Genomic DNA, 72089 nt, shown 5'->3' with positions numbered 1-72089 from the left:
ACGGCTGGTCGTAAGGATCAAATCGAATTGATTTAGACACTAGGATTAACAAAAGAGCACAAAAGAAAGGAAGGACGCGAGCGATAAGTATATTTTTCCCAAGGGCGAGTCATGATTAGCTCGCAAAGTTTAATTTTAATGTGGCCGATTTCCCCTCTTTTGCAATCAGTTTCGTTACAGCACTTGCAGCCCTAGCTAATTGTCCACCCTTTCCAAATGTGATTTGTATGTTATATATGGTCGTGCCTAAGGGCATATCGGTTGAAGTAGATTCTTCTTTTTGAACTTAATTTTCCAAAAGGTAGAAAACTGAAATAATATGCTCATTAGCCTCAAGTATCTGGTTGCATGCGGTTTTTATAGTGCAAAATCTCTCAGTCCATAAGAAAAAAAAACTAGAAGCTAAATACAAATTAATAAATAAAAAAAATGAATAAACTAAAGTCAAATCAAGTACTAGAGAGGAGTTGACTGGTCATGTAACACCCCAACTCAAACTTCCCATTGAATAGCAATATATATATATATATATAACTTTATAAACATAATTTACTACTTAGTTACAATATACATTCATACAATTTAAGTGGCATGACATACTTAATATATATAAAAAATATTTATACAGTAGTTTAATTCACACAAGTTCCCAAAATGCCCCAATGCTTTAAGATAACTCCTCTGGCCCACCTGATAATATTGACTGATGCAAAAAGAGCAATGCACGGTAAGGCTATCTACAAACGCACTAACTTTGAAAAAAAAAATTGCTAAGGAATGAGCTAGCGACTCAATAAGCATTTAATTTACTAAACTATAGTATATTAGGCTAGAATTATCAAATCTTTATCAATACAGAAAATTATATCAACACTTAACTAACAATCACAAAATCAACCATTTCAGTTATTCTCATAAACATATAATTTCATCTCACGTAATGCAAATAATCTCAAACTCAACCAAGTCAAATAATTCAATTCCACATTATTTCTATCAAATTAGGATCAGATGACTCATCCTTACATTTCCTCACATTTTTAAATTTGGTAACCACTTGACAAGACTATCCTTGGCTCGGTCTTGCCATCTCACATACTCGGGTAGCTATCCGCTCGGCTTTCCGATCACACAATATCCATACAAAAGTCATCAATCCTTAATCACAATCATTTCACTTCACAACACATCACAATCAATTCACTTCACAACACATCACAATCAATTCACTTTATAACAAGCCAAAAACATAACTAATATCAACTCAGTCAACCAAGAAATTATCAAGTAATCAAACAGCAGTCCCTACTCAATATACACAAAGTTTAGTCTATTAAATACTTACCAAAAGTTATAGGATAACAAAGTAATCCTATTCTTTTTCTCTTACCACTTCCTTGTCTTTGGATGAACCTATTCACATATTCAATACAAATACAATTCAATCACAAGGCATAAATATATATATATATATATATTTACTATCAATAAAATATCACATTTCAACAAAATAACATATATTCTAGATATTAATATGATGCATGAGATGAATGACAACAAATCAACATATTTGTTGATGAAGGCAGCTTGTAGGTACTGACTTAGAAATTACACCAAAACTTATGTACAATTAATAAAAATCTAATATTTTCCAGAATTACACTTCCATTTTTATAGAAACCATAGCAGAAAGAATCACCTCAAAATCATTGGTATAGAAATAGTTATGGCATTTTCTATACAGCTGCTCAAATTTCCATCTAAACAGAACAGAAAAAAAAGTTTCCTATTAAATGACCAATCAAACGAATGAATTTTCTGATGAAACTCTCCAGATATAAATTTAACATTCTAAAGTTTCTATAGACACTAATTTTACTCAATTTGGACTTTTCTAGCTCAAGTTGTGAAACACACAATTAGCAACAAATTTCTGAATCCTAAGCCCGATTTCTGCTTAAAACAGTTTCGGGCAGGCCATATTAAGTTCAACATATCTCACGTTATACTCAACCAAAAATTATGAAATTTTTCAGACATATACTACATATATAAATGAACAACTTTCATGTTTAACTCTCTGCTTGGTTCAGCCTCTAAATGCCTCAAAATGTCAGCACAAAAACCAGGTCACCTGCTGAACCAAAAACAGAGCAGCAGCAAAATCGAACCTCATAAGTTCCTACTCACTCAACAATCTGCAAAACCATTTTACAGAGATATTCTTGAGACATATACCTACAACTTTTATGTTTAAAAATTTTCGAGATAAAGCCTCTAAGGTCACGAAATCATAAGTGAAAAATCTGCCCAGAAATTTCAGCTTCAAGATCACAAGTAAAAGCATGTTTACTCTTGATTAAACAATTTCAAAACACATAATCATCAACAATTTCATATCATTAACCCTAATTTACAGCAAAATCAAGCAATTAAAATTACTCACCTTTGTTTTCCTTGATTAAGAAAGCCCAAATCTTTCAAGCTTAAAAGAAGAATTTGATTTTCACTTACTAAAAGTTTTGTAGAGTTTGATTTGGAAAATCAAAGTTGAAGAAGGAAAGGAGAAAAATGAGAGAGACAAAGAAGAAAAGGAAATTGGAAAGCATACGTAGATAAGAACAAATGAAAGAGGTGGTATATTGGTGTGGAAATAGGCAAATTACAATTTAATCCTCTTTCTTTCTAACTTTTCAATTTAGTCCAAAATCATTACTTTTCAATTAAATCAATATGTAACTAAATAATTTATTTATCTACCACATAATATAATAAAATAGATCATATATAATCATGATGCAAATGACATGTTTAATGACATGCTAATGAATATTAATTATTAATAAAAAGAAATAAATAAATTTGGTTGTGACAGGTCAACCGTAGTCCTAGAGTCTGTGAGCCAGCTTAACGAAAATAAGGAGAAATTCATGTAGGCCTACCTAATAAAAAAAACACAAGTCAAATATTGTAAATGCTCATCTAAATTTTTGCTATAAACCAAGATATCATCAAAATAGATAACAACAAATTTGCCTATAAATGCTCTTAAAACATGATTCATCAATCTCATGAAAGTGCTTGGTGCATTAGTTAAACCAAAAGGCATTACTAACCACTCATATAAACCATGTTTAGTTTTAAAACCTGTTTTCCATTCATCACCTTCTCTCATTCTAATTTGATGATAACCAGATTTCAAATCAATTTTTGAAAACAAATATGAACCATGCAATTCATCCAACATGTCATCTAGCCTAGGAATGGGATGTCTATACTTCACCGTGATTTTGTTGATGGCACGACAATCAACACACATCCTCCAAGTTCCATCTTTCTTAGGCACTAACAAGACGGGTATGGCACATGGACTCATGCTTTCACGAACATAACCCTTCTCCATAAGCTCACTCACTTACTTTTCGATTTCCTTGGTCTCCTCCGGATTACATCTATATGCTGGTCTATTTGGAATGCTTGCTCCAGGTATGAAATCAATTTGGTGCTCAATGCCTCTTTTAGGTGGCAAGCCATTTGGAATTTCTTCCGAAAATAAATCTTCATAAACCTGCAAAAGATCAACAACAACACTAGGCAAACAATTGGTTATTTTGTTAGAAATATGCAAAATCTCCTTGTACATATACCAGGATGACGCCGAGAGCTGTTCATGCTATAATCCTCATGCTGTAAACTCAAGGAGAATATCCTTACTCAAGGCAAGAGAGTTTCTTTAAGCTAAGACCAAAGAGGCACCTCGCCATGGGGGTCTTCTGCTTTTTGAAACTCGAATAGCCGAAGTTAGTCGAGTTAGCCCTTCCGGATTATAAGAAATGATCGTAGCAACAGCTAATTCATTGCCATAGGATAGAGAAGAAGAATAGAGAGAAATTAGAAAGCCATGAAAGATGAGAGAAAGATAAGTGTTTTTATTCCTTACACAACTTTGTTTTTTGAGACCATCGTAGTTTGAAATCTTTTCGAGTCAAATTTCTTGGTGAAATGATAAATTTTCTTTCTCCAAGCCGAAATTTAGTGAGCATCTGGATTCAACATGGTACAATGAGAACCAGTGTCCAATAGTGCGATGTAGGAGCAGACTGTCATATTTGCCGGGAAGGATGTGAATAGAAACCAGGGGTGTAGGATGAAACTGGTTGTCTTTGTGGTGATTTCGGAGATTCGGAGAAGATGGACTTCCTATGTTTTCCGGAAAACTAGGAATAGATAGTGTTGAGGAAGAAGAGTTGAATTTGTCTTGGTGTAGGTATTATGTAGGGATGTGGTTCATCGGGAATGAAGTAGGCTATATCTGCAAGGGATGGTTTCCCGGTGATGGTAAAGGAGATAACCAGTGAAAATTTTCGGAGTCCGAATCGTGGGTATCTCGGAGGTTCAATTTTGACTTGAAGTGTAGGTCCTATGGTTAAGATTGGAGTTTCTTCATCGGAAGAATTTTCATCATCTTGGAATCGAACAAGGAAAGGCAAAGAGTGTTTGGGAAGAAGCCATTTCTTCTTCTGAAAAAAGTGATTCAAGATCATGGTCCGATAGATCTTCTGGACATGAATCTTTCAATTGATGAAGAAGAGCAACAGTTTGTTTCGGCTTGTTAGGACATTTCTTTGCATAGTGTCCTCTTTGGCCACAGATGTAGCACCGATCCGATTTACGCTTGTTTGTTGACTTCTTTCCGAACCGGTACCTTTCTTCCCTTTTCCGCTTGTGATGAGAGGATTCCTTGGAATAAGAAGAAAAATGTTTTTTCTTTTTTGATCTGCAGTCACAGTGTTTCTCTTTGCATTTGATTTGAAGATAATCCCTGTTGCATAAGTTCTTTAGCAACGCTTCTCCTTTTGCAATTTTTTTGAATAGTTTCTTTGTTCACACATTTTGTCCAGAGAGGCTAGAGTGAATTGCCGGATTTCCCGAGAGAAATATGAGTGATATCTCTGTGAGTCTCTGTCATCATGCGTTGAATTTCAGTCGCATTTCTTGAGGAGAGTCGACAAAAGTATATTTGAGATCATCACTGTTGGACCCGTGAGTTCATAATAGAGTTTGGACATATGAACATAGTGGGTTTCTAGATCTTTTCTCTTCATGGAACAGCATTTCACGATCAAAATATTCTTGTTTCCGTTGTCCGAAGATTAAATTGTAATCACCCAAAAATTGTTGGTGAATATGCGCTGAGCTTGAGCAACAGAACCAAGTTGAACAAATTGTATCCTTTGATACTCGAATAAATAGGAGAACCATTCTCGTAAGGTGCCGATGAAATCTTGATGTGAATTACATTAGGACCGCTTGGAGATTAGGTGAGGATTTATCATCCCGGAGATCAAGCCAAGCATTGAATTCTAAGATTTTATTCCTCCATTGAGATGGTGGCCTTTGTATCTAGAGAAAACCAAGGACCGGAGGCTGGTTTTGGAGGGAGAGAAGTTCTGGAGCGAGGGATTCTCGATCTTCCGTCTCTTCCTGTAAAGTCCGGCTCTTCTGTAAGGTCTGGTTCTTGTTGTGTGTTCATTAACACATGAGAACCTAGTACACCGGGATTCAAATTTGTGGAAACAGAGGATCTAGTTTCTTGGTCGGAAGAATAAGAACTAGATCGTTGAAGTTCGTGACGGATCTGAATCCCGAAACATACGACTCGATGAGATAGGAGTTGTATGTTGTATGGCAAACCGTGGCTTTCGCAGGTCCTTTGTCTTTTGTAGGTTGTGAGAAAGAAGATGAAGTTTTAGAAGATACCCTTTTGCTTTGGCTTGGATGCTCCGGGCACCGAATCGCGTATGGCATATTGTTTGAAGGGTATAACGAAGACATAAAAGGATGGGGTGTAGAAATAGGAAAATTGAGTGGAGAGGAGACAGGGATGTTTGGTAGGATAAAGGTCTCTCTCTATTTCTCCGAGCCGCTCCTTGGCCTTAAGATTTCTCTATCCTTTGCAAGAATAGAGGTGATGTAGGGCCGAGATGCTAGTATCTGTTGCATTTCTTGTTCAAGTTTAGGCGACTGGATGAAAGCTTTGTATGTAGTTGCAAGGCTTCTTATGCGAAAGAAGTAACATGAGCTTCAATAGAACTTGTTTTTCATAGACTTGTGAAAGTCTATTATCAATCTTCTTGAATCGATTCCGAGCAAGCGTTATTGGTTTGCCAATTTAAGACTTCTGCGGTGAGAGAGGAGCTAAAGTACCTGCAGTTGTCTGTATCTTTGCAATAAAAGGACGTGCAGGTATCTTTGATTGCTCATTTTCCTTTCTTTCCAAAGGTGGAAAATCTTTGGAATTCATCATGAAGCAAGGAACCACTGCTACCTCCGGAACTCTAGCTGGTTCAAAGGAGCAAGAACAAACGGTAGTGGAGGAGGACAGTCAAGAGTCCTTCTTCCTTCCAAGATCCTGGAAGCATCTTTGTAAATAGTCATCTTCGATCATGGGTTTGTTCTTTTCCCGGGAGGGAGTCCGATCCAAGGACTAGCTTTCTTGGGTTGAGAAGGAGCATGGAAGGGATCGGTGGTCATCATCCTTATCATCTTGGCGTGGACGATACAAGCATGTTTCCTTCTCCAAGTTTTGTTTCTTTTGGGTCTGGTTTCAAGATCATCAAGATCTTCTTGACAAGCACATCTGGGATCACACTTTGAAGGATCACAATCCTAGATAAAGTGTCCATTGATCTTAGAGACATAGACTTCCCACCCATCTGATCTGAAACTATGAATGGGAATCTTTTTCTCGTAAGTCCTCCTCACTGGTTGGATCATGGAAATAGAATGAGGAGTTGAAGAGGATGTCGCTGTGGAGGACATCGCTCATTTTTGCATAAACACTCATTTTTCTTTCATTTGAACCTTCTTTGTTTTCTCTCACCTTTTTCTTTACTCTCAAAGGTTTCCCTTCCAAAAGAATTTCCCAATGAAGAACCCATTTCTTCATATTATTGCTTGATGCGCATTTGGTCTTCAAAAATCTGTTTTGGAGTTAATGGTCCAAGGTTAAACCTTTTTCCATCCATAGTCAAAGTATACATATTTTTGAATCCATCATGACTGGCCCTTCTATCATATTGCCAAGGTCTCCCCAACAACATATGTCCGGCCAACATTGGCAACACATCACACAACACTTCATCCTTATATCTACCAATTTGAAAAGAAACTAAAACTTGTTTATTTACCTTTACAACTCCACTTTCATTAAGCCATTGCAACTTGTATGGTCTTGGGTGCTTGGTAATAGGCAACTTCAATTTCTCCACTAGCAAAGTGCTTGCTACATTGGTACAACTTCCACTATCCACAATCATGTTGCACAACTTGTTAGAAATCAAACAATGAGTATGAAATAAATTTTCCCTTTGCTCCCTATGGACATCATGTTTATTTTGCAAACTCATTGTTCTTTGAACAACAAGATTATCTCCCTTAGCACATTCAACATCACTACAATCTTCTAAAGAAGGCATATCATCATCACTATCCCCCTCACTCTCCGACTCAATATCACCATTCCTTAGAATCATAGCTTTCTTATTTGGACATTCCCTAGCAATGTGCCCATGACCCAAACACTTAAAACATTTGATTCCCCTAGTTTGGATGGTTGATTCTCACCCTTTCCCTTATTACCCAAGTCAATTTTAGGTTTAGTTTCTTTCACTTTTGACTTAATAAAAGGTTTATCATCCTTTTTCCCCCAAGAATTTTTCCAAGAAGAAGAAGAAATATTTGGTTTAGAATCATACCTCTTTCTTTTCAATTGCCTTTCCACTTTCATGGCCAAATTCACCATATCTTCAATCTCCACATAATGTTGCAAATCAACAACATCAGCAATGTTTTTGTTTAGCCCTCTCAAGAACCTTGCCATGGTAGCTTCACAATCTTCTACCACATTTGCTCTAATCATAGCCTTCTCCATTTCTTTGTGATACTCCTCCACACTCATGGATCCTTGATTTAGAGTTTGTAACCTTTGATGAAGCTCTCTATAGTAGTGGCTTGGAACAAACCTTTTTCTCATGATTTGCTTCATTTCCCTCCAAGACTCCACGGGTCTTTCTCCATTTCTACTTCTTTCCTTGCAATATTGATCCCACCAAATAATTGCATAATCACTAAACTCAATAGCAGCAAGTTTTACCTTTTTCTCCTCCGAATAATTATGACATTCGAAGATGAGTTCCACTTTCTGCTCCCATTCAAGGTACACATCTGGATCATTTCTTCCTTGGAATGAAGGAATCTTCATTTTGATGCTTCCAAGGTTGCGATCAACATCATCATTTGGATGTCCTCTGCTAGCTTGTCTCCTAGGATTGATTTGTTGTCCCACCAAGGTGACTTGATCATCATCCAAAACATCCTCTCCTTCATATTCCTCTTGGTCAATTGGTGGATGTCTCCTTCGTCTAGGCTCTCCTTGTAATTGGTTAAGGACACCATCATGCCTCTGCAATTTTTCCTTGACTCCCACCATCATATTAAACATTCTTTCGAATTGTTGTTGCATAGCTTGAATCACATGATCATTTGTAGAAGAAGAACTTGTGTCTTTTGACATGATTGTAAAATCTAAAATTTTAACAAAAAAAAAATAGAAAGAAACAATCTCAACACTCCCTCACGTGTTTCACTCAAAATTGATGTATACCACTCGTGTTTACACTCAATTTTGGCTTCTTTTTTTTCTAATGATCTCACACTCTTGCCTTTTACCTCTCAAATTTGGCTTTTGATTTTTAGATGAACTAAGTTTCATGCATGAAAAAGTGCTGGAAATGAACTCTGGGCGTCAACACGGTCTTGGCAGTTCAGCACGCCCCGTGAGCACACCTGTGCTTATCAACACGGGCGTGTTGTAGGCAACCAAACCGTGTTGAGCTGAAATTGGACTTCAACACAATATAGACTTTTAAGTTTTAGAGCCCCACTCATGAGGCTCGTTGCCAGCAGCTGCAGTACAGGTAGTTAGGCTGTGGGAGATGCATCAAATGGCAGGCATTGGAGACAGTTGGCCTAGCTACTGAGGTTTGGGAGTTACTTAAGACTCCACCTTTTGAGGCCTTCTTCGGTATTGTGGAGCCCACTTACAGGGAGCTTACACTTGAGTTCGCCTCCACTTTCTTCCTTCAGACACAGATCAAGGACTGGTCTCAGGTAGAGGCCATTTCATTTCGGTTAGGGGGGCAGACTTGCATGATGAGTATTCCCTAATTTGGTTTTGCACTTGGCCTCTATGACCAGGCGACCAAAGAGTCAGATGATTTCAGAGGTTCATTATACAACCCGGGAGTTTCTTTTGACAAGGCCTGTGAAATCATCTCATAAGGGGACGAGCCTTATTACCTGAGCAAGTCCAAGGCGTCTAGCCTCTCTGATAGCCTATGATATCTTCACTGCCTGCTCGCATATACATTGATAGGGCGAGGGGACAGTTTTAGAGTGCTCACCCAGCCTGATGTATTCTATTTATGGGCCCTGCATCAAAGGAGGAGGGTGGACATAGGGTATGTGTTAGCCAAGCAATGCAAGACTGTTACTAGGGACCCGAAGAAGACTTTTATCTGTTTTGGACCCTATGTGACCAGGATTACTAGGAGGATGGAGCTACTAGATAGAGCTTTGCTAGATGAGTTGACACTTATTGGCGAGATGACCCCTGCTGGCCTCTCTAGTCTGAGGGCACACTTACTTAAGATTACCAATCTGAGTTGACACTAAACAATGTTGTACCAAAGAGGTACACCAAAAAGACTCGGGCCATCTGGTCAACCTCCCAAGCATTTCGAGGAACAAAGCCCCGGTAGTGGAGGGGGATGCATTGGTAAGCAATGTAATGCGAGTTCTTAACCGTTGGTAAGAATTCGAGCACGTCATTGATAAAGCGCTTCCGAACATCGAAACGATGATTGTATTTCATATCGTGAAATGGCACGAGCGTTCTAGAGAAGTAGATGCTGGTGATGGCAAAAAAAGAAAGAGGAGAGAGAGTTAGCTCAGCAATTGGGGTGTGAAAGGTGTGAGTCGTGTCCATCCACCTCTTGAGCAAGGCATAGACAAAAGTATGATCAATCCTCTTGGTGACTGATGGGAGTGTGGCAATGAACCAAGGGAAGCCGGTGTCTCCAATCCTGGCCTGGACTGAGCTAGGGAGCTCGTCGAACCACTCGCGAGAACCGTAAAAAATTTCGGCGAACCGGATCGACACAACATCACCCTGAAAAGCAAAACATGCAGGTATTTAAACATCATATGCACACAAAAAGACCTTAAACAAGTAAGTATATGTCTATTCATGCTTATCTTTCATACAAAAGCCTCGGAAGCCTTCAATTAGCCTAGGCACAGCCAATTTGCACTATGCAAAGCAAATCAGTTGTGTGTAGAGCCGATCGGCCTACAGGTTAGGGCGCATAGATTTTTGTAATTTTTCATACATTTCGAACAAATAACATGTATATCAAGTCTATAAGTTGCAGAAAATAAAGTTTAAGCCAAGAAATTACCTCTCCGACGGCTAGAAATGTGCGATATGTGTTCAATTTTGCTAAAAGAGAAATCTCCTCTCCCTTCACAAGTCCAAGATCATTTTGGCAAGAAATTGGAGCAGAAAACTCCTATTTCAGTGCAATCGTGATGCGTCCAGCAAATTTAGAAGATGAGCTTGCCGTTTTAGAACTCATTTTACATAAATTGGTTAAGAATTAGGTGAGAAATCGAAGAAAGAGTAAAAGGGGTTTTGAGAGAAAGGTAAAGGAAAATGGATAAAGTGAATGAAATATAGATATAGAGCTATTTATATGTCATGAAAGGAGGAGCAAAAATATCATTTAAGTTCCCAATGTGTCAAAATCATGTTTTGGTCCAAAAAGTTGGTACAAGTCCGTAGTAGACTAGAAGCCTTATTGGCACCCCAAAGAGGGAATTTTTGAGAAAATTATAAGTTTAGTCCTGTCAAAATTACATTTTGGTCCTTAGATGGACCAAACACCGGTATAGCTTCTAGAAAGGATCGAAGTGAATCAGACTATATCCGATGCGGGAATTCTAACTAAAAGTACCCGAAATTTGAAAATTACCAAATCGACCCAAAGCGGCAATTATTTCCTGGAATGGAAAATAGCTAGAGGTAAGTCTCTGCAATCATCAACTCAATGGGCATAGTTCTGAATCAACGGGCATAGTTTCCAAATCAACGAGCATAGTTTCTAAATCAACGGGCATAGTTTCCAAATCAACGAGCATAGTTTCTAAATCAACGGGCATAATTCTCAATTTAATGAGCATAGCTCCCAAATAGCAGGTGAAGTCCTCAACCCAGGCAAGTAAAGTCCTCAACCCAGGCAAGTAAAGTCCTCAACCCAAGCAAGCAAAGCCCTCAACCTAAGCAGGCAAAATACTTAAAATTCAAGCAAGCGTGATCCCTATAATCGAATCATCGATCGAAATTTGAGCTTACAAAGCATGGCTTCTACAACTTACATAATATCCTTTTGTGATATCCTTGATATTTATGATTTTTCTCAATTTAGTTAATCGCATGTATGCTCATAAATTTTGACAAACTAGAGGCAGCTGTTAGCACATCTTTTCCTGATCTAGATATCGAGAAAAATGCGAAAAACCCTATGATAAAAGTTATTGCCTTCCCAGGTCTCGGGAGATGAAGGACAGGCAAATCCGAGACTATAGTTGAGGTTAATCCAGCTGGAATTACATTTTCTAAAATCAATTTGGACTCAATTGTCAACAAAAATAAAGTTTGAGGGTCAAAATGAAGGATTTTACAAATACAAAGACCTAATTGCAAGTTTTTCTTAAATTTCCTTATGGAGAGCCAATCGACACTGCATAGAGCCAATCAGCTCTACATAGTGCTGATTGGGTTTTTTTTCACTTCGACATCATTTTTCTTGATAATTTTACGTCTAGATACAGATTCTAGAAGGTTTTTAATAATGATCATGGATTTTTAATGATCATTATTTACATTTAAAGAATTAAATTTGGATATTTATCAACTTATTTTTTAAAAATAATTGAGATTTTCATCTCTTTTTTGGAAACCCTACCTCTATAAATAGAAAGAGATGTCTAGGGTTAGGGTTAACAAGAAATACTCAGAGAGAGAAAAAAATCAACAGAGAATATTCAGAGCGAAAAAGCTAGAAGGAGAGAAAGGAAAAATCATCGTTCTTATTTGGAGAGAAGACTCAAGTCACTAAGAAAAGAGCCACTCAAGAAAGAATCTCTTTTTTGGAAACTCTTTTAATTTGTTTAATAGAATCACATGAATAATTTGCCATATGTTTATTATACTTTCAATTTCTAGGGTTTTATTAGTTTTTTTAGGATTTTTGATCAATCAATTGATTCTTATTGTTTGTATTTTATTTCTTTCATATCTAATTAATTTTACTCTTTGTGCATGTGAAATTCGGCTCTGGGGATGCGAGATACACTGACGAATCAGCAAAAAACCCGCTTGGAACCCTAAAGCTGATTGGTTTGCAATATTTTGCCCCAAAGTTTTAGTTTTGGTCGAGTTTGATGTATTAATGTACTGTATTATATTTCTAGGTCTTTTTCCTTTGTAGTTTTAGTTATAGGCCGCGTTGTAATAATTAGGGTTATTTCCTGCCTATTATTTTGTTTATTTTACTTACTGTATGTTTAATTAGATATGTGTTATGTGATTGACTAATTAAAACGGGCCATATAGACTTAGGGTTAAAATTAGACCCAACATGAACACCATAGTCCAATAGGCTAATTAACATTAATTGGGCCTAAACTCTAAAATTGAAGTAGACTTAATGGGCTTTGGCATGTTTTAGCTTTATTAGAATTATGTTCACATAGAATAGGCCTTGTCATTATAAGTAGTCCATTAGGTCTAAAGATTGGAAATCAAAAGCATAATGTGTAATTGGGCTAGACCAAGTGGGCAGCATACATAATTAATTAGTAAATTAGGTTAACAACTCTAATATGAGTTGGATTTAAAATGGATTAGACCTAGGTGAATTATGTGTATTATTCAGCATGCATGTGTATAAACTGCTTGTTTTTATAGTGAATAATTTGTTAAATAAAAAAATTAGATACTAATATACACAAATAAGGAAGTTGGCTTCCGGATCCATCTCTAGATTTTGTGGCGTAAGCTTTCTTATGGAATATGAGAAACGATACTCATTAGTAAGAATGTCTCGGTGATTAACAGGATGGTGACTCTCATCTCTGCGCTAGTCTCAATGACTGGTTAGCATGTGCCCGATTAGGTTGAAAAGCCTTACAGTGATTACCAGAGAATTTATGAGATTAATGCCTAGAGTTATATGACAATACAAGTAGCTAATTTGACTAAGCAAGTGCAGTTATTGCTTAAAAAGGAGACTTTCAACAGGGAGGTGTGTTCTTATTGTGGTATGTATAAGCATATATGTCTAATACATGTATGAATGTTGACATGCTAATAGTTATATATGAAAGGGTCAATTACATGGGAATCTATGAGCAACCAAAGAATGACTCCTTATTAAACACTTACAATCCAGGGTGGAGAAATCACCCAAACTTTTATTGGAGAGACCAAGGAGATGCAAAGCCCATGGGACCACGTGGATTTCAACAATAGGGACAACACTTTCAGCATCAACAACCCCCTTAAGAAAAGAAGCTTTCATTGGAGGATATGATGATGCAATATATGGCTTCTCAAGATACTACATTGAGGAAACTTAATGCAAAGATTGATCAAGTTGTGCAAACCAATCAAGCAGCAATCCATAATATAGAGTTACAAGTGGGGCAATTAGCCAAGAGAATTGCTGAAAGAGGGCAAGAAAAACTACCTAGTGACATCGACGTGAATCCTAGAGAAACAGTTATGGTCATTACTTTAAGGAATGGAAGGAAATCACCTAAACCTAAGGTTGAGGAGAAGGTAAGAGTTGAAAAGAAAGCTGATGATGTAGAAAAGTCCAATGAAGAAGAAGAGCAAGAAAAGATAAGCAAAGAAAAGGAAAAGAACGAATATGATTCTTCTTTAGTAAACCTTTATGTTCCACCAATCCCATACCCACAAAGGCTTAGAAAGAAGAATATAGAAACAACTTTCAAAAATTTCTTGACATCTTCAAGAAAATTCATATTAATATTCCTTTTGTTGAAGCTCTTGGTCAAATGCCATCTTATGCCAAGTTCTTAAAGGAAATCATTTCCAATAAGAACAAGTTGGAGGAATATGCTACAGTCTCATTGATAGAGGAATGCAGTATCATCCTATAAAAGAAGCTGCCTCCTAAGCTGAAGGATCCATGAAGTTTTTCTACTCCTTATTCTATTGATGATATTAGTATTAAAGATTGCTTTTGTGATTTAAGTGCTAGTATTAATTTGACTCCTTTATCACTGGTTAAAACATTTGGTATAACTGAAATGGAACCAACCACTGTTTCACTGCAACTGGCTGATAGATCTGTTAAATATCCTATAGGGATAGTTGAGGATTTGTTAGTGAAAGTGGAGAAGTTTTATTTGCCTACTGATTTCCTTATTTTGGATGTGGAAAATGAAGTAGATGTGTCTATCATCTTGGGTATACTATTTTTAGCACATAGGAGGAGTTTTGATAGATGTGCCAATGAACAAGTTGATATTTAGAGTAGGGAGTGAAAAAGAGGAATTGGATATTATTAAAGCGTTAAAGAAACCCTCCATAAATGATGCCTATTTTACAATTAATGTGATTGATCTTATAGTTAAAACAGTTTTTAGAAATGAATCATATCAAGAACCATTAGAGGTATGTCTAGCCTTGAGCTTGAATGAAATAAATGATAATAAGGAAATTATTGTGTGTGCTTTAAGGTTAAATGAGGAGGGTATTAGAATTAAGAAGCATAATTTGAGATTAGAGAATCTTGGTCAAGGGAGACCAAAACTGGATCACTCAATCAAAACATCACCTAAACTGAATTTAAACAACTCTCATCTCATCTTACATCTGAATTTTTGGGTGCCAATGATACTTCTCCTGTAATTATTTCTACTTACTTAATTGTTATAGAAGAGGATAAACTGCTGAAAAGAAAAAAAAAAGAATGCTAGTTCTTGGGACTTTCAAAGAGTTGTTAGCAAGATGTGGAGGAAGGATTTGAAGGAGCCACCTTGAATAAAGGAAAAGCTAGGCCAAAGTGAAGCTATGGACTATAAACAAGCGCTTCTTGGGAGGCAACCCAAGCGTTATTTTAGTTAATTTAATTTTAGAATTATTTTCTTTTATTTTTTTATTTCTTTTACTTTTGCAGTATTTTCTTCTTTTTTATAGAAAAAAAATAAGGCAAGATGATAATCCACTCAATCAATGGATCCTAATTCAAGAAAAGTCTACACATGTGCAATTTGATGATGATTCTAAAGATAGAAAATGATTAGATAATGAATGTGGATGTGCTTAAATCAGGAAAGTTTCCTTCTCTTTTATTTGTGTATGATTGAATAATTTGGCAATAAGGACAATGTCAATATTAAGTGTGGGAGAGAAAAACAAAGCTAAAATTTTGCTAAATTTTAATTTTGTAATTTTTTTTTATTTTGTGTTGTTTGCTTTTATTTTTAAGTATCTTATCTATTACTCGGATTCTTTCTTGATTAATTTCTTGAAAATCTATGATGTATATATTGTAGCCAACTTTTGATCTGGAAGGTTGATATAGTTTTCCATCATTGTGTAGCATTTAAGTCTTATGACTATTGCACATAAGACCTTGACATGATTAACATAGATAGCTAAGAAAATTACAGGTTATCATTCTATCAATTGTTTTGAGAAATTAATTATTGTTTTGTACTTATGTCTCTATTTATTGCTTGTGATTGAATGAGATTTTAAGTTAAGTTTATACTCCGCTAGTGTTTAGTCACTTAGTAACCGGGGCTTTTCATCACAAATGTCAATCTTCGCGTCAAATGGTGATTAAGCATTATGAGTAAGCAAAGATTTCTTAATACGTTATATGTTAAGTAACCGAGTGCTTTCATCACAAGTGTTAGTATTCGTGTCAAAAGGCTATGAACAACTATAGAAAAGAAGTGTGTTCATTCAAAGTGAAATAAGAAATTATTCAAAAAGATGAATGAAGAAAAAGAGAAAGAAAAAAATAGTATAAAGTCAAAAATCTCTTAGGTGAATTGAAGAGCTTGAGTAAATGATGATATTGAGGACCAGAACAATTATAAAGAATGATTTCATAATTAGTTGAATCAATTGTTGTGTTAAATATGCTTTAAGATTTCACATACACACTTTGAGCTCAATTGAACTGCTAAACTTGATTTGGATAATTGTCTCCACTTTTCTTGTTCAATTATTGGTTGGCAATTATGAGATTATAATTCTTAGGAATTAATCGAGTAAAATTTCTAAGTTATGCTTAGAGTTATTTTAGTTTTGTAAGTAGTTATTACTTCAGGATAAGTAACAATTCAAGTGTGGAGGAATCTGATAACTCTATTTTATAAGCATATAATTATGATTTTATGGTGTGTGTATTAGGCAATATGCTTATAATTTATAGAGTTATAATATGATTTAGTTACTTAATTATTATATATGTATTCTTAGAGTATTTTGGCAATATCAAAAAAATCTGAAGCCTTTTTTAATATAAATCGACTCTTTGATTGATCTAAGAGAGTGTCAAATGCTGGAGGAATGACTTGAGTCATAAAAATTGAAGTTTTAAGTTGAACCGGCTCACCAACCAGTTCAAAGGAAGCAATTGGGCCAGAACTAGCAGAAGGACCTATTGAACCTTAAAGAAAACTTAACCTTCTATTGTGAACCAGTTCTACTACTGGTTCAGGTGCTTAAAAAAGGTCAGGATCAGATGGAGAACCGGTTCATGTCAAAAAAGGAGTTTATAAAGAAAACAACAAATTTCAGCATCCGTCGCATTAGCTTCGATGAGATTTTTCGTGATCGTAAAGGTTCAAAATTGAAAAGTGGTCTTCATAAAATTTATAGAGGTTTCTCCTAAGCTATAACTCTCGTGCAGAGTTCAACTTCATATCAGATTGCTAAGAATGAGAGAACTTGGATCGAAGTCAGATATTAAGCTGTCGATTTCTATTTAGGTCAATCTTAGTATTTGGGCCTTATCTAGAGCTACAGAGGTCTGATTGAAGTGATTCAAAAGCCTAAAATGATCTACTCTTCAAGGGCTACAATTTTTATGCAGAACTAAAGCTTGCAATTTAAAAAATGGGAAAAAACACATTTAAGAGTTATGTTTAGCTTTTTTTTGTATTGCTCTATAGATACATCATTATAACATAGGGTTAGGTAGCTATTATTAGTTAGAGGGAGAGACATTCAATTGGAGAGAGAAGAACACTTTTTAAAGAGAGAAAGTGGAGATTGCTGCAAGATTGAAGGGAGAATTCATAACTCCTTGGAGATTAAAGTAGTGTTTTCTCTAACTCTCCATTTTAGTTAGGTTTCTTTAGTTATTTATTATGTTTACTGTTTATCTAGTATGAGTAACTAATCTCTCTATTAGAGTGAATGATGTAGTTTAATGGATTTTTTTATTGGATTTCAAGGACAATTCTCTTTAGTTCTTGATTTAATCTTCTTGTGCTTATTGTGGATATTATGATTGATCACTATAGTATTTTTATTCTAGGGTTTGTATGATGAACTGAAAGGAGAAGTATAGATCTAAATTTAGGAGATTAAATATAGTGATTTTAGGTAAAGAAATATATCTAATAGACTATGATGCTTGAATCAGTGATATTTTAATTGAATACAATCTAATAGCTTGAAAGAATATTGCAATATGTTATGGACAATTGCATTTAAGAGTTGAGAATTTGATTTGACTTCCATGATAATTGTCATTAAATGAAATCTAGATTTCTAGTATTTTTAACTATTGAAGTTCCATCCTTTTTATTAATTTTTTTTATTATTTTAATTTTCAATCTTTACAATTTGATTCTTTTAGCTTACACAAGTTTTTAGCGAATATTAATTGAGTTGTCCCTGTGGGATCGACCTTGATTCATTATTTTATATTGCAATTATTCTGTACACTTGCAAGTGAAGATTTTAGTGATTAATTTTGTTATTGCATTAAGATTACATAAGTTTTCAACAAGAACTCAAGGTTACATTGAGGTAAATTGAATTAATTAGGTTGAAGAATTTCACCAACAATTTTAATTGAAAAAAGTCACTCGTAGGAATTGCCCAATTTGATTTGTATGATTTCTTATGACCTCCGTTCTATAAGACTCGTTCTCCTCTTTTTCCTATACAGTTTCCATAATTCCAGTTTGTCTTATTTCCAACTGCTCTGACATTGTTGGGGGAGGAGACAACCCTTTTGTCACCTGAGGTGATACTTTCATCCGGCATTCCTTGTTGTAGGTAGGATATGGTTCTTTCCTTTATGGTCGTTCTTTATTCTCTCATAGATTTTGGATTTTCTTAAAAAAAATTAGAAGTATCACGTAATTTTACAGTTGAAACTTGGGTGATAAAATATTTTGCATCGTTGTAACATTCCTTGGACATAAAATGACCTAATGTACATGAAACCAATGTTTTATCAAGCTATCTCAAATATGTTTATAAAAGAAATGCATTTTTATGTGTTAAAGGATAAGTAAATTGCAACTGTTGCCATGTTACCATCATTCTAAGACACGTGGGCACCAGTAACACTTCTAATTGTCATTCTAAGGCACATGGGCACCATATAGGTGCGATTTAATGATATAATCAACAAAGGTAATAAAATGGCAAATGAGTTAAACCTCATGGTACTAATATGACACAATAAAATTTTATCCTCAAGTGCTCAACTAGATGACACTTTCTCTGAGCTGTTTCGCTTTTAATAATCATTGATTTAAGGATTTTACTTTGTATACCAGGAAGCTTAGAATTTATGTAAAGTACTAAGTCTTGAATTTAGTGTTTTCTGTTGGTTATGTTAAATTCCTGCCCATGTTTGTGTCGTGTAGGTTAATACGGGATCCTGGTGAATTCAGAGTGACTTTTCCAAGGAATACCATGTAGGATTCAGCCACGATAATTGCTCGAGTTGTTTTTGCGCATTTACAAATTTTATGAATCTTATCACTTGTTTTTGCACATTTAGGCTTATGGTCGCTAAGCTGCGTAGACGTTGGTTGAACTCAATGATCATGTTGTGTCAAAAACATCCCATTTGATGTTTGGTATGAGGAGAATATACGTGTCAATTGATGCCTAATTTGTTCTATGGAAACATAACAGAGTCTACATTTCCAATGTGATTGATCTATTTTTGTAACCAGCACTCGTTTCCATTTATTCATGACGGGGTACCTTTTCTCTGCTTATCATCTACATACTAATGGCATCTTAATTCACATTATAGAACTTATTGTTTTAAATTTTCCAAGCTTCTGATTAGGATACTTACAATGGTTACCATATAGATTCTTCATTTTTTCCCAAATGGCTTTCAATAATCCAAGTAGCATGTGCAGTCAGGAAATTTGGGGTTCCATAGCGTCTGTAAGCATAGACATGACCATATGGTCTGTTTCCTTTGTTTCTTCCTTTGTTGGTACTTCTAGGTTGACTAGTCTAGGTCTGTTTTTGGTTCTTGTGATGAATCATAATTTCTTTTTGCCGCTTAGACCGATGTATACAGACCTTGACCATTCAAAGTGATTTTGGTTGCCTTTTAGCACAATGTTGGTTAATTTGGTGATGTCATTTTGAGACATGGTTGATTTTTGTTACAGGGAAGGTATGTGATGGTTACAGGCTTGAAACCTGCTCTGATACCATGTAGAATTTTAGTGATCAATGATGAATTATTTTATGAATTCTAAGGTTACAAGAAAAGAAGAGTTATCTATATATTTACATATGCAACGGTTCCCTATTAATCTATTCTAACGACTGCCTATGTTCTATACAATGTATAATTCTTATTTGGGAAATATTGAAGTGGCCTTTCTTCCTTAGGGAAAAAAGGTTGCTCTTTTTCCCTTTCTTGGGGCCTGTGATAACCTGAGGCCTCTACTTCCTGCTGCTTCTCTATTTTTACTTTCTTTGATTTATATTTGTCTTTCAACAGGCAGCCTTGTGAACATTATGGTAAACAAATTACTTGGTCTAACGAGATGTATAAATACAAGAAAAGTAATTAATACACATGTTGAACCTACTGTAAACATTTATGTGATACAGTCATCTACTGTTGTGAGTTCTAAATCTTAAATGCTCTAGAATTCTTGTCTCTAGGCTGTTTGAAAGTCATCCAAAATCCATTAAGGGAGATATACCAGTCTGCTTTCCACAGGTTTGTCATTTGTGTGACAACGAATCAACTCGAATAATTTTATTTTTATATTCTAATGATTATGAGTTCATGGCTTCTATTTCAGTTTGGAAATATTGGTCCACTAGAACAAGATAGGTTCACAAGGAATAGATTGTGGTCATTGGATAGTGATCCTTCTGCCCACAGAAGAGGATTTGAAGACCTGGCCATGTAGGTATGCTTGCGAATATTTTATACAAACTACTTAAATACTAAAATACCATTTGGATACTAAATTAACGCTATATTTGTTTCACCACATTCATATTGTTCAAGCTTGTACCAGGTGTCATTAATTAGTGATGAGTTATGTAGAAATTGATAATCAATGATGATTTCTATATATTATTGAATTCTGAGATTTACAGTTTGAAGCAATGTTGTATATATACAATTACATAAGCAACGGTCCCTAATAATCTATCCTAACGTCTGGCTATGATCTATGCAACGTATAATTCCCATTTGGGAAAGATTGAAGTGGCATTTCTTCCTTAGGGAAGAAGGGTTGCTCTTTTTCCCTTTTCAGGGCTTGTGATGATATGTCTGTACAGCTTTCTGCTCTATAGACCTGAGGCCTTTTCTTCCTGTTGTCTTTTTATTTTTCTGCTTCTGTTTTCCTGATATGCTTCACGAGGTGTTTGTCTTTCAAAACTCCCCCTTAAGTTGGGTTCGTATAGATTGATAGAACCCATCTTGCTAAGGATGCTTTGGTGATTTACTTTGTTAAGAGCTTTTGTAAATATATCAGCAAGTTGTTCATGACTTCTGATGAATGGTGTTTCGATTTCTCCGGATTGCACTTTTTCTCTAATGAAGTGGCAATCAACTTCAATGTGTTTAGTTCGTTCATGAAAGACTGGGTTTGATGCAATATGTCTGGTAGCTTGATTATCACAGTACATCTGCATGGATCCTTTACATTCTACTTTCATGTCGATGAGTACTTGTTTGATTCAAATGAGTTCACTAGTTGTAGATGCCATGGCTCAATACTCAGCTTCTAAAGTCGATCTCGCAACTACACTTTGTTTATTGCTTTTCCATGTTACCAAGTTTCCTCCTACAAAAGTGCAAAATCCTGTAGTTGATTTCCTGCCATAGCTTCCTGCCCAGTCTACATTAGAGAAACCAACTATAGTATTAGTATTATTTTGCTTCATCCAAATACCTTGACCTGGAGTGCCCTTGAGATACCTAAGTATCCTATCAATGGCGTCCAAGTGGCTGGTGCGGGGAGCATGCATAAATTGGCTTACCATACTTACTGCATATGTAATATCAGGTCTGGTAATAGTTAGATAGATCAACTTACCTACCAGGCGTTGATATTACCCTATGTCAGTTAACAGTTCACCATTTTCCAAATTGAGTTTAACATTAGTTTTCATTGGTGTATTGGCTGGTTTAATTCCCAGCTTCCCGGTTTCTTTTAGCAGGTCAAGAACATACTTCCTTTGAGACAGAAATTGTCCTTTGTTAGACTTGGCTATTTCTATTCTAAGAAAGTATGATAATTGGCCTAAATCTTTAATGTCAAATTCCCTTTTCAGACTTTGTTTAACTTTCTCAATTTCTTTATTATCGTTACCAGTTATAATGATGTCATCAATATATACAAGAATAATAATAGTGTATGTGTGAGTGTGTTTTACAAATAAAAGAATCTGAAGTGCATTTATTGAAACCAATGTTTAAGAGAAAATAGCTTAGCTTGGTATACCATGCTCTTGGAGATTGCTTAAGCCCATAGATTGCCTTTTTAGTTTGCATACCAGGAAAGGATCTGGTGTGGATTTGTGGCCTAGTGGTAGAGTCATATAAACTTCCTCTTCTAGGGTCCCTTGAAGAAACACATTTTTAACATCCATTTGAACCATATTCCATCCTTAGTTAGTAGCTACAGATAGTAAAATACGAACAATGTTCATTTTTGCTACTGGTGCAAAGGTTTCTTGATAGTCAACACCATAAGTTTGGGTGAATCTTTTTGCTACCAACCTATCCTTGTATCTTTCAATCATTCCATCACTGCTATATTTTATTTTGTACACCCAATTACATCCTACGGGTTTTTTATTTGGTGGTAAAGGAATAATATTCCAAGTATCATTTTTTTCTAGGGCGTGAAGTCTTCCTTCATGGCTTTGCACAACTCTAGATCAATGTTAGCTTCATAAAAGGATGTAGGTTCAATGTGTGCCATGATATTTCCTAGGTAGGCTCAATATTGACTTGATATTGATTCATAAGTGATGAGACGTTGGATAGGGTATGATACCTTATAGGACATATAGTCTCTTAACCTGGCAGAGGGTCTGGTCGGTCGAGTGGATCTTCTCAAGGCAATTTCTTCTTGAGGTGGCTCGGTTTCTTCATTGTTTGCCATATTATCTCCCCCTGAAGAAATTGCCCTTGAGTCTATATGTTGCTCCCCCTCGGGATGATTACCCTGTCATGGACTACTGCTGTTAGAAAATATCAAGATTATGCAGAAATAATAAAGTGTGTGGCCCAGAAGTGCCGATCTGAGGATTTTATTCATGTTCCTTATAGTAAGGTTCGTGTTCTACAAAGGAGACATCCCTAGAGATATAAGTTGTGTGAGTAGTGGGATCATAACATTTATACCCCTTTTTTTGGGAAGACTACCCTAAAAATAGGGTTTTAATAGAACTTTTATCAAACTTATGGTTTCGTGTGATGTGAATATAACAAGTGCAGCCAAAGACTCGTATTTTCCCTAATTCGATTTTCGACCTTTAAGAATTTCTAATGGACTTAGATTATTTAAAGTGATACTGGGTAACCTATTAATGAGGTACGTGGCAGTCAAGATGGCATCCGACCAATAAGTAGTCGAGACATTATTTTGAAAAAGAAGGGTTTTAGTGACATTGGGAAGATGCTTGTTTTTTCTTTCTGAGACTCCATTTTGTTCAGGGGTATTAATGTAAGTAGTTTGATGCAGAATGCCTTCCTGTTTGAAAAAGTCTAAAAAGTTTATGTCTATGTACTCAGTGCCATTGTCAGATCGAAAGATCTCGATTTTTGCGGCATACTGATTTTTGACAAAGTTAAAGAATTCTTGAAAGCAAGAGAAAACCTCATTTTTCCTTTTAATAAATAAACCCAAGTAGTACGTGAGTAGTCGTCAATAAACGTGACAAAATATCTGAAGTGATTGTAAGATTCAACGGGGGCAGGTCCCCAAACATCAGAGTGAATTAATTCAAATATTTTCTCAGAAACACTAGTAGATAAAGGAAATGGTAAGCGAGTATGTTTAGAAAATTTACAAATATCAAAATGACTGGAATTTAAATTGTAATAAAATAGTTGATTCAAAATTTTATTAGAGGGATGCCCAAGCCGCCGATGCATGAGCATGCCTTGATTGACTAGGCTCGTTGATACAAGACATTGATTGGTGGAATCCTGAAGGTAGTACAACCTATTTTTTTAATTATCCTGTACCAATCGTCTTCCTTGAAATTCGGTCCTGAAATATCATTGAAGACGGTGAGAATATGACATTACAATTTAAATCACAGGTTATTTTACCAACGGATAATAAATTTGACTTAAAGTTGGGTAATAGCAAGACATTTTTTATATTTTAATTAAGTAATTGAGCAGTGCCACTACCGTGAATTTGGACTTTGTTTCCATTAGCGACTGTCACATATCAGGAATCTGCAATGAGATCGAAATTTTACAATTTCATTGGATCCCATGTCATGTGATTAATGGCTCCAGAATCAATAATCCAATTATTTTGGCATATATTTGTAATTGTTAGTGTTGAATTAAAAGAATTTGATACCAAACTTGACCCACTGGATTGTTGTTGCTGAACCAAGGCTTGAATTTGGGACAATAAGTGGGTTAATTGCATTGTGACTGCCGAGTCGGAGCTAGTCGAGTTCGGGTCAGTCGGGTCGGGTTGTCCGTCCGGGTCTGGTCGGGTCAAGTTGTTTCATAACCCTCAGACCCAACATATACCACCGACCCAGACATTATTTTCTCACCCTCTAAATTAGGGTTTTCTTGTTTCGTGCTTGCCCTACTGAATCTCTTTTCCTTCTTCCCTCTTTCTCCTTTCTTCGCCCCTCTAGAGCTCTCCCACCCACGAAACGGTCTCAGCTCCGGGTGTATATGCCAGCAACCATCGCGATAATGATCCTATTTTTTACAATGGTCGCATCGCTCGATGTTGCCTAGTCCTCCCCTCGGTTGGACTGATTCATGGTGTTGAGATGTCAAGTGGAACACGCTCGATTTTCTGTAACATCGAGGTTGAGGGGAGGATTCATCGTGCTTTTCCTTGTTTCTTCACGCTGAATGTTGGCTATTACAGCATCAATTTTAGGAAGCTCCGTTGACAGTAGGATCTATGACCTCAAGCCTTTGTAGCTTGAGTCCAGTCCTCCTAGGTAAGTGTACACCAAGTCCCATTCTGCCATCTTCTGTATTTCTTCTAGATTGGTTGTTGGTGAAAGGTAATTCTGTAATTCTTCCCATCTAGTCAGTATTTCTGTCGCATATTCCGAGCTTATTTTTGTACCCTGTGTGATTTGCAACAGTTCTTGCTTGAGTCTGAATATGTGTGTAAAGTTTTATTGATGGCCGTATAATCCTTTCATTTTTTTCCTAAATAGCTTTTGATGATTCCATTAGTATGCAGAGTCAGAAAATTTGGGGCTCCATCATGTTGGTGATCATCGACATGACCATGTGGTTTGTTGTTTATCACTCTTCTATTTTCTCTAATTCTTCTTCTGTCGGGGCTTCTGGCCTTTCTAGTTTTGGTTTTTGTTTAGTTCGTGTGATGAACCCTAACTTTCTTCTGCCGCTGAGGCTAATATACACTGATTTTGACCATTCAAAATAGTTTAGGTTACCTTTCAGTATTATATTGGTTAATTTGTTGTCGCTTTGAGACATGACCGAATTTTTGAAAAACGGGGGAAGGGGTATATGATGGTTACAAGTTTGAATCCTGCTCTGATACCATGTAGAAATTGATAATCAATAATGATTTTTGTACATTATTGAATTCTAAGATTTACAGTTTAAAGCAATGTTGTATATATACAATTACACGAGCAACGGTCCCTAATAATCTATCCTAACGTTTGCCTATGATTTATGCAACATATAATTCCCGTTTGGGAAAGATTGAAGTGGTCTTTCTTTCTTAGGGAAGAAAGGTTTCTCTTTTTTCCTTTTTAGGGCCTGTAATGATATTTCTATACAGCTTTTTGCTATACAGACCTGAGGCCTTTTCTTCCTGCTGTCTTTCCGTTTTTCTGCTTTTGTTTTTCTGATATGTCTTTCAACAAGTTATTTGTAAGAGAGAAAACAGAAATTGATTCATTAACTGATTGTATGAGATATTTGGCAACAACAAAAAATCAAATAATATAGAAGTTCCAACAAGACAAAGGAAATTATGAATAGATATTATTCAAGATCCACGAATTGTTCGAAGTAAAATAGGAAATCAAGAAGGCGCTACAAACTATAGAAAAATAAAAATAAAAAAGTAGTATGTGTAAAAAAATCAAGACACTCTAAAATTAGATGTCGTTTGAGAAATAGTAAAAAAAAATATATCAGTAAGTATTCATAAAATTTGCTTTGATCATTCTATATATATATTTTTTTTTATTATACTAGTGGATAAATTCTATTTTATTCTGATTAACAAATTGCACCATTAATGCATAAATTCTAGGATAATAAAATTAGAAGAAATAAATGATGCAAATGGTAAGCAATTTTCAGACACGAGAAGGTCATTCGCGCTGGGGATTAGGAATATTTTGTAAGCATTTTTTTACTGCTCCTCTTGAATTTATTTTCAAACTCAGAACCTTGGACATTGATCTTCCTTAAATTTATGGACGTAAGTATGTATGCAAAATGATTTATAGCTTAAATCAGTTGATGTTATATTATTATAATAATTGGGATGATCGATACCGTTAAGGCATAGAACTTGGTTGACTTATTTTGCATTTTTACTTACTGTAATATTCCTCCCTCCTTCCCTTGTTCTATGTTATGCTATTTTTTTGCTGTAAGTGTGCCCTCTAACAAACTAAAAGCGTGGGTATGTTTTCTTTTAAGTAGAGGAATTAATATTGTGTTGCCTAATGAAATATATGGGTCATGTTAACGTGGACAGTTGTCTCTTGATTGTGAAGATGCAAAGTTGTGTTAAACAAGCCTTTTATATTTAAGTAGCCTTTCTAACCAGTGTTCCTGCCATATTCAGCAGTGTCATGGAGTTTCTGGCTTGGTAATTTGTCTACTTAGGATGCTCCTAAACCTGAACCTATTATTGCACTAAATGTTTGTGAACAGGAAATGTATAATCAATTACTCATGCAAGAATGGGTATAAAATTTATAGCTCATTTCACTGATTAAAGCCTTGTAAAATTCTTTTGCAGCTTCATTTGAAGGCCATTTATCCTATCTTGGTCTCATCAGTTTTTTAATTTTGCAATAGCTATGACTTTCAACTCATTGTACATTTAATACTAGGCTTGGCTAGTTTAGATAGTCCAGAACCTCATTTCTACACTAAACTCAGCCTCCTTCGGCTTGTTTCTTGCCGTTGTGTGTCGGTGCGATGGTGAGAGTGTCTTTGGCTCTACAATTTTGGCACTTGTCCATCTGTCAAAGCATTCAATAAGATGCAAGTTAACGCTCAGCTGGAAATCAAAGGAGATAGGGAATCAAAATTCCATGAGATACTAACTTCTTAGAGAGGTATGGATGAACAGTGAATAATATTTTGTAAGTTCAAAAGAAACAAATAATATACCAGAATGTTTCACCTTGACTTGTTGAGTTGTCAATCTAAACTTAAAGTTTGGAGCTTTGTACGCTATTGGACAAACGGGAAAGGGACTGTTATAGCTTTAGAGAATAACACCAACCATATCCATAAGAGTGTGCTTTTCTGAGTACCTTGAAGAGAATTGTGTCTTTTGATGGCCACTAACGTGACATTAAAACAAGCTGCCAAGTGCTTCTTCAAGGTGCCTGCCTAGTTCAACATGTAGAGCACCATCCTATGTCCATACTTCCTTTTGTTTGTACTGCAAAATTCAAGTAAGTGCATCTTACTTCTTCATCCGCACCGGGCCTGACCGGGCTTGATTTTATTTTGAACAAGCTCGAGAATTTTAATATCTCTGAAATTTTAAAAGCCCGGCCCAACCAATTATTAAACCTGTAAATACGGATCGGGTCTGGGCGGGTTCGGGTCGGGCTTGGGCAGGTTCGGGTCGGCTTTGAGTTTAGTTTTATTTAAATATATTATTAATAACAATTAAATTATAAACAGAAATAATAGGTAGCTAAATGGTATGTAGCACTTAATTATAAATTGAAGGTCACATATTTGAATGCTAGGTATGACATTTTTTTTTTCTAATTAAACTAGACATTGGGCCGGACTTGGATTTTTATGGATATCCCAAGCCCGGCCTGAAAAATCCGGGCTTTTTATGGGTTCGGACCGGGCCGAGCTTGTACATAAAAATCGTTGTCTAAGCCCGGCCCGAAGAGTGCGGGCCTGGGCGGGCCGGCAGGTACCCAAGCCCATGAATAGGTCTATCCGCAACGTCTAAACAACCTACTGCATACTTTTCTTTTACAATACTACCAAACTCTTTCCCGACCTTGTATAAACAGAATACTCCTCGCTTTCATATAAATAATTGGGGCATGTTATTTGGAAGAGGAAGTGTAGACCAAACTTTAAATCACTTAGATGATTTGCAGGTCTAGTACCACAAACTAGAATGACGGACAAATATAAAATTGGAAAATTGGGGAGGAAACCACTAGGTAAATGATTCCATTAAAAAGGCTCAGCCCTAGCTGGCATGAAATAAGGGTCAATTTCAAGCTGAAAGGACACATGGCATGTTCATACGTGAAATCCATATAAATCCATGTGATAAATTATAGTTTTCACATAAGAGTAGTTCAAATATGCTCATCCTGTCAACGAAAAATCTCTCTATCAATTCCAGTAACCTCAAGTAATATAACTAAATATCTTTAATCGTGATCAATTCAGGGCAAAAGCAACTCCTCTATAAGCAACTCTTCTACGTTCAAGAAATTAGTATCCCAGAAATAGGATTGGTTAAAGAAATCTCATCATAATTTGTATAAAACCCGCATAGTCAGTAAGGAGAGGAAAAAAAAGCTAGAAGAAAATAATGTATAAGCGTATTCAATAAAAAGAAGAAGAGACAATGTACATTAAGTTGAACCATAATTGAACTGGTCGAAAGGTTCCGACCAGTTGACAGGGCTAATAAGTTACAAGAACAATTATAAACAAACTACTTATAGCAACCAATTTGCAATATAATAGCATCTCAATGATTCCAGCTCAAGCAGATATAGAAATGGTCTCTATCCTTCCCCTTCCTTCCTCTTCCCCAGTTATGGCTTCAATCATAAAGGAGTTTCACTTGCAAGAAGATAGAGAGAGAAAATATTAGTCATCCAGGAAACTTCAAATAAAAACGCATAAAATCACAGCTGACTACCATAGAGAGAAATTTTATGCATCAGATAGAAGTTTGATCAGCATGCTTAACTCATATTGCTTCCCTCTAAATCTTTGTAAAAAGAAAAGAAAAAAACAGTTGAGATGTTGATGCATATTAAAGCTTCTTGTAAGTTGTACTCCCAAGAATAAAGGGACAAATAAATAATTGAATGCATAGCAAAGGGAAAACTTCATTGTTAATTATTGATAGATCCTCCAGAAAATGGCAATAAGGGCAAACATAGAATTTCATGTCTTTACCATCTAGTAATGTTGGCTTTACACACCACGAATGGTAGATCCCCAGATGATAACATATGTAACTAGAGAGGAGATATACAAGTAAATGCAGAAATTCAACATGATTTTGTTGCATGTATAAGAGAAATATTGATTTTAAGTTTTATTGCTTTAGACTATTCCAAACCAGCCATAATGAAAACGACTAGGGATATATATGGATTATCTAGATCTCGTAAAATATATGAAAGAAATGGCAAAGCTCTTCAACGGAATGCCCCCGGCATCCTGCAAGAAAAGGTAAGACTAAATTGAAAACTTCACTCGCTCCCTCAATGCTCGTTTAGTAGACAGCGAATGGAGCAAGCACAGTAGCTGGCTCAGTTCTCGGTGTATGCGTGTTACTGGTACTAAACTCTCTATCCAGTAGGCTAACTCACGGTCGAGCGTTCTCCGGACGTCGATCAATCTATCACTCAATCACAGGCCGCTCTGTCATTTTCTGGTCCACTTTTTTCTAAGATAGCAAGGGGCGGGCAGCAAAGGAACCTGGTCACAAGCGAGAAGTTCCTCCGGCCCTTCCCTTTTTTCTCTTTAGAAAAAAATGTGTCAATTTTGAATCCAAAAATACCATACTAGTCTTTGTATGCAGAACAAGTCAAAACCTCCTGATCTTTGTTATAATCAGTGCAGCCTATGAATAAAGTTCTCGCTTTGAAGCTCTCTGACTTGCATAGATAGCGAATGTTTGATTTGAACAAAATGGCAAAAGATTCAAATTATCCCAGTTAATTAAAGGCACAATAAATCCCACTTCAAAAAAAAATCAACATGAAAACTTGTTTAAAACCTTTTCTAAAGCACCCATCAAAAGATCCCTATCACTCACAAAAATATGTGCAATCTCAATGGCTTGTTGCTTCCACTTTTCAACTTTTTCAACATCAGATAAAACCATATCTAGTTATGAAAAACTAAATGAAACATCCTTCCCAAGTTCCTGAAAGTGATAGAAATCACTTTAGCTTCATGAAGATAACATATCAGGTAACAGAAAAGAAGAAGGAAAAGAACAAGAACAAGAAAACAAGAAGAACAAGATAATTTTTAAAAGCTCAACGCAAAACAAACAGAGAGGTTAACAACCTAATATGTTAGGCTGCTTATCTCGCGAGAACTGAACACCAAGCCCCGTCATATAATCCTACTTAATATTCTACCTCATAGATTAAAATTGATTTTTGCTCATCACATTTACATTCATTGAGAAATTTAGCAGAACAATGACAGACACCATGTTGAGTTTAATCCCAAGTCTGTGTGCTATACAACACATTGTGTTGCCCAAGTGTTCTGGAATTAAATATGGATATCAGTCAACATACATTTAAAAAAATGGAAAGACAGTATGCCCATTAAAATTCTCATAGATCTGTATGTAACAAGTAAAGCAGCTTTTAAACATAGTTTAACGAAAGCCTTAACATAATTAATGTTAGAGCTATAACATTTCCCAATAAGTAAACAATTCCATTGAAGTTTTAGAAAAAATAAAAGTTCAGGGAAATTGACCATACCTTATGTTCTAGTATTTGAAACCAAGAACGAACTAAAAAATTGATCCAGTTGTCCTTGCCACAACCTATATATATAGCCAAAATGTGTGAGACTATTAAGTACCATCAGCACATAGAATCACACTAACAATAACTGTGCTACTTCAAGTAAGGCAGATAAGCATGGAAACTTAGAAAAAGAAAGCTGTGAACACCCATTTTCTGGATCTAGATAATTAGAAAATTACTGCAAATCCGATGATGAAAGTTATTGCATTTCTGAATCTCAAAAGGTTGAGGACGGACAGTTAGGGTTGCGAATAATTGAACCAAAATTATTTTTCTAGAATCAATTTTGATCCAATTGATAGAAAAAATTAAATTTAGTGAGTGAAACAACAGTTTTTAAGAGTTTAGGACTAAAATGTAAATTTTTTCAGAACATTTTTGCCCCTTAAGCCAACCGTCTCTATGTACAGCCGAATCGGCAATGCATAGAGTCAATTGGCTTAGCATAGAGCCGAATCGGCTCTACACAGTGCCGAGTGGCTTATTTTCCAATTTTGATATCGTTTTATGTATATTTTGACTTTAAAATACCAAAATTAATAAAAAAAAAGGTTCCAAAATTGAATTTTATTGATAATTATTTAAATTTAATTGAATTTTAAATGGATATTCATTTAACTGAATATCTGATAAAATCAAGAGATTTAATTATCCATTGATATTTATCTAATACATCTAGGGTATCCTAAATCCTAAGGCTATAAATATATTGTTAAGTTTTAGGTCACTCATTAATTACTAGAGCTATGTTAATTAATTAAATAGAGAACTTTAAGAAACAGAAAGAGAAATTTCTAAGAAAGAACTTGAGATTATGAAGGTTTTTCTTTGAACGATAAAAGTTTTTCTTAAGCTTAAACAACATCGGATTCTCATCCGATCTTCGATTCGACTACCTCATCGTCTCTAGAGACTCGCAGATCATCACTCCACGGTGACAAACTGAGGATTTTCCAAATCCGGTTTCATCAGCATCTCCCTCTTCTTTACTGGTTCTTTAGTCTTATAATTTTTATAAACATGATTAGGTTAATTTTTGAATGTTTTACATGATTAGCTTCAGGTTTTCTTTTATGAATCAACATGTTTTTATGGTGCTAAATTTTAATATGATAATATGAATATACTGGATTTTGAATCTGATAATATGAACATGCTGGGCATTGAGTTTGATGATTGGAATAATTAGGGTAATGTCACGACCGATCTGTGGGCCTGTGACCAGCACTAGCGAATGAGTAGGCTTAAGGCCACCAAGACCCGTAGTAAGCCTTACTAATCGATATTTCAAATATACATATAAAAACATAATATTAAACCAGACCGACATGCCATTCAAAAGTCTCTAACTGAATATTAACAACATTCCACAATTTACTACAGACCAGATCAAACATAATATATCAGGTATTCTGCTACGGAGAGTCTAGAATTTCAAATAACTAAAAAATGAAAGTATAAATTAATTACAATAGGTTCGATAAAGAAGGAAGTCGGGTTGTCAAACACTGGACGGCGGAGAACCTAACTGTCACCTGAAAAATTAAAGTTGAGACCGTCAGCCTAGAGAGTGAGTTAAAATCATATAATCCTATATCAATTATAATCTCTTTAATATAATATTCATTAAATCGGAATAACAAGTCATATTATACTAAAACACGTGTCATGCCATAATTCAAAAAAAAATACAATTGAAATACTTATGGGACAAGTACCTCAACAGAATCATAATCCCAATACTAGTAGCCTTTTGGCTCTCTATTCCAATAGATCTGGCGCCTAGAGAGTGAAGCTCAACTGGAGTCCTTAATACAGCCTAGACACTTAATTTCCAAATAAGCCGGCGTCCAGAGAGCAACGCTCGACCAGGGACCTTCCTTCGGCAGTCAAACTTCCACATCCTAGAGAGTTATACTCGACCAGGGTAAAATCCAGAAATAACCTTTACTACCTGTCTCTAATTATTACCGGTTCGCACGCGGTCCTGATCAACCCATCAGGTGGCATGTTCTATTGTCGCCGCATCCCAATGTCACAAATCATAACATATATAATAGTCATAAATAGTATAATCATAAGCAAATACAATTTATTCAATAACATATTGAGAATTAAAGTTTAGTAGTCTCAGGTGTAGCAAACATGTAAATTTGTGTGCAATAATAATAATAGTATTAAAATAACATTAAATATAATATTGATAATAACAAAAAAATATTTACTAATAAATAATACTAATAATATTCATGATAATTATCAATCAAGTGAAATTACTCATAATAACGGTAATAATTATAATAATTATTAATCAATTAACATCGCATTTAATTTAGACATGACAAAGGTACAGTTGATTATATGACTTTAACTCACAATTCTGCCGCACTCTGCAGTCTGCTCCTACACTTCAGGTGGAGCTGGCTGGATGGGCGGATTATCTATTCACGAAAATATTCAGTTAATAAAATATTCTTAATTTGTCCTAGGCCTAGATTCCTAGATTAGACTGCCTAAGAAAATTCAAACTCGGAAATTCTACAGAAAATTCGGCAAAACCTCCTCTAAAATATGGACATTTATCCCCTATAACGGGTCCAGAACCTACTAGAAACACTTCAAATATTCTAAAATTAATTAATAGGAGTCGGGCCACCAAAACTATATTATTTTTGCCAACTCTGCAACACACCACATAACACAATTGTCTTATACATGTTCTGACATAATATTTATTTCGACAACCAACCCACACAAAATTTTTTGATACTTAAACTAATTCAACACAATCACATCTATCACAAAATAACACAATAATTAATCATACCTATTAATTTATAGCATTTATATTTAAGTCACAATTAATTAAATCTAATTAAATTAAATTATCTAAAATTGATAATTAATAGTAATAATATTTTCTAAAATTATAAAATAATTTTTTAAGGTCTAAATAAAATTATATCGAGCAGAAAATTTAAAATTCGAATCTAGAAGCACTTACGCGAAGCTTGAGTTGTGGAGAGTCAAAAAATGCAAGAGTTTTAGCCGGAAACTCGTCAGAAAACACCGGATCGAGGCCGAAAAGTCTCAGCTCCGACGAGGTCACACACAGCTGTCGGCGGGGATAATACGGCTGGGAAGCTTTGCGCGTTGGTTTCCGATGGCAGGGAGCTCGTTTCTAGCTTCAGCGAGAGAAAGGACGGCGGCAGGAGCTAGTTCGGCGACGGGGGAAGCTTTTCTTCTTCGCTTGAAGTCGGCAGCGGGGGAAAGGGAGAAGAGAAAGCAGCGCGGCGGCGAAGGAGAGGAGGGAAGGACGACGATGGCGGCGGCAGCTTGTTCGGCGCAGGCAGGGGAAAGAGAAGAGTTGTTGGTGATGGGGGAAAGGGGAGGAAAGAGGAAGGAAGGAGAAGAAGGGGGGGAAGAAAAGGGAAGAAAAAGGAAGGAAAATGTTGTTTTTTTTTAAATAATATCATTTATTTATTTATCTATATTTATTTATTATTTTTTATTATTTCCTTTTTTTCAAGTATTACTGGTAATATATTAGATTTACTTTTGATTATGAGATTGTATCAAATTACTAGGGTTGTATGATTAAAATCTAGAATCTATCATATGAAGTTTTATTCACCTTTTGTCAATTTTTTCTTTCTAAGGTTTGTATTATTTTATATTTTCTAGCTTAATTGTTATTATTTTCTTTATGATTTTCACTTCATATTGAGTTTTAATCAACTTTTTATTGCTTGTGCATGTGAAATTGGCTTCAGGGAGAGAGAATCGGAAAAAAGATACAAACGACTATTACCAAGCCTTAGAGCCAATCAGCTCCCTGCATTGTTGATTTGTTCTGTGATGTCATCAATCAGTTGTTTGTTCCAAATTGCCCTAATTCGTGGATCTTCGAGCCCTTTTGCTGATTTTTACTAATTTTGACCTAAATTAGTTATTTTTCTTAAGTTTATTAATTGTAAGAGGGATATAATAGCTAGATTAAATTTCTGCACTTTAATTTTTGTACTTTAATTTTTATATTACTTTGATGGATGCCAAATATCTGTTGTGTGAATATATAATTAAAAATGGACACACAGACTTTAGGCTTAAAATTGGACCTTAACATAAAAAAAGTAGTCTATTAGGTTAAAGAATGGTGGGCTTAAATTAAAATCTATATAGATTTAGTAGGTTTTGCCATGCTTTAATTAATTAAATAGTCATACTAAAAATCATCGAATTAGGTCTTAGTATAAAAAGTAGTCTATTTAGGTTTAAAGGCTGTAAATCAAATGCATATCTTGTAATTGGGCTAGATTAAGTGGGCCTTTATACATAATTAAATAGTTAAGTAGGTTAACAAATCAAATCAGGACTGCGCTTAAATAAAATGGGCTAGACAAAGGAGGATCTCATATGTTATAATGAATGCTTGTCAGAAATACCATTGTCGCATATATAGGGAATAGCCTATTAAATAATAAAACTAAAGACTAAGATATACAAATAAAAAAGTTGGCTTTCAGATCCATATGTAGATGTAGCGAAACTTCCTTATGGAATTGAGAAACATCACTCAATTAAAAAAAATTTACCGGAGAATTACCCGAGTGGCTACTCTCATCTTTGCGTCAGTCTTTGTGATTAGTTAGTGTATTCTTATTAGGTTGAAAAGCCTTGCAACATTGTGGTCGCTAGAGACACTTGGGTGCACGCTCAAAACCGCCACCCACAGAAGGGCTTGAAGAGGTTAGGCTGCTCGTTGTCTTGCTGATCTACAAGCAAATTGAAAACTGACGTCAATAATGTCTTTAGAAAGCAAATACAATCTTGAACAACTAAACCGAATACAGAAAAGCCCCCCTGAGAGTTGTTTATAGCTTGGACTAGAAAAAGACTATCTAACTCCACCACCACATTCTTGAAACAATGTTGTTTTAACGAAACTGAGGGCCTCTCGACATGAAAGACTTTCTAAGTTCTAAGATCTAGGGGACCACACAATTGACCATTCTTTTCTGCAATTACTGCGCCAATCTTATCACGAACATCAAAACTAGCTTCCTGTTTCTTTTTTCTTAAGTAATAATTTGATTTTGTAAAAGACTAATTTGCTGCTAGGGTTTTATTTATGATGATAAACATATAAAAACAATGAGAAGAAAGTGCAGAGAGAAACAAGGTTTGATCAATATTGCTTAATGGAAAATATAAAGACAGGTATGTGTAACTGTCGGGATATCCACTATAGCTAATCCTCATGCGAGAGTAGTCTGGCTCCATTACCAGCCAGATTCCAGCACCGATGATTGGAATTGAGGAGGAGCATTGCAACGAAGTTGATCGCACCGATAATTCCAACTCATATTAGCTAGCATTGATCTAAATTAAGCATAAAAATTAGCAAGAATCAGAACCAGGTGGTTTGATTTTGAGGTGAAGAGATAATAAATGTGGAGATTGAGAGTTTAAGAGGAGAAACTTAGGGAGGGCGGATAAATATTTCCTAAAATTGATTTTTTTCATTTTATGGAATGAATAATTTATTTTTTTACCTTTTTATTTCATTTGTTAAACAAATTTTAAAAAAATCGGCTTAATCTTTGATTGTAGGTAAAGTTTTCATGACACCTGTGTCATTGTGACACTAAATAATGGTCCCTTGATAGAATTCTTTTTATGATATTTTTAAGTTTAGGCTTCATAAATTTATTGAAAGTACGTTTAAACAATCAGTTGGGACGGAAAAAATTGACTATCAAACAAATTTTCTTGAAAGAAAGTTTATGTCACCATCTTATAACATTTTCCTTTCCCTGGTTGTTGTTATTGCATGATTAAGCAATTGACTGGACTTTTCCAGAAATATTTAAGGAATGCCTTGTTCACCTGTTGACACCACCACCGCTCTCATCATCATCAACCTCCTGCAGCCGCTAATTTATTTCGCAAAAAAGCTACCGCTACTCAGCCTGCAAATAAGCTTGTTAAAGGTTCAATTTTGTTTTTCTCAATTTCAATAACTTTGTTAATCAAGAAATTGAATTAGTGTTGATTTTGGAATTCAAGAGCTGGTTACTTGATTTCTTTTTTATTAGTGACTTGAGCTATAAATTCAGTGCTTAGAGCTTAATAACAAATGCCTAAATTAATATAAATTTTTACACTTCCTATGCATTTTGGGTTCTGATATTATTAATTGCGTTTTCTTTCTTACACATTCTCTCTCTATCTCTTTCTCTCAGTTGGATTTAGGGTTCACAGTAATTTAAAAGTTAGCAGATGTATCACTTTACTTAAGATAGAAGTTCTGATAAACATTCAATTTACACAACTTTTTTTATATTAGATTTAATTGGATTTGAATTTTTTTTTTTTTTTTTTGTAGATTTCCTAAGAGAAAAAAACAATAAGTAAGAAGAATAAGAAGAAAAATAATAAGAAGAACGAAAGACGTCTTTAACTAACGACAGGTTATCTTTTTGTCTTATAAAATACTAAAATAACTTAAAAATATAATATTTTCAGTTATATGCTCCAAAAAATATATTAGAAGGTCAATTTGCTCCTCGACCAAAATGTTTATGGTAGAAACAATCTTTTGTCCAATAAAATATATGTAATTATTATTTATAATATATTTTTTTATCAATATAATTTAAAACCTTTAACTACTAATTATAACCATCATCTAGTGACCAATGACCAAATTCTGTAACTGGCAACCGAATTTCGGATTCAGGTGATCAGATTTTGACAACTGACATTCGAATTCTAACAATCGGGAACCCGATTTTGAGAGCCAGTGATATTATAAAAAGTAATAATTTTAATATTTTTTTAAATAATTTATTATATTTCTATATCAACTATTATAAATAAATTAAATATTAAAATAAAAATTATAATTATATCACATTACATATATTTATATCATAACCAAGTAACCAATGGCGATGGTGATAAATACAAGGCATTCCGTTGCTCCTTTCATTCTATTACTTAGTTGATAAACACGATATTACGATTTACTAAACATAGATATTATATAATTGATTATATTTCATTTCATTATGTAATACTAAATATAGCCTAAGAGTTTGGGTTTAGATGAATGTAAATTTGTATCCATGGTTGTCGGTTTGTTTGAATCATGAAAGAGTTATTTTATTGAATAAGAAAGTCTCTAAAATGGCCAATGAAAATTTGAATTGGACGTGGTTCTATAAATATAAGGAAAAAAAAGAGGGTTGGAAGCAAAGTAAAAGGTGGTTGGCTGGATGATTTCACCACATTCAGCTTCTAATCTGTTTGGTTACAAAATTGCAGTGACAGTCTTTGAGATTGAAGACAAGTTGCATTAACAGTCTTTGGGATTGAAGACAGGGCACCATATTCATCATTGTCACTGGGAGCTGCCTTTACAGCCAGCAATAAGGAAAAGGGATGCCTGGTAGCAAGCTAATTTTCCTTTTGAGCTCTTCCAGTTGTGGCCTTTGGGCAATCCTTAGTAAGCATTAAATTCTAAAATTGCAAATGCAAACAAAATATCAAGAACTTAAGGAAAAGAAAAAAAAAAAGCAAGAAAAGGAAACCCAGATAATTAGGTGTTACGTTTGCACCTCACAGGCTCAGGGTTTCCACGGGACGTCCACACACCGGAGCAAGAACGACGGACACACAAAGGTCGGGGAACGGAAGCCCTCTCTACGCTCACAAGACTTGCCGCTGCGATCGCCGGAAAAAGAGGATACCACAGAGGTCTCTCTGGTCTCACACAGCTCAGTTTCTCTCTCTAGGTTATAGGCTGCAAAAAAGTGTTCTCTAAAGATGGAACAGAAAAGGATGCTTATATGGGAAGAGGAGAAGCTCAAAATATTTAAGCGGACAAAGGATTCAAATTAGGCAAAGTCAACAAAGAGAGATGGGGTTGGGCCCATCATCATGACAAAGTAGGAATGGGTTGCGTAATTGACCAAATGCCAATACACCATCCTACATTCTCCACCTTATTGGCCTTGGCGGTGTGTGGATACGTCGTTGTGGATTCATCACTGCCTGCTCACCGGTTTTAAAACACAAAGTAAAAAAACACAGTGAAAAAAGAAAAAAGGAAAGTTAACCATGGGTGATGCACAAGGCACACCTGCTAACCACAATGGTCAGCGCAACACAATTGGAGGAGTGCTTTGCAACACTCTCCTGGACCACAATGATCCAGTACAATCAGCACACGAGCCAGTCATACGATGGAGCGTGGTTTCCGTAAGCACAGAGCAAAAGGAACCAACACAAAGGGTAAGCATAACCACAGAATCAACCACAATCAAAATTCAGAATCCTTTTACAAGATAGCAATTTCTCAGCAGATAGGCACTTCGTTCCCATATCAGCCGGATTGAATTCTGATGGGATCTTGGTCAGCTTCACATCACCTGTTTCTACAATATCACGGATAAAATGGAACCTAACATCGATATGTTTTGTTCTATCATGGAAAACAGGATTTTTGCATAATTGAATGGCAGATTGGCTATCAGAATATATAACAACATCATGCTTAAGATAACCAAGTTCAGAAACTAGACGTTTAAGCCATATAGCCTCCTTGAAAGCCTCTGTAGCAGCAACATATTCTGCTTCCGTAGTTGACAATGCAACAATGGGTTGCAATTGGGACTTCCAACTAATGCAGGACCCACAAAGAGTAAACACATAAGACGACGTTGATTTCCTATTGTCTCTATCATTAGCATAATTGGAATCAACATAACCACACAACTTAACACTTTCAGGACATCTAGTAAACATCAATCCATTATTCACAGAAGATTTTAGATACCTCAACAACCATTTTAAAGCATTCCAGTGAGCAATACCAGGGTTGGACATGTATCTACTCAATACACTCACAGCATAAGCAATGTCTAGCCTAGTACTTACCATTAAATGCATCACGGATCCTATGGCATTTGCATAAAGTACATTTTTCATCTTCTCAACATCGGAATCAATTTTGGGACACTGATCCTTACTCAACACAAAATGGGAAGCAAGTGGGACATTCACAGAAGAAGCACCCAACATATTAAATTTACTCAAAACCTTTTCAACATATGAGGTTTGATTCAAAACTAATATGGATTTGCTTCTATCCCTAACAATGTTCATGCCTAAAATCTTCTTAGCGTCACCTAAGTCTTTCATGGAAAAGTTATCACAAAGGCACTTTTGCACGTAAGCTATGGTTTTCAAACATGGACTGATGATCAACATATCATCCACATATAGCAGCAAGAAGATAGGCACATTGGATGCAGTTTTGAAATACAAGCAAGGATCACACTCAGATTTCACAAAATTCAAGGATTGCATGCATTTGTCAAACTTTATGTTCCATTGTCTAGGGGACTGCTTGAGGCCATACAGGGCCTTCCTAAGTAAACACACATAGTCACTTTTCTTAGGATCCACATAACCTTCAGGTTGAGACATATAAATTTTTTCATCTAAATCTCCATGCAGAAAAGCAGTAGTCACATCCATTTGCTTCAATTCCCAATCAAAGTGAGCACACAAAGCAAGCATGATTCTGACAGTAGTAAACTTCACAACTGGAGCAAATATTTCAGTGTAATCTACCCCCTCTTTTTGAGTAAATCCTTTAGCCACTAACCTAGCTTTAAACCTAACATCATTAGGTTCCTCCTTGACTTTGTAAAGCCACTTGCAATCAACAACTGAGTGGTTTGGAGGTCTACGGACAAGGGTCCAAGTCTGATTCTTCCTCAAAGATTCCATCTCATTGTCCATGGCACTTTGCCATTTGTGAGATTCATGGGAACTGAGGGCATCTTTAAATGATTCGGGTTCATTTAATTCTAGGTCTTCAAACACATTAAAGGCAAAATCGGACATTGAGTCTGCCTTTCTCCTAATGGCTCGTCTAGACCTATCCCTTGTCAATTGATAATCATGTAAATCAGGCTCAACAGGCAAAGAAATTTCTTCAACTTGTTCAGGAAAATCAGAATCAACATGCACATCATGCAAATTATCATGCTCATGTTCATGCTCATGTTGATGCTCATGTTGATGCTCCACCTCACCAATGGTGGTGGCATCAGTATCATGCAAAGGCTCCACCTCACTAAGGGTGGTATGCATATCAGGCAATGGCACACAGTTGTTTGGTTGAGACTCCACCTCAAAATGAGTCTCTTCCAAACCAAATTTAGGTTCAAGAACAGCATTTGGCAAACAAGGGAAATCAACTTCATTGAAAACAACGTCTCTACTAATCACAACCTTAAAACCGGCTATGGTTCTATCCCAAACTCTATAGCCCTTAACCCCCTCTGGATAACCTAAGAAAACTCCCTTCTTAGATCTAGGGTCAAGTTTATCACCGTTTTGGTGCACATACGCTGCACAACCAAAAACTCTAAGGTTTGATAAATCGAGTGGTTTTCCAGTGAAGACCACTTCAGGACATTCCCCACCTAAAGGTACCGAGGGTGACCTATTCACTAAGTATGCAGCAGTCATAACTGCTTCACCCCAAAACTTCTTTGGTAACCCCGAGGCTGTCAACATGCTCCTAACCTTATCTAAGAGAGTCCTATTCATCCTCTCAGCCACTCCATTCTGTTGGGGAGTGTAGGTGACAGTCCTATGTCTCCTAATCCCACTATCAACACAAAGTTGGTTCATTTCCTTATTGCAGAATTCTAAACCATTGTCAGTTCTTAGAATTCTAATTTTCTTACCAGTTTGGTTTTCAATCAAAATTTTCCAATTTTTGAAATTTTGAAAAACATCAGATTTTCTCTCTAGTAGGTGCACCCAGACCTTCCTAGAATAATCATCTATGATTGACAGGTAATATCTCTTCCCCCCATGGGTTGAGAGATTAGCAGGTCCCCAAACATCAGAATGCACATATTCCAGTACAGACGTGCTTTTGGTAAGCCTAGGGTATGAGGAAATGGGAAAGCTCACCCTATGTTGTTTCCCTAACACACATGCTTCACAGAAAGGCATAGAAGACACAGAGTCCTCCCCAAAATAACCCCCTTTATGCAGAATTTCTAAACCCTTATTAGACATATGTCCTAATCTATGATGCCACAAAGAAGTCATATCAGAACATACAGCATTAGCAGATTCAGCAAAAGGATCAGCACAACAAACGTACAAGTTATTTCGCCTAATAGCATTGAATAACACAAGAGAATTTTTAAAAATTTTCATGCGTCCTTTTCCCCATCTACCCTCTAAATTAGCATCCTCAAGAACAGTAACAGAGAGCAAATTATGACACAAAGCAGGTACATGCCTCACATTTTTCACAGTAAACACACTACCACAATCAAATTTTAGGCAGATATTACCTATACCTAGCACATTGCATTTCTTACTATCAGCTAATGACACAAAACCAGAAGTGCATGCCTCATAAGAATCAAACAAGTGCTTGTAAGGTGTCATGTGAAAAGAGCATCCAGAGTCAATTAGCCACTCATCACCAAGTCTATTACCATCTGAAACTATACTATGTTCACAAACAGAAAAAACATCACCAAGTTTATTTCCATCTGAGACTATATTAGCTTGTTCAGCTCTCTTAGGATGTGGACAGGCATTAGCAAAATGCCCTGGGCTGTTACAGTTGTAACAAACCCTCTTCTTGGACTTCCCCCTCTTCCTACCATTTTGACTATTGTTTCTAACCTGGCCATCCTTCTGTTTGTGTTTGGATCTACTCTTTGATCTACCCCTCACAAACATGGCTTCCCCTGAATCCCTAGATTGATTACTACTGGGCCTATGTTGTTTAAGGTCTAATTCCTTACTTTTTAAACCATTTACCACTATATCGAGAGATATTTCATCTCTACCATACTTGATGGCAGATTTGACATCGTTATAAGAGTCTGGAATGGCATTAAGAAGAACAATAGGAGTGTAATCATCAATGTGTTTGTCACTAGTCAATTTTATGTCTTGAATTAGCTTATTAAACACGTCTAGGTTTTCTTCAATATCTTTAGTTAGATCAAGTCTAAACCTAAAGAATTTTTCAAGCAGAAACAACTTTCCAGGTAAGGAAGTATCAGTGTACAATGAAACAAGTTTTTCCCACAAATCCTTAGCATTTTCCATGATACCTACCTTTCTAAGCACAGAGTCAGACAAGTTCAGGTAAATTGTGGAACATGCAGTTTCGTTTAGTTCAGCTCGTTTTAATTGATCCTCAGTATCTAGGTATATTCCACTAACAGCCCTAAATACTTTTTGTTGGATTAAAACACATTTAATCTTTTGCTTCCAAATATCAAAATCAGTCCTTCCATTGAAAGGAAGAAGACCATATTGATTTGCAGCCATTGCAACAATTAAGAATCAAGTCACACAATCCACAGAGGATAAACAAACTGATCACAGAGGAGTAGAAAACCACAAAGGAATTCAAGCAAACACAAAGTATGCAAAAAAATTCAAAAGCAGAAACACCAAGTAACTGGAGAACCGAGGCCAACAACTCAGGCACAGCCGGGGAGGGGATATCAATGGAAAACGAAAAAACGGAAAATAAAGTTGGGCTCCTAGCTGTAATACCTGAGCGAGAACCCTTAGGGTGTCTCGTCTTACCTAGCTGGATAATCTGACTAGAGCAGCGGACGAAGGTGGCGCGATGGCGGCAGTGCTTGGCGGAGTTGCTCCTGGTGCGACGACGATGGCGACGACGATGGCGACCGAACGGTGCTCTGATACCACTATTACGTTTGCACCTCACAGGCTCAGGGTTTCCACGGGACGTCCACACACCAGAGCAAGAACGACGGACACACAAAGGTCGGGGAACAGAAGCCCTCTCTACGCTCACAAGACTTGCCGCTACGATCGCCGGAAAAAGAGGATACCACAGAGGTCTCTCTGGTCTCACACAGCTCAGTTTCTCTCTCTAGGTGATAGGCTGCAAAAAAGTGTTCTCTAAAGATGGAACAGAAAAGGATGCTTATATGGGTAGAGGAGAAGCTCAAAATATTTAAGCGGACAAAGGATTCAAATTAGGCAAAGTCAACAAAGAGAGATGGGGTTGGGCCCATCATCATGACAAAGTAGGAATGGGTTGCGTAATTGACCAAATGCCAATACACCATCCTACATTAGGTTTTCTACATATATTTCTAGAAGACTTTTATTATATATCTGATTTACAAATCAATGAATCATCCTATAAATAAATTATAAATCAGAAAGAATAAATGAATGAATGTTTTTTTCAAAGAATAAATGAATGAATGTTATTATGTTAATGATCTAATTTGGGTGAAGAATCCCCCAAGAATTGTCAACAACTAAATCTAGATCAGGCTAATTCCTGTCCTAACACCAATAATAGCCAATTCCTGCCATATTTCTGCCACCAAAAAGTCCCACTGCAGCAGCTGAAATCTAAAGGGAGCCACCCAGCAACGCAAAGTTCTTTGGAAACACCAGAATAGCAAGACAGACCCAAATCCAGCGTATCTATTTGTCAGCTGGATTTCCAAATCTTCAAATGCTAATGGCAGAACTACACATAGTGCTGCATTTGAATCATCATCACACTAATATCATCAGTAGAGCCTCGGCTAACAGATAGATCAACAAGCTTTTTACAAGCAGACAATGGATCTGGCTTATCCACTCCTATGCACAAAGGTCTAACAATATCCACAGCTTCCTGATTACCAACCTAAAACCAAATGAAAAGGAATTCCGTCAGGTATTAACTGGAAGAAAATCATGTTAAGTGTCAAAAAGCTATCAGCTAGCTCCTAACAGCTAAACCAAACACCCACAAACGTATATAAAACTAACAGTTTATATGAAAGAGTTGCCTGTAAGAACATACCATATCCCATAAACCGTCAGAAGCCAGGATCAAAAACTCGTGCTCAGGCTTGATTCTCAAAACTTTTGTCTCGGGCTCTGCTATTACCCACTGCTTAAGATGGCGGTCTCCGATACCCCTGGAAACAGCCAAGGATCCCTGAATTCTCCAGGCACCACGGATTAAATCAACATAACCGCCCTGCAAAAACAAATTCTACCACAACCCTGTTAATGGCAATTCAAATGTGGCTTTCCAAGGATCAAACATAAAATCATGCTTGGTTTTGACAAGCTGCTCACCAAGGTTTCAATTCTGTTCTTCTCATCTTCTCTAGAAGGGCGGTGGTCAGATGTGAGGGCTTCAGATATACCCTGTATGCTCATGACAGCACGACAGTCACCCGCATTAGATACAACAAGATTTCCATTGCGAATGAGAGCTGTGACACAACATGAGCCACCTCTTAAATCTTGCTTTAGAAACTGAGCATCTGTGTTGAGATAGCCATGTTTAACTGCATCTTCAATATGCTCTTCATCTCTTCTAACAATTTCATCCACAATGTTCTTATCTAAGTTTTGTGCTGCGTATTCAGCAGCTTTAGATCCTCCATGCCCATCAAATACACCAAAGAAAGCCTGCAAATATCAAGATGTAACAACATATAAGACCACAAGTACCAAATTCAAACATAATCCCAACCTTAAATCTGTTCAATTGCCCCCCACAAGAAGCCTTCAAATTTGGCATCTAAAAGAATTTATCAATCCAATTTAATATTAGGCCTTTTTTGGTATCATATCAGGTCAATTTTGGCATAAGTTTCAATATCATTATGAAATTGGGTTCATTAGAGAAAGAAAATATACCTGTTTGGGATGAGCTTGAAGATCAAGAACAGCAGAGAAGCGATCCTCCATAGCCTCTCTCCTACCTCTTTTACAATAAACAGAATACCCACAACCCTCTCGCTCAATCTCGGCCGCCATCTCAGCAGCAGGGGTGATGGGTCCTCCAACTCCAAAACCCATTTCAATAACAGGAATGTCAAGCCTCGCTGGTCTCTTCCTCTTCAAAACAGCCGAAGAAGAAGAAGAAGAACCCAAAGAAGAAGAAGCAGCAGGTGGCTTCTGGAGGCGTAAGCGAAAAGGGGAGCGAGGAGAAGACGATGGAGAAGAAGAAGAAGAAGATGGGGAGTTCGATGCTGAGGCTTTTAGCTGTGTCAGTGTTAACGTCAGCGTTTCTGATGGTTTGTTGCAGAAGAGTGATGATGATGGTGAGAACACTGGAGAATTAGACACCGCCACCGAGCACGACATCGTTTTACGCTGTTTCAGTTGTGTCTTGTTCTCTCTCTTTTTTTTTTCTTTAAATCAATTCTTGTTCTGTTCAGTTTAGAGAAAAAGAGGAGGAAGAAGAAGGGAGAAGATGAGCTTTTAAACAGGTTTAGTTCCGCGTCTGGAATTACTCGTATTCCCTGCAATCCCAATTTTGCCCTTTAAATTCGAACGTTTGGAGATCTTTTATTTATTTATTTAATCATAATCAAATTGCTAGTTCAAGTCAGTAACTACCTGCTTCTCTGTCTATTTTTGAGAGCGTCTATATATATGCATATAATGTGAAGATGAAAAGTTTTCACATATATCTTTAATTTTAATGTATAAAATTAATTTGATTTATGTAACTTTTTATATATATATATATATATATATATATATATAAGCATAATTTTATTTTCTTCATATTATTAGTAAATTATTTTTAAATAATTTAAATTTTAGTTTACGGGCTTTTAGTTATGTTTTAATATTATCTTAATCAATAAAATAACTTTTAATTGACTAATAATTTCAATTATTAAAACTAATATTTAATTTGTATTTCTAATATTATATTAATTAATAAGTTAATTTTTAGAATTACATAATATCTCTAGATTTATAAAATATTTAATCAAATTATTTTTATAGTACTAATTTTTATAAATAAATGTTTTAAAATAACTTTTACTTTTATTACATTATTAAAAATTAGATATTAGAATTTTATTTAAAATACTTAAACAATTTTACATTTTCAGAATGTGATAAATTAAGCACAAAAATATCAAATACTTTATAATCTTATTAATAATTTTATTTTATATTATTATCAATAATTTAAATATTAATAATAGTAATGTGTGAGTAAATGATTAATTATTATTTAATGTTAACTTTTCTATTATCCATACATACATTATACTATTAGATGAATAATAATTACGGTAATAATATAAAATTAAAGTTTATATCACTTTTAAAATAAATATAAATTTTTTTTAAAAATACCATTCATTAGATATAATTAAGAGTGAGTAAAATATTAAAAATTAAAATATTAAATAGTTTATTTTATGATAAATTTATCTATTGATTTGTATTTCTAAAAACTAAAATTATTTCAATTCAGTTTTATTTTAAAGTCAAAAATTTTATTTTTTTAAAATGAATTATGTAATATGATTTATTTGGTTTAATTTTTTAATTTACATTTTTATTTAATTCGATTTAATAAATATAATCTTTTTCATTGATGAAATGAGCATCCCAAGATATAATACCGAGAGTACCCAACAATTTTCATTAATTTCTTACTTTTCATTTTTCTTTCCTATTCTCAATGACACATCTTTCTCTTTTTAACTTAAATATACAGCTCCTTTTAAAAGAAATCAAATAAAATATACCTTGAATATTTTATAAACCTAAAATATAATGAAGAATGAATCATATAAATAATTTCAATATATTTTTTCTCATATGAAAACTTTTCATAAATTTTATATCAAACATAAAGTGGTGTAGTTAATTATAATTAAATAATTTAAATAAATCTCAAACTCTAAAACTCTCCGTATGCTATTTATTGATATTAATAAATTATTATTTTAAAAATATGTAAAAGAATAATTAACGATTATTCATTTCATAAATTTCAATAGTGATAGTTAAGGTAGTGTGAAACTAATATATAAAAAATGACATTATTAATAAATATTGGACTAAATATAATAATTTCTGCAAAGGTATGAAGTCGAAATATTTTGAAGTCAAATAAATTTTAAAATTATTAGTAGAACATCAAATATAAAATGCATGTGTCAAAAGCAAAGAAAGAAAAAGTGTCAAAAATAAAGAAAGAAAGAAACAAGTTTCAAAAAGAAAAAAAAAAAAAAGAGAGAGAGAGAGAAAAGAAAGAAAGAAACAAAAAGGGAATGCGTACGCGTAAGGGAGTTGGATTCTGAGTGAAGGTCAAACACGTTACGTGTGTAATGTTGAAAAGAGTAGGATAGTGTGGAATCAGTGTTTTCCTTTTGACTCTTTTTCTTCCGTTTCTCTTAAATTCAAGACAATGTTTGTTACGAGCCGATTTACAAAGAATGTTGCAGAACTTTAAAATTTTATCCAAATTTATCATCTTATAAAAAAAAAAAAAAAAAATCTATAAATTTTGTAAATCTCTTTACTACTTCATATTTCTAGTAAATTTATAAAATTATTCATCCACTTAAAATCTAATAAATTCTATAAAATTATTTATCTACTTAAAATTCTAAATTCAAAAAAAAATTATTTAATATAGATATATGTCTATATTTATATATTAATAAATGATTTATATATATTTATTAATTTTAAATAATTAAAAATATATTAATTACTTAATATAAAAATAAGTTATATATATATATATATATATATATATATATATATATTTTATTTATTATGTATATACATTTAGTAATATATAAAAATTAAACCAACTATAAATACCATATACGATGAGCTTTTATGAAATTTTTTTATATTATTAATATATTGTTTCTAATTTCTTTCATATATATATATATATATATATATATATATATATATATTTCTTTTATTTATTGTGTATATACATTTAGTAATATATAAAAATTAAACTAACTATAAATACCAAATACGAGGAGCTTTTATGAAAATCTTTTATATTATTGACAGATTGTTTCTAATTTCTTTCATTTTTTATAGATATAAAAATAGTATGTAAATTTTATTAAGATTTAACAATCAAGTAATTTAATTTTTAAATACTATAATTTACTGTATGAAACTGAAAATTATCAATATTTAAATGTATAAAAGCAATTATTTATATAAAAGAAGCTAAATAATTATAAAAATAGTTTGTAAAATTATTAAAATTTAATAATTAAGTGTTTAAACTTTTATATGTTCCTAATTTTTTTCTCACGTGTGTTGCACGTGAATATTAACTATTTGACTCATTATCACTTAAAAAATAAAATAATATATACTTTAAATTTAGCCTTATAAACATTTCTAGTCTTAAGATAAGGAAAAAAATTCTTTTATCATAGTAAATTCTTGTCTTTTTACACAAATGCAAACACGAGTAATGAATGTATCTGATTACTCAACATAACATTTGCATACTCATAATCTCGATTGTGGTTTTATGTAAAAATTAACAATGGTCATAAGAATCCTCGGTTACTAAATAATTAAATTTAGTGGAGTAGAATTATTATACTTAAAGCTCATATGTACCTAAATCATATCTTGTTAGCCTATATGATTTATCACATGGTTAAAGTCTCTAATTTTGATATTGACATTCAAATCGAGTCTATAACTAACGATTTATCAAGTGTTGATTATATAGAGAAAGATTTAAATTCAAAAGCCAAAGTCTGCCATCGAAGTGCGACTGCGCCTATAAGAAGTGTGATTGCATTTATAGAGAGTCTTGAGGCAACAACATCTTAAGCCTTAAGCATCAAAATTATAATCGTGCTCGCAAATGCGTGACTACGAAGCAAGAGCTTTAAGGTAGAGACTATTGAACTTTAAAAGCTTGAAATTGTAACCGCTATCTTTAGACTGTGATCCTAAAATTTATGAAGGGTTGTGTCTGTTGCAAACCGCCAACAACTTGAAGCAGCTAACCCTTGTTTGCCACATAAAATAGCCCTTGGGGATCTTTTAAGAATCGCAACCGCGACGCAAGAAGTGCGACTGCGATTTGCACTCTGAAAGTACATTACATTGCCTTAAAGTAAAAGTTGGAGAATTTTTGGAAATTTGAATGTAACAACTTATTAAGGTTGCTAAGGTATAAATACCACCTCAAAGAGTCTTAAATCATTAATCAATAACCTCCAAAAGCCTATAATCATTGTACTTTAGTCTTCATTCTTCTTGTATTCAATTTCTTGTATTTTTGGTTGTTGTAAGGGCTTAAATGCTTTTATGAGGTTTAAGTTTTAGTATAAACACTTGAGATTGGGTTTTAGAGCTAGCCTAAGTAAAATTCTTGTAAGGTTCTGTGTAAGCCTTTGAAAAACACAAGTGTAAAGGTTTGGTATGAGCTCTAAAGACTAAGTTGGGAGATGAGCTTGGGAAAACTCTATTGTAATTGTGATAGAGTATAATGGAATACGCAATTGGATATTGGGGAGTGGATGTAGGGTTGATTAACATCTGAACCACTATAAATCGTGTGTTGTGCATCTTTCTCTATTCTTCTACTTCTTACCTATATTCACCAAAACTTTTAGTTGGTAACCATTCTCATATTCACCTATTCAATCCCCCGTTCTTGGTTTATAAGGACAAACAAGTGGAATCAGAGCAATGACTCTTTATCAAAGTTTAAATGCAAGAGTTAAAAGATCAAGATGGTGAATGAAGGATACACCACCTTAGACCAAACTTTGATGGGTTCGATTATGCTCATTGGAAATATAAGATGGAAATCTACTTGGATAGTGATATGGTGGATAAAAGCACTTGAATCATTCTTACACATTTGGGTGGTCATGATACATTACTAGATGCCAATCTTGATCTATGAATATGTAAGTTAAATTATAGAATTTACATTAAACTAAAAGAGTTTAATTTCTAATCCATATTCATTGCCAATATATTAGAAACCTTTTGGGCCACACAATAATAGGCTTTAAGTGAGGATTAAAATGAGGCTTTAAGATTAGACTTAAGCTCATATGTATTGGTCCTAATTAAAGGTTAATTAATTAAGAGTTGGGGGGCCTTGTATAATGGACCTACGATGGGTTTATTAGCCATAAATTTGTTTTTATATTAATTAAAGTCCATTTAGGATAACAAAGCCCAACTTAATGTAAGCTAGAGTTTTGTAGTAATCCTAAACTTTTAAGGACTTTAATTAAAAAGACCATATATATAGAAAGAGATGTTTATAGAGCGACAAGGTTGAATGATTGATGTTCTAAGAGGAATAAACATTTTCTTTGAGTAAATCACCCTAGGTGAATCAATCAATAAGATTAATTGATTATCCCCCTTGTTTGGGACTAGTATTCAATCTCCTACATCTTTTCTCAATCTCCTAAAGTTATTTAATGTTTGCTTAGAAACTTGTGTGGACCACTAAAAGAGACTGGTTACTTTAGTAGCTTTGAAGTGCATCAATCATCCTTAAAGAATCAAGAATCAACAAAGTAAGAAGTACTCCTTCGATTTGCTGAAAACTCCCTTTGTAAGCCTTCTCCATCTTTTACTTGTTTTATGTGTTATGACTATCTTAATTAATAAGATTCTTGGTGGGAATTGAGAAAAAAAATTTAATTTGCTTCCATTGTACCTTTCTTTATATTTTATATTAATTCACAACGATGGTTAGAGCCTCCATTGATTAATTTAGTCATAATAGTTGCATAATTGTTAATGGATCATAAGCATGCAAATTTGGAATTTCAGGGCTATTTTAAAGATTCGTTGGTTGCCATAGCTATACTTTGAATTTTTGGGTGACTCTTATTGCATATGAACCCTAAGGGATAGAACTTATGATATAGAAGTTTGTATAATTTTTGGATCTCGTTTGATTATAGTTTGGGTATTGGAAGTCCATGCCATGTACGTAGACAGCTTTGATATGATCAACGACGCTCAATCTCTAATCAAATTTGGATGTGCAAATGCATATGTACTTGTTACAACAATATTTCTTGAATATTTGATGTTTAAAATTCGTTCAAAATAATTTAGAATTGGATTCTTGATGATCAAAGTAAAACAATGCACATACTACACATCCTAAGGGTTTATATATGTGTATGAATTTTGATTTGATTTAATTTTGGACAATAATGAATATAATTTAGAAGATGAATAATGAACCTTTATATTTCTGAAAAATTAAGGTTTGATCTTCATGAACACCATATGTATACACAATATACAAATCAAGTGTTGATTTGATGACTTAAGTATGGGTTTACTTGATGAATTCGACATATGCATATGTTCTTATTCTAATGGCAAGCCTTTTAAGGAAGAACAGCAGACCTAGATCATGTATAATGTGAGTTCTTAAAGCAATATGGAAGTTTGATTTAAATCTTGATCATGTTCCTCGCATAGTTTCCTTGTTTCTTGATGATCGCCATGTGAATCTTAATTATCTTGGATTGTTTAATAGAAAATTTAATTTTCTTGATGATGAATATTGATGAATATTGGTGAACTCAATTAATTACGAAATTAATGTGATTAATTAGCCTTGTTAGATATTTAAATCTTGTTAAATAAGGAGTTTTCTTATTTGTAGAGATTTCTAGATAAAGTATCCAGTTGACATGTGACTCCTTGCCTTAAGACATATCCTAGTTGTTTTAGGATTATAATTACTTATTTGCCAGCACCCCTTTTTCAAAATATAGATATCGAGAAAAAAACGGAAAATCCTATGATGAGAGTTACTGCATTCTCAGGTCTCGGGAGACGAAGGACAAGTGAATCTGAGGCTGAGGTCGAGGTTAATCTAGTTGGAATTAGCTTTTTGGAATCAATTTGGACCTAATTGTCAAAAAAAGTTAAGTTTGAGGATCATAATTTCAATTTTTACAAATTCAGGGACTAAATTGCTAAAATCAGAACTTCTTCTCTAGAGCCAATCGGCTTTATGATAAAATCAATCGGTTCTTTATAGAACGATTGGATTTTAACTCCTGGACGTCATTTTTTTCGGATAATTTTACCTCTAAATACAGTTTTTAGAAGGTTTCCTTGGTGATAACCACTATTTTATCGATAATTACTTTAATTTTAAATAAATGAATGGGATGTTTATCAACATATTCTTAGGATTTATCTCTTTCTCTTTTACCTTTATAAATAGTAAGAGGTATTTAGGGTTTCAAAAGGGGAGGCAAGAACTGAGATTCGATCAAGAGTAATATTAAGAGCAAAGAAACACTAAGAAAGAAAGAAAAGAGAAAAAATTAAAAGAAAATAGAAGAAATTGCACTGTCAATCATAATTAGTATTCAAAAACTCAAGCCAGTGAAGAAGAAGGATTTTAGGAAACTAGTCACTTAAGAAAGGGCACTTTTTAAAACTCCTTTTTAATTGACAGAAGATTTCCCAAAGTGAGATCCAGCTCTGGATTCCTACCTAGTTTTTTATTCAACTCCTTCCTCATCGCCCGAGACACGCAGATCCAATATACACGGTGACAACCTGAGGGTCTTTTCCACCATACATCTACATCAATCATAAAAACTAGTTCTTTTGTTCCATTTTTGTCTTCTATTTGCTTTTTATATTATTTTTTCTTAGAAATATGATTAGAGTTTTTATCTTTGATAGGTATGATTAGATTAGGGTTTTTGGATATGTATGTCAATAGGATTTCGAATATGATAATAAAAACTAGAGTTTTTTTCTTAGATTTAATATTTTGCCAATTAGGGTTTTAAATTTGTTTAAAAACATGTTATAGGATTAATTTTTAGTTTTTGTCAATATAATTTAGTAATTAAGCCTAAATAAAAACATGACTCTTTATTTTGATAACTTATTGTTAGTCTATAGAATCTTAGGATTTTTATTAATTTAGGTTTTTTCTTGCTTCTGTAACTTTATTTAGTCTCTTTTAGCTATTTTATCTCATTCTAATTTCGTTTAAACATCTATGCATGTGAAAATCGGCTTTAGAGTGTGAGATTGGACTGGCAAATGAGCGAGAATCGAAGAAAAACCGACTGGAATCCATCCCTAGACTTCAGAGCCGGTCGGCAAATGCGGAGCCGATTGCTAACCATGCTGGCTCCTATCTTTTTGCTTTTTTGGCATTTTTTTAATCTATTCTTAGCCTCTGTATAGTTTTAGGCCTTTATGGTTTTGTAATTCTAGTTGTAGGCGGGTTTTAATAGCTAGGGTTTTCTTTTTCTGCTATATTTTATTTATTATTTCTGTTGTTTATTGGATGTTAACCCAAAATGACTGACCAAAATGGGCCACATAGACTTAGGGCTAAAAACTGATCCAACATGAATTTGGTAGTTTAATAGGTTAATCCACTTTAACTCAGCTTAAACACTAAAATTCAATTAGACTAGTGGGCTTTGACATATTTAGTTAGGGTTTGAACTTAGTTAAATTTGAGATCACAATAAATGGGCCTTCTCATAACAAGTAGTCTAATAAGCTTAAAGTCTGGAATCTAAAGAGCATAACATGTAATTAGGCTAGAATAGATGGGCCTTGTACATAATTAGTTAAGTAAGATTAGATTAAAAACTTAAATATGGGTTAGGCTTGAATAACATGGGCTCGACTTAGGTGTATTGTGTATTGCTTTGATATGCCTGTGTATAAAATACTTGCATTTATAGGGAATATTTTGTTAAGTAATAAATTTAAAGACTGATATACACAAATAAGGAAGTCGGCTTCCGGATCCATCTCTAGACTCTCTAGCTTAAGCTTCTTTATAGAATATGAGAAAAGCCACTTATACAAAAGTGTCCCGGTAATTACCCGGGTGGCGACTCCCATCTCCGCTCTAGTCTCAATGACTAGTTAGCTTATTCCTAATTAAGTTGAAAAGCCTTACAGTGTTGTAGTCGCTAAAGACACTTACGTACGCGCTCGAAACCGCCACTCATATTGTCCTAATAAGATTAGGAGATTAATTAAAAGGCTATCTTAATTACTAGAAGTACTATTAAGCTTTTAGGATAAGGACTTTAATTTTAGAATCGTAATTGGACTAGGTAGTTGTCTAGATTAAGACAAGAGTTTGACTCTTGTCCTAAATTTTAGACATGGCCTAAAACTACATAGATTATAAGAGAATTTTTATTTTTTAATTTAATTTAATTAATTTAAATTCTCAATAATTTATGTTATCCTAGGACTTATATCTTAGTATCCTAGTATGACTAGGTTGTTTATCTTAATTAAGACATAAGTTTGACTTTATGTCTTAATGTTTGACTTTGTATCCTAAAAGGACATAAAATTAAATTTAAAATTAAGGATTTTTTAAAAGGGAATTAGTTATTAATTAAATATGATTTAATTAATTTTAATTCTCTACAACTTTCTTAAAGTAAGATTAAATCTTATTTTCCTAGTATGACTAGGATTAGTAAAGTTTGTTTGGTCAAAGGTTGACTTTAGTCCTAACTTTTATTTTGGCCGAAAATTACATTCTAAAATAAGGAGAATTTTTATTTTTGAATATGATTTAATTATTTTAATTCTCCATACCCATTTAGTCTTAATTGCATGCAATGATCAAATAACTTAAATTATGCTATTTTGATTCTTTTTATGCTTTATATAAAATGATTATATATGGCATGATAGATGATCCTGGACTACAAAGACCAATATGACTGTGTTGAATGGTTGAATACTTTAGTTTGGTATTTTTGAAATAAGGACTGCATTCCTTGCCTTTTTCCAATTTTCTTTGGGTTATAAAAATCTTTTCTCATCTAACTCCCCTTAAATGCACCTCAAGGATTCTCTAAATTTTATGTAAATGTTATATAGTCTTAAATTAGTTAGATAGAATTTCATTTTGTAATCCGGATGGAGATATGGTGCCAAATGGAGATGAAGGGGATATTGCTTCAAGACTTGGAGATCGTGAAGGCAAGACCTAGATTTTGACCATCTAGTTATCTTCGATGGCTTGAGATAACTAGCTTAGAAGGTCCATAATCATCCATAGTAGTTTGACATGTTTAGCTTATATTATATATGTGATGTATAATACATGATCATGTCAAAGCATGAAACCCTTATATTCAATATTTTTATATTCATGCTAATACATGAGACCTTAATCACCGCTTAATAACAAATCCCTAGTTCAATATTAAGTCACATATTAGGAACATAATTAAGTTGCCTTCCATGATTTAAATAGGAACAAGAGCTCTATTCATAGGCTAATTTGTTGGGCATACCCAAGGTTACCTATTACCTGAGCATGTTCTCTATCTTAATTGATGGGTCCTACTTAACTATCTTATATAATTCAGATAGGAATACTCATATGATTATATGAAGGTAGAGACACGAATTAGGTGAAACATATGTGATGTTTAGAACATTATAAAAGATGTTTAGACAAATGCCGTTTTCAAGTTGTATAGAGATATAATTGACAAATAGTTGTCTACCTTTACGTAGTATCCTTGACATCAATAAGCTTACTGAACCAAACTTTCTTGATTGGCATCGCAATGTGAGAATTTTTCTCAAACAAGAAGAAAAGCTTTATGTGCTAGACACACCTCCATTGCATCTCCCTACCGCAGATGCATCCGAAGAGGTGGTCTAAGAGTACAAGAAGCATCAAGAAGACGATGACCAAGTTGTTTGTGTGATATTAGAAAGTATGACTTCCGAACTACAAAGATAACATGAGAATATGAATGCTCAAACTATCATCTTATGTTTGAAGGAAATGTTTAATGAGCAGTTAAAGACTAAAAGGTATGAGACCTCAAAGGAATTGTTCCGATGCAATATGGTCGAAGGTGCATCTGTGGATGTATATGGACTAAAGATGCTTGGATATATTGAACATCTAGGGCGTCTTGGTTATATGATGGACCATGAATTAAGTATAGACTTAATTTTGCAATCTCTACTAGTTATTCGTAGTTTATTATGAACTTTCATATGAATAAGTTAGATACTACGATACCCAAGCTTATTAATATGTTAAAGATTGCAGAGGCACCATAAAGAAGCAAAAGAAAGTTATTCTAATGGTAGAATATTCTAAAGCTGCTAAGAGTAAGTCTAAGAAGAAAAAGGAAAAGAAAGCCCAAAAGCCTAAGAAAGTTTTAAAGGCTATTGGAGGTATTAACAAGGATAAAGAAAAGTGTCATCATTGTGGAAAGAAAAAACATTAGAGAAGGAACTACAAATGGAATATCTTTCCCCACAAATCCCTGGTAGGGATATGCGATTCTTACAAGTCTAAGCGTTTTCCCCACAGAATATCTGAGAAGGGCAAGGTTTGGAACCCTCAAGCAAGACATGATCATAATAATATAACATCATAGCGCCTAGAGATAGAGGTACGGTTCATCGTGTTACTTATCCAAGCATGTTGCCAGTAAGCTTCTAATTCTGAAAAGAAGGAATAGACTAGCTTGAAGGCAATTGTTGCCATTTAGTTAAGTTATTAATTTTGTTTTCCTTATTAAGAATTTGATAATTTTTTTAATTCTATTTCTAGAAAAATTGTTGTTATTATCTTATTTAATAATATTAGGTAATTTTTACCTTATTCAATTAAATGATTTATGTTTTAGAATATCATACAAAAGATTGTATAAAAGTAAGAAAATAAATCTTTAATGCAAGAAACCCAAAGCAATCCTAAATAGGCATAAAGATTATATTATTGATATTAAGACAGATAAGTAATGTAAACAAGTAATGTAACTTATAATTCTTGTCAGATCAATATTATAATCAAGTTGTCTTTGAAAAAGATACACATGTTGAATTCATATACAATACATAAGATGTATGTTTGCTTTTAGGAAGATTTATGATAAAGTATCATATCAAGATTAGATCACGATATAAAGTAATTGGATCATCATTAGAATGTCTATAACTTACAATTACTTAAATTGATAAAGTTTCATAAGATGATAAAATCTAACTTTATGAGACATAATTATATCAATAAAGAGTGTTGCAAGTTGTGAGCAGCGGTTTCGGTCGCGCACCAAGTGTCTTTAGCGACTACGACACTGTAAGTCTTTTCAACCTAATAGGAATATGCTGACTAATCATGAATACTAGGGCAAAGACGAGAGTTGCCACCCGAGTAATTCTCGAGGACACTTTTACTAATTAAGTAGCGTTTCTCGATTCCATAAGGAAGCTTCACCACATCTATAGATGGATATGGAAGCCAACTTCTTTATTTGTGTATCCTTTTTCTAATTTCATTGTTTAAGAGACTATTCTCTATAAATATAATAATTTATATTTTATAGGCAAGCATTACAACATGTGAGTTCCGCTTATGTCTAACCCATTTTATTTAAGGCCAATCCCCGTTTAAGTTAGTAACCTAATTGAACTATTAATTATGTACAGGCCCATCTAATCTAGTCCAATTATAAATTATACTTTTTTATTTCAAAATCTTTTAACCTAAATGGATTGCCTTTTTACATGCTGAGGTCTAATTAGATGAACTTATTCTAAGTGAGCTCAATTAATTAATTAAAGAGGAAATTACATAAAATATAGTCTTTTTGAAAAAAAAAATCATCTTTACTATATTTCTTTTCTTTCATTTTTACTTATTTTGACTTTAATTATATCATTTTTACGGTTTTTTTTCACTCTTCTATTTTCTTTCTTTCTTCTTCTTCTAATTTCTTTTTCTATTTTGATTTTTAAATTTTGATTTTTTTTTCTTCTTTTTCGGCACTTTCATTGTCTTGCATGGAGTTTTTTTTTTAAATTTCTTTTTGAGTAGTGGATATATATATATATATATATATATAATTTTGCTACTGATTTTGTATAGGGAATAGTTTTAACTTATTCTTCTACTTCTCCTAAATGTAATAAATATTCTTCTCAAATTTTATGAAATTTGGTGAATTCTATTTGTGTTGATAAGGAGATTTTGGATAATATTATTTCTAAGAAAATGGTTAAGAAATCAATAGCCAAGAGTTTGAAAAAGAAGCAAGGGAATTTGAACTAACTTAAATAGAATTTGTAAATTCTTTATTTGTTAATGGTAGAGAAAAATATATTGGATCCTTCAGATTTGTTGTTGATTGTATTTTTAGAATGTTGGGTTTTAGTAATTTGATAAGAGGTGTAGTAATTTACCCTTCTAGTTTTGAAAAGTTTAGAGACATAGATGATTGCAATTGATATTTGAACATGCACTTAAGGTATTTGATAAATTTCTTGAACGATATTTCTTTTTTGCTTTTGCTGATGGTTTTAATGGGTGTGGTGTTCATAGGTTCGATATTATATCTAGAACAGTATATATATACTATTTATATACACAAAAGATACTAACAATATATATATATATATATAAATACTATTTTTCATGTAATTTTAAGAAGAGAAAAATTTTATTTGTGACTTTGTTATTTTAATACACTAGAAACTTTAATGTGTAATGGTGCAGATATTATTGTTTTATTTTTATTTTTATGTTCAAAAATATATAGTAAGAAGGAGAATGAGGAGAATGAATTTATAGCACGATCAAAGGAAGAGTAAGTGGATTATTATATAACTAGCAAATAAAGAAGATAGCATGGAGTATTAATTCAAGACTTGTTGGCTAGTTATTTAATTTAATTCAACTTTTTTTTTTATAATGGTGCTACCCAAGTATGGACAAATAATGAAATGACTACTTGAGCTGGCTAATAAATTTGATTAAATGAGATTATATTTGCACTGATGATGTTTGATAATATGCTTGTTTTAAGATATTAATGAAATTTTTTGAATAGTAGCCAAGTTAATAAGTGTATAGATACTAAAGACACAAAATAGAAACTAAAAAAATAATTTTGGATATCATTTATTACTATATGCATACCAATATATATATGAAACATGTACCACAATTTGTGAAATATATACATTTTACTATAATTTTTACTTGTATTTTTCTAAAAATACAAAAATAGTAAGTACGTTATATAAGGAACATATATTAACATAAATTAAATATATTTTATTATATTTATTATATCCTAGCATAGTTTATCTTTTTATTTTTATAAATTTATAATTTATATAAATTAAAATAGTTGTAGATACCAAATATATAATTATTGTATACCATATTTTGTTGAACGCAATCATAATATATAATCATACACCATAATAATAAAATGATAAAAGGAGAGAGAGTAAATAAATAAAGACATTTTTACTTTCACGGGACGTGTGGCTAAGTAGAACCCTAACCCCAAATTCTAACAGCCATTTTGGCTCTCTTAATCCAATAAGACTGGCGCCCAGAGAGCAATGCTCGACCAAGGACCTTACTTCCAGTCTGGTCACTTAAGTATCCAAATAAGCCGGCGCCCCGAGAGCAATGCTCGACCAGGGACCTTACCTCCGGCAATTTACACAAATCAGCCCAGAGAGCCATGCTCGACCAGGGCAAACCCATAAAAATCTTATTACATGTCCATGATCATTACCGGTGCGCACGCGGTTCTGATGTAACCCATCAGGTGGCATGTTCTACGAAAGCCACATTTCCCAATTCTCAATCATCACAAATAATAAATATCATTATCTAATGAACTCACCCAACACATATCGAAACAAAGATTAACGATTTAGGGTAAAATAACGTGCAATTCGTGAGGGGAAAAAATAATAACGCTTGTATTATTATAACATTACTAATAATAATATTTATCTTATTTCAAATATTATTAATCAAGTGAAATCATTTATTTTGTGATACTAATAATCATGTTAAGCATAAATTCTAAAATAGCGTATTAAAATCAGACCTAGCAATAGTGCAAAGATTAAATGACTTTAACTCACAGATTTGATGCTTTCCACAGTCCGCTCCTACGCCTCGGGTGGAGCTGGCGGGAAGGCTGAATTATCTAATAACAAAAGACATACAATTAATAGACATTCGAAAATTTTTCCTAAACTTAGACCCTAAGGTCATTTGCTAGAATTAAATTGGACTCGAGGAATCACTGAAAGTTTGTGAACCTCCCTAAATTACGGATATTTACCCCCCGTAAAACGGGTCCAGGACCTGCCAAAAACATATCAGACATCCTGGAATTAATAACAAGAGCCGGGCCACAAGAACTGCATTAATATTTCCCCGACTCCAAAACACCACAACCCACACAATTTAATTTGATTTATTTTTAAACTACCCATCATAAGCAATTAATAGCCACAATAACTTTCTAATATTATAACAAAATTTTCGAGTCTAAATAAAATTATCTGAGTTAAAAATTGAAATATTTCGCGCGTCCGGAAAACAGGGTCCGGTCCACCTTAGCGATGTCGGAATTCAAATCCGGGCGCTTCTGTGAAGCTCAGTGCGGGGAGTCCGGGAAGTACAAGAGTTTTGGCGGAAAGTGGCGGGAAGGCGGCGGATCGGGGCCGGAAAGGCGTTGCTCCGACGACACTTCCCAAGGCTGCCGACAAGGATTTTCCGACGGAGGAGGGTTGCTTCCGGGGTTTTCGGGGGTGAGGAACTCGTTCCCGATGTCAGATCGCCGAAAACACGTGAAGAGGCGAGCAGCGGCCCCTTGATCTTGACAAGCGAAAGGAGGAAGGGAAGGAAGGCTGCAGAGCGGCGAAAGGGAGGGAGGCGGCGGCGTCGTGGGGGAAGAGTGGGCTGCCAGCGGAAAGGAGAAGAAAAATGGGGGAAAGGGAAGAGGAAGAGGGAGGAAGGAAAGAGAGGAGGAAAAATGAGATGTGAGGAAGAAAAAGAGTTTTTTATTTATTTATATATATATGAAATATTTATTATAACAACTAAGGGTGTTACATTCTACCCCCCTTAGAAACAAAATTCGACCTCGAATTTTTAAACCATGGCCCACTTAGGATTGAAATAAATGAGGGTAGAGACTTCTCATTTCCTGCTCGGTTTCCCAGGTACACTCTTCAGACAAATGATTCCGCCACAAGACTTTGACCATCGGAATAATTGTAGAGCGCAGCTGGCGAACTTGAGTATCCACGATCCTGACTGGCTGCTCCTCGTAAGTCAAATCTTCACCAACTTCCACATGTTGTGGTTGTAACACATGCGAAGGATCTGAAATGTACTTTCTTAACATCGATATGTGGAATACCGGATGCACGTGCGAGAAGTTCGGTGGCAAGTCTAGCTTGTATGCCACATCTCCAATTCTACCAATAATCTCAAAGGGTCCCATATAATGAGGTGCCAATTTGCCCTTCTTGCCGAACCGCAGCACACCACGCATAGGAGACACCTTCAAGAATACATATTCCCCGACACTGAATTTCACGTGCTTCCGCTTTGGATCCGCATAACTTTTCTGCCTACTAAAAGCTGTCTTCAGTCGCTCGCGAATAACCGGAACCTTTTCTGAAGTGATTTGAACCAATTCTGGTCCTGCTAACTTCCGGTCACCAACCTCTTCCTAACATACGGGAGACCTACACTTCCGACCGTACAAAGCCTCGTAAGGTGCCATCCCAATGCTTGCATGATAGCTGTTATTATACGCGAATTCGACCAACGGTAGATACCAATCCCATTGACCACCAAAGTCTATCACGCACATCCGGAGCATATCCTCTAAAGTCTGAATAGTCCTTTCTGATTGTCCATCCGTCTGAGGATGGAAGGCCGTACTGAAGTCCAACCTGGTACCAAGTTCCTCTTGTAACTTTTTCCAAAACCTTGAAGTAAATTGCACGGCCGGACACTATGGAAGCCAGGGGCAGTAGTGACAATCCTTTCCAGATACACTCTTCCATACTTAGCTACCGAGTAGGTAGTCTTTACCGGAAGAAAATGCGCTGACTTAGTCAATCGATCCACAATTACCTAAATGGAGTCATAACCAGCAGAAGTCTTGGGTAAACCTGATACAAAATCCATAGTAATCCTTTCCCATTTCTACTCTGGTATAGGAAGCTGCTGCAATAACCCTAACGGCTTTTGATGTTCCAATTTAACCTGCTGACATGTCAGACATTTGGAGACAAACTCTGCTACATCTCTCTTCATCCCGCTCCACCAATAATTTCCTTTCAATTCATGGTACATCTTTGTGGAGCCCGGATGCACGTTGTAAGCTGTACAATGAGCTTCTTCCAAAATCTACTTTCTGAGATTATCCACATCGGGAACACATAGCCTAGAGCCCATCATGAGGGTGCCATCACCATTCATAACAAAATCATTAGCTCGACCTTGCTGCACTTCTTCCAAGATTTTCTACAACTGCGGGTCTCGATTCTGAGCGATCCTGATTCTATCGACAAGCACAGACCTAACCCTGAAATGTGCTAACAACACACTCGATTCTAATATTTCCACCTGTAACCCTTGATCATACAGTTCATGCAACCCTTTAGCCAGCGGTCTCTTCTCTACATTGATATGAGCAAGACTACCTACCGACTTCCTGCTCAAAGCATCTACAATGACATTCGCCTTACCTGGGTGGTACAAAATATTACAATCATAGTCCTTCAGAAGCTCTAACCATCTTCTCTGCCTTAGATTTAACTCCTTTTGCTGGAAAATGTATTTTAAACTCTTGTGATCTGTATAAATCTCACACGTCTCCCCATAGAGATAGTGTCTCCAAATCTTTAATGCAAAAATTACTGCTGCCATCTCCAAATCGTGGGTCGGGTAATTTTGTTCATGCTTCTTCAATTGCCTGGACGCATAAGCTATTACCTTTCCATTTTGCATCAGAACACAACCCAAACCCACTCTAGAAGCATCGCAATACACCGTGAATCCACCAGTGCCAGAAGGTAAGGTCAACACCGGAGCTGAAGTCAAACAGTCTTTCAACCTTTGAAAGCTTCTCTCACACGTATCAGTCCACTGAAACCTGGCATTTTTCTGAGTCAGCTTAGTCAAAGGCGCTGCTATCTTCGAAAAGTCTTGCACAAATCGGCGGTAGTAGCCTGCCAACCCTAGAAAGCTACGCACTTCAGACACCGAGGTCGGTCTCTGCCAATCCGTCACTGCCTCCACTTTCTTAGGATCTACCTGAATACCCTCTTTAGACACTACGTGCCCCAGAAAAGCCACGCTTTCCAACCAGAACTCGCACTTGGTGAACTTAGCGTACAATTGATGTTCCCTCAAAGTTTGAAGTACCATCCTCAAATGCCACGCATGTTCCTCTTCGCTTCGGGAGTATACCAAGATATCATCGATGAATACGATGACAAAACGATCCAAAAACTGCTTGAACACCCGATTCATCAAATCCATGAAAGCCGCAGGGGCATTAATGAGTCCAAACGACATCACCAGAAACTCATAATGCCCATAACGCGTCCTGAACGCCGTCTTTGGCACGTCTTCACCACGGATCCTCAACTGGTGATACCCCGATCGTAAATCAATCTTGGAGAAATACACAGCTCCCTGAAGCTGATCGAATAGGTCATCGATGCGAGGAAGCGGATACTGGTTACGAATCGTCGCCTTATTCAATTGCTGGTAATCGATGTAGAGACGCAAGGTACCATCCTTCTTCTTCACGAACAAAACAGGAGCACCCCAAGGAGACGTGCTAGGTCTAATGAAACCCTTTTCTAAGAGGTCCTGCAACTGTCCCTTTAGCTCTCTTAACTCGGCTGGTGCCATTCGATAGGGCGGCAAAGAAATAAGTGCTGTACCCAGTATCACGTCGATACAAAATTCTATCTCCCTATTGGGTGGCAATCCTGGTAATTCTTCTGGAAATACATCAGGGAACTCGCAAACCACCGGGACGTCTTCGACGCAACCTTTTCCCGTGGAGGTATCCCTGACTAAAGCTAAATATCCCTGGCATCCGCGGTGAAGCATCCGCCTAGCTGTAATCGTCGACACGAGATTCGTGGGAGGAGGTATCTGCTCACCTTTAAAATAGAACTCTGAGTCTCCAAGAATTCGAAAAGTCACTTGTTTCTCCCGGCAGTCCAACATGGTGAAATGCATAGCTAACCAATCCATTCCCAATATCACATCAAAATCCATTACATCTAAAAGAATTAGGTCAGCAACTAAATCTCATCCCTCAGCGAGACCGGACACGGCGGATACGACATCGGTCTAAGGCCTCACTTAACGGGGTAGTGACCGACATCGGGACTCGAAGCCTAACGGGCTGGACATCCAATCTTAAGGCAAAACTAGGCGATACGAAAGAATGGGTAGCCCCAGGGTCTAACAAAACTCTAGCTTCAGAATAACAAACAGGAATAGTACCTGACACCGCAGCATTTGAGGCTCGCGCATTATGAGGAGTGAGGGTGAACACTCTCGCTTGCCCCCAGCCTGACTGTTGAGACTCTGAAGCTCGACCTTGAACCCTGCCCCCAGACCGGCCTCCTGAAGATCTACCTCCAAAACTACGGCCCTGCTGGCCGACAAACTGAGATCCATCTTGAAAATGTCCCGGAGCTGCAGGAAAAGCTGGTCGGGTCGCACTAGCGGACGAGCCTTGTGGAAAAGCTGGTCGACTGAAGTAGCGAGGACACTCTCGAGCCACATGTCCTATCTCACCACACCTAAAACAGGCTCCACTGGATGTTAGGCACGGTCCCTGATGTGACCTGCCGCACATCTGACAAGTGCTGGCCCCAGAACTAGAGCTGCTGTAGCCTGAACTCTGCCCACTACCACTGAAGCCCTGACCAGGTCTGAATCCTCGGCTACTCCTCCGATTACGCCTACCCTTTCTGTGGATGCAGTGACTTCTCTGCACGGCCTGCTGGTTGGTACCGCCAGAGTAACTTCCACTACCATAGTACGGCACGACAGGCTGCGCACTGGACTGACCCTCAACCCTGGTTTTCTTCTTCCTACCATCGTCAGTCCCTTGACTAAACCCTCGTAGCGTCATCTCCATCTGCCTCGCCATGTCAGTAACTTCTAGGAAGCTGCTCCTCCTAGATTGAACCAAAGAAACAAACTCTGGGCCGAGCCCTAAAATGTATTTGCTGTTCTTCTGCTCCTCAGTCCCCACAGCATAAGGTGCATACCTACTCAGCTTAACAAATTGCTTGGTGTATTCAGCCACAGATGATTCTCCCTTAACTAACCTTTCAAACCTCTCCTTGTACTCCTGCCTTACACTGAAAGGGATGAAGTACTCTTCGAATCTGTCTCTGAATTGCCTCCACGATAACCCATCCAGAAAGGGGCGGATATAATCTCTGAACCACTGGGATGCTATTCCCTTCAAGGAAAACCCGGCCATCTCGATGGTCCTCCCTGTCGAGCGATTACCGCAAATCAGACGCCCTCTTCTCAACCTCATCCAAAAAGTCCAAAGGGTCTCCAGCTGTCCCATCAAACTCCACAGGTCTTAACTTGGTATACTCAGACATAGGGACATCGTCCAGATTCCTGATACCGGACCCACTAGCACGGCTTCCTGCACCCTGAGCAGCCTGTTGCTGCTGGAAGGCTAGCAACTGCTCTAAGGCCCTCTGCATCCCGGTCATACTGGACACAAAAGCCTCCACCGGAATTCCTCCAGCACCATGTACCTCCTGAGCCTCGCCCTGATCTAGTTGGGCTGCTGCTCGAGGCCTACCTCGCCTTCTGGTACCATGGGCTGGGGCCGGAGGAGCCGTCTGAGCAGAAAACTCATCTTCGCCTTCCTGGGCCGACGCTGCAGCTGCAGTCGCTCGGGTTCTCGGCATTGGCAAGAGCTGAAAATGAACAATAAGCTATTAACCCAACAGACTCCCTAACGTATAGCGCAGATACTAGAATCAACGAGACATGCAAGGATAGACTCAATTTTTCCTAGTTTTCGCAGTAGTTTTAGAAAGCTAACCTAGGTCAAAGGAAAAACTAAACCTAGGCTCTGATACCAACTTTGTCACGACCCACTTTGTGGGCCCGTGACCGGCACTAGGGAATGGGTAGGCTTAAGGCTACCAAAACCCGTAGCAAGCCTTACCAACCCATAAATCCAGATAGTCAAATAACAAAATATAAAGTATTCATAATTGTATTGCATAAATGAATCATCATACTACCAACATGAGTCAGAATAGCTATATAAATTTTAAAATTTTCTACTGCGGATACTCTAGAGTAATAATGATAAGTATAGAAGTACAAGATAATTACAAAAGTCCGAAGAAGAAGAAGTCGGACTGTCAAATGTGCGATGGCGAAGGTCTTTAACGCCACTGAAAATTTACAATTGAGATCGTTTCGGAGTGAGTTAAAATCAAATAATCTAAGGACTATTGCAACCTTCACATGATATATTAATTATTCAAAACAATATACCAATTTCTGAATATAATTGCAATCATAATATATAATCATACACCATAATAATAAAATGATAAAAGGAGAGAGAGTAAATAAATAAAGACATTTTTACTTTCACGGGACGTGTGGCTAAGTAGAACCCTAACCCCAAATTCTAACAGCCATTTTGGCTCTCTTAATCCAATAAGACTGGCGCCCCGAGAGCAATGCTCGACCAGGGACCTTACCTCCGGCAATTTACACAAATCAGCCCAGAGAGCCATGCTCGACCAGGGCAAACCCATAAAAATCTTATTACATGTCCATGATCATTACCGGTGCGCACACGGTCCTGATGTAACCCATCAGGTGGCATGTTCTACGAAAGCCACATTTCCCAATTCTCAATCATCACAAATAATAAATATCATTATCTAATGAACTCACCCAACACATATCGAAACAAAGATTAACGATTTAGGGTAAAACAACGTGCAATTCGTGAGGGGGAAAAATAATAACGCTTGTATTATTATAACATTAATAATAATAATATTTATCTTATTTCAAATATTATTAATCAAGTGAAATCATTTATTTTGTGATACTAATAATCATGTTAAGCATAAATTCTAAAATAGCGTATTAAAATCAGACCTAGCAATAGTGCAAAGATTAAATGACTTTAACTCACAGATTTGATGCGTTCCACGATCAGCTCCTACGCCTCGGGTGGAGTCGGGCGGGAAAAGCTGAATTATCTAATAACAAAAGACATACAATTAATAGACATTCAAAAATTTTTCCTAAACTTAGACCCTAAGGTCGACTGCCTAGAATTAAATTGGACTCGAGGAATCTGCCGAAAGTTTGACAGAACCTCCCCTAAATTACGGATATTTACCCCCCGTAAAACGGGTCCAGGACCTGCCAAAAACATATCAGACATCCTGGAATTAATAACAAGAGCCGGGCCACAAGAACTGCATTAATATTTCCCCGACTCCAAAACACCACAACCCACACAATTTAATTTGATTTATTTTTAAACTACCCATCACAAGCAATTAATAGCCACAATAACTTTCTAATATTATAACAAAATTTTTCAGAGTCTAAATAAAATTATACCGAGTTAAAAATTGAAATATTTCGCGCGTCCAGAAAACACCGGGGTCCGGAAGTGCCTACGCGAAGCTCAAGCTGCGGGGAGTCCGGAAGTACAAGAGTTTTGGCCGGAAAGTGGCCGGAAGGCGGCGGATCGGGGCCGAAAAGGCGCTGCTTCGACGACACTTCCCAAGGCTGCCGACAAGGATTTTCCGACGGAGGAGGGTTGCTTCTGGGGTTTTCGGGGGTGAGGAACTCGTTCCCGTTGTCAGATCGCCGAAAACATGCCGGCAAGAGAGCGAACGGCCAAGGCAGCCCCCTTGATCTTGACAACGCCGACGAAAAGAAGGAAGGGGAAGGGAAGCTGCTGCAGAGTGGCGAAAGGGGAGGGAGGCACTGGCGACGGCGTGCAGGCGGCGGGGAAGAGTGGGCTGCCAGCAGAAAGGAGAAGAAAAATGGGGGAAAGGGAAGAGGAAGAGGGAGGAAGGAAAGAGAGGAGGAAAAATGAGATGTGAGGAAGAAAAAGAGTTTTTTATTTATTTATATATATATGAAATATTTATTATAACAACTAAGGGTGTTACAACAACTACAAAAAAACCAAAGTAAGAAGTTAGCTTTAACTTTTATTTACCTATAAAAGTAGGTCACTCACATGGAAACCAAGGTAGAACACTAGAATTTGCCTTTAAAATTTGTTTAATGCATAGTCTTACTCACAAAATTTACTAATTTAATTTCTAACACTGTTGAATTATTTTTTTTTAATATGAAATTTTTTAATTTTATTTTTGGTACATTTATTTCTTTATTGAGTTCATTTTGATTTAACATTTTATGATATAAGTAAATAAAATATAAAATCTAGATAACAAATAAAAGAGATTAAAATATTAAAATTCCCACATGAAAGATGTTAAAAATATAAAATTAAAAAAAATTATAAATTAAATGATTTATTGAAAAGTGTCAAAAAAATTCATAAAATTATGAAATGAACTTTTTGTGGGCGGCGATTTCGAGCGTGCACCCACTAAGTCTGTATGAATTTTAGTTTAAGCCCAATTTACCATCTTATTACCCTAATGGACTATAATTTTCATGCCAGATCCAATTTTAAGGTCTAATATCTATATCTCTAGTTTTAATTAGGCAATCATATAGCATTTATTTGATATACATCCAAAATAAAATAAAAATAAAGTGTAGAAAATGAAATCTAGCTATTACAATCCTCCTACAACTAAAGAAATCAAAGAAAGACAACTAATACTGAGTTACAAAGTATAAAAACTGCCAAAAAGAAGACAAAATTCGAAATTAGGGTAAATTTTTATGAAAACGTCGATGGGCTTAGGTCATTGAGTCGATTAGCTCAGTGCTAAGCCGATCGGCTGTAGGGCTTGGTTCTAGTTGGTTTCGTCCGGTTCTTCAATTCCCCTGGCCCAAAAGCCGATTCAACCTGCACATAAGACAAAAAGAAATAATTAATGCATGTAATTAAATGAAAGAAAACGTAAAATTAAATTAAATTAAAATCAAATCATATAAAATTAAAAAAAGAACAATTCATAAAAGGAAAACATGAACTTTACATGAAAAAATCTAAGCCTAATCATACAAATCTAAAATCTAACCTAATACATAATATAAAAAAGACGTTGATCCAACATGTAATCCTAATCATTCAAATCATCAAATTCAAAATCCTAAAAAAATGTTATCAGATTCTAAAACCTAGCACGATTACTTTATTAAATTTCACAATATAGTAGATAGTCATGGTAAAAGCATGTTGATCCATTAAAATAACCTAAATATAATGATATAAAACATAGAAAGCAATTAAAATCATCCTAATTAGGTTTCGAAAACCATGAAAATAAAGAACTAGTAAGAAAAAAGAAGAAGAGAAGAAGAAAATATTAATGATGCTAGATTTGGGGAACCCTAAAGTTGTCACCGTCTTGTGCCGATCTTTGAGCCTCTAGAGATGATGAGGTGTTGGAATCAAAGATAGGATAAGAATCCAACCTTTTGATCGAGTGTTTTTCTAGGTGATAAATTACTGTCGTTCTAGAGAAAAGTTTCCTAAAATGAGGTTCTTTCTTCACTAGAGTTTTCTCTTGACTACCTAGTAAAACTCTCTATAATGATTGCTCAGACTTGCTAAAACTTGGTAACACTTGCTAATTCTTACTAACCCTAGACCTAGGAGTTAGTGATGTATTTATAACAGTAGGTTTTTAGAAAGTCCTAGATAGGTTAGATAATATCAATGATTTTAAAAAATAAAATCTTGGACTTATCGCATAATTTGTTTAATAAATATTTAATAAAATATTTTAAAATTTAAATAATTATTGATTATATTCTTCTAAGAGGCATTTTTGAGCATTTTTAATTAAAAACTAACTCAAAACGACATCGAAAATTGGATTACAGCCAATCAACTTTATGTAGAGCTAATCGGCCCAACATAAAGCCAATTGGCTCTAAAGAGAGCCAATTTGCTCGAAGGTCGAAAAGCTCTGAAAAACTTTGCAATTCAGTCCTTGAACTATTAAAAACTGCCAATTCATCCCTCAATATTAAATTTTCATGTCAATTAGATCCAAATTGATTTTAGAAAATAAATTTTGGTTCAATCACTCATAACCCTAGCTGAGATCCACTCGTCCTCAATCTCCCGAGACTCGAGAAAGGCAGTAACTTTCATCATCAAATTTTTCATAATTCTCTCGATATCTAAATTTGAAAAATGGGTGCGGATAGTTTCCCCTGGTTTGTTGAAATTTATAAGCACACATGTGATTAAATAAATTGAGAAAAATCATAATACCATGGGATAGAGATAAAAGGATAGAAGAGTTATAGATAAAAATATGTAGAGACTTTCCTCTAGCTTCTTAATTTTACTTCTAAAACGGGTCTGCTGCAGATTTTCTATCTAGCTTTGACTTAGATATTTCACCTGTTTCTTCGAATTTCTAGGTGATGGGTATTTCTGCCGCTGATTATCTCGAATTTTCTTAGTTGATTTCCACTTTAGGAATCAAAAAGTTGTGATTTCTACTTCGGATTATGACTTGGTAAATTTCCCACTTTCGGGTATTGAACTTGCATAAGCTTTATTTTCTTAATAATTTCCGCTTCGGGATGTCATTCGACTGTTTTTGCCCTCTAGGGAGTAAACTGGTAATTTATCCAATAGGGACCAGAATGTAACTTTTCGGTCAGGGACCAAAATATCAATTTGCTTCTTATCTATTCATTCTTTCATTTCACCATTTTCTCTCTAACTTTCTCTATACTTTTTCTTTGATTTCTTTCTCGATTCTTAACCAAATTTTTTCCAATTCAACTTAAAATGGTGAGTTCTTCTTCTAGATTTGTGGGCCACACCCCATTCGCACCAAATTGGGAATTTTCATTGCTGATTTTGCGCCACACCGACTTAGGATTTGTGAAATGGGAGGATATTCCCTTTTTGGTCAAATTTAGCACGCACAAGGCATTCTTGGCCTTCAATGAGGTATTTTTCTTGCATTAAATATTATTTCATGTCATTTAAACACTACATACATATGAAATTTACTAAAAAACACCAAAATTGATGAAGATTTAACAAAAATCCACATGCCCTAACCCACAGAGCCGATCGGCTCTTTGTTAAGCTGATTAGCTCTATACAGCCTGACCGGGCCCGCGCAAGCCAAAAATTGATATTTCATGTATTTTTTTATGAATATACTTAAAAATGGTTAATATACTTACTTAGTTTATGCCTCAGTATGTGTATATTACTTTTTTATACCTACTTTTTTCACTTTTAGAGTGATGTTGTGCGAATCCGGTTCACTAGAAACTTCTTAGCGCACATGAGTGGTTCGA

At 35.2% G+C, this 72089-nt stretch overlaps 2 protein-coding genes and 1 long non-coding RNA gene across 4 annotated transcripts; 1 reads left to right on the top strand and 2 right to left on the bottom strand.

The window, feature by feature from the left end:
• Positions 1 to 28657: 28657 nt before the first annotated feature.
• On the bottom strand, positions 28658 to 30867 carry LOC125369211. Its single transcript, XR_007214850.1, has 2 exons — positions 30815 to 30867; positions 28658 to 28916 (listed from the first exon to the last, which is right to left on the bottom strand). It is a non-coding gene; the product is annotated as an uncharacterized LOC125369211 (long non-coding RNA).
• A 3158-nt stretch (positions 30868 to 34025) lies between these two features.
• LOC125369147 lies at positions 34026 to 34773 on the top strand. The gene is made up of 2 exons (XM_048370730.1): positions 34026 to 34313; positions 34636 to 34773. Exons 1-2 carry the CDS (start codon positions 34026 to 34028, stop codon positions 34681 to 34683), a joined length of 336 nt encoding a protein of 111 aa, XP_048226687.1. The 3' UTR covers positions 34684 to 34773.
• Positions 34774 to 44105: 9332 nt separating this feature from the next.
• LOC8262826 (probable protein phosphatase 2C 25) lies at positions 44106 to 46170 on the bottom strand. 2 transcript variants are annotated; one of them, XM_015720542.3, is made up of 4 exons: positions 45617 to 46170; positions 45047 to 45385; positions 44766 to 44960; positions 44106 to 44606 (listed from the first exon to the last, which is right to left on the bottom strand). In XM_015720542.3, the coding sequence occupies exons 1-4, from the start codon at positions 46064 to 46066 to the stop codon at positions 44445 to 44447; spliced, it is 1146 nt and encodes a 381-aa protein (XP_015576028.1). In that variant the 5' UTR covers positions 46067 to 46170; the 3' UTR covers positions 44106 to 44444. The 2 variants fall into 2 exon arrangements, with proteins under 2 accessions (XP_015576028.1, XP_002521194.1); XM_002521148.4 differs by having other exon boundaries at positions 44766 to 44945; positions 45617 to 46169.
• Positions 46171 to 72089: the final 25919 nt, after the last annotated feature.

This window comes from Ricinus communis, chromosome 2 (assembly GCF_019578655.1).
Source record: "Ricinus communis isolate WT05 ecotype wild-type chromosome 2, ASM1957865v1, whole genome shotgun sequence".
In the NCBI taxonomy this organism is placed as follows: domain Eukaryota; kingdom Viridiplantae; phylum Streptophyta; class Magnoliopsida; order Malpighiales; family Euphorbiaceae; genus Ricinus; species Ricinus communis.
The sequence above is the reverse complement of the archived record's forward strand: the minus strand, read 5'-3'. Positions and strand labels throughout refer to the sequence as shown.

What these genes read in the sequence shown, in the direction of transcription:
- LOC125369147 (XM_048370730.1), top strand. Translation starts at nt 34,026, where the DNA reads ATGGCAGGGAGCTCGTTTCTAGCTTCAGCGAGAGAAAGGACGGCGGCA. An exon ending in GAAGAAAAAGGAAGGAAAAT is followed by an intron (nt 34,314 to 34,635) that starts GTTGTTTTTTTT and finishes AATTGGCTTCAG; the next exon opens with GGAGAGAGAATCGGAAAAAA.
- LOC8262826 (XM_015720542.3), bottom strand. Translation starts at nt 46,066, where the DNA reads ATGTCGTGCTCGGTGGCGGTGTCTAATTCTCCAGTGTTCTCACCATCA. An exon ending in TTCAAGCTCATCCCAAACAG is followed by an intron (nt 45,386 to 45,616) that starts GTATATTTTCTT and finishes TGATATTTGCAG; the next exon opens with GCTTTCTTTGGTGTATTTGA. An exon ending in CTGACGGTTTATGGGATATG is followed by an intron (nt 44,607 to 44,765) that starts GTATGTTCTTAC and finishes ATTTGGTTTTAG; the next exon opens with GTTGGTAATCAGGAAGCTGT.